At 32.3% G+C, this 72,089-nt stretch overlaps 2 protein-coding genes and 1 non-coding gene across 3 annotated transcripts; all 3 read right to left on the reverse strand.

Annotated features, from left to right (window-relative positions):
* Positions 1–11,494: 11,494 nt before the first annotated feature.
* On the reverse strand, positions 11,495–14,029 carry LOC136973703 (uncharacterized). The gene is made up of 12 exons (XM_067268445.1): positions 14,016–14,029; positions 13,884–13,938; positions 13,575–13,742; positions 13,299–13,502; positions 12,981–13,075; positions 12,768–12,904; positions 12,610–12,695; positions 12,442–12,517; positions 12,229–12,366; positions 12,062–12,150; positions 11,585–11,659; positions 11,495–11,506 (listed from the first exon to the last, which is right to left on the reverse strand). Exons 1-12 carry the CDS (start codon positions 14,027–14,029, stop codon positions 11,495–11,497), a joined length of 1,149 nt encoding a protein of 382 aa, XP_067124546.1.
* Positions 14,030–28,456: 14,427 nt separating this feature from the next.
* LOC136973705 (uncharacterized) lies at positions 28,457–29,119 on the reverse strand. The gene has a single exon (XM_067268446.1). The coding sequence runs from the start codon at positions 29,117–29,119 to the stop codon at positions 28,457–28,459; it is 663 nt and encodes a 220-aa protein (XP_067124547.1).
* Positions 29,120–47,425: 18,306 nt separating this feature from the next.
* TRNAL-UAA (transfer RNA leucine (anticodon UAA)) lies at positions 47,426–47,509 on the reverse strand. The gene has a single exon. It is a non-coding gene; the product is annotated as a tRNA-Leu (tRNA).
* Between the last annotated feature and the right edge of the window lie 24,580 nt (positions 47,510–72,089).

The following is a 72,089-nucleotide window of genomic DNA, read 5'->3' on the forward strand; positions in this document are numbered from 1 at the left end:
AAAGAGAAAAGTAATGTTTAGAGAAGAGGCAAAGGTGAAGTATGAAGAAAAATAGGAAAGGGGATGAAGGACGAAGGCTCGTGGGCGTCTGTATCGTTATATTTACAAAACCAACAAAATGTAACAGAAGATACAGTACATAGTGGTAACAGGAATACAAAATATATGTACAAAGCCCACCGCCACTTGTGGGTACGGATAAATAGGATATAGACTTCGATGGACTTTGATAAAAACTTTGCCATTTTACGTGATATAAGACGAGAAAATTAAAAACGTAATAAAAACTCGGGTTCGTGATTTCGTGTTTAATATGCAAGAAAGCGTAAGAAAGCGCAATTTTCTTTTAAAATTCTTTTAATGCTAACCACAAGTAATTCTAGTTGATCGTCCCCCAAACAATATTAACGACTTCGTAGAGCTTCTATTGTATTCTAGTTTTACGTAAACACACCTATCTTATGCTATCGAAAGCAATATTATTCCACATTTCACACAATTTCGAAAATAAAGTCATTGAGATCTGATAAATTTACGATTATAACAATATCGCGAGCAAACTGCAGTGATTGGATTTTCGAGTAAACATGTCATATTCTAATTATAATATATACTAATTAAAGCCCACTGTTCATTCGAAATAAATAGTGGCATATCATACGAGATTCTCTCGCTGTTTATTTTGTCAGATTCGGTTTCGCACGCTGTTCAGGGAAACCAATTAAAAACCAGGAAGAAAAATTTTTAAGTAATAGTTTTGTTAAAAGAATTATTTCTTAGCAGTGAATTTATTTTAGTATTCCCGACCGTGCGTGAAGGACTGGCTCCCAAATTGCTGCGTTTATCGTTTATGTTGAATGAAAATTTACTTTTTCTTTATTCGAGAAATTGCCAAGTTAGTTTGAGTGCTTTTCTTGTTTCATGTTTTATCTGTTTACTATTCGATAATATCCCGCAGTGCTTGAGTTTTGCTGCTCGTTTAATTTGCCTATTTTTTTGCCTTTCACTAATAAAAAGCACATTACGATAGTATAATTTTAAAGAATCAGTTCCTCTTTCAATGATTATTACCTTTTATGTACATTTACATCCAACAGACAAACGACTTTCAGCGATCGTTACTTTTTACACATGTACTTTAAAAGCGCATTACGTCAAAAAATCAAACGCTGTGTTTAATGTGTTCGGTAATTTCTCATAATACTACGTCGTACACATTTTTCCACTTAACATTCAACATTACGCGAGCTGACTTGCATAAGTACTACATTATTTCATTCAGTGACGTTACGTTATTACTTCGAATTAAGGCCGCAGTTTTTATTTTAATTTTTTAGACGTAAAATAAAGGCCAGGCTTAAATTCGAAGCGAAAATTAGAGAACATAGAAAATTTTTTTAATTTTAAAATCCTATTGCGGCTTATATTCCAAATAATTCAGTATTTGTTTATATACATATATATATATAAACAGAGATAAAATTCCTACGTAATTTCTACTATTCTAATAAAATAAACCCTACTAACATGATCACCGATTAATTACTATTATTATTATTTACTTATAGAAATATTCGACATTTGCTGCCAGAAGGTGAAGGACAAATACGTGACTTGTTTTTCCTACATGAGATCTTTCTTATGAGAAGGTAAAAGGAACGACTATCCACTAAAAGATTACTTTGCAGAATTGACAGTACAGAAGGCAGATTTATTTGGAAAAAAAAGAGGACAGAGAATACGTCTGAATGATATATTTGCCATACAACAGGATGGACATCAAACTATTTTATTTACAGGAGATCCCGGTTATGGCAAATCTACTCTGTGCAAGAAAATCGCGTACGATTGGGCATCCACGGATTATCTACAACATTTTCAGCTAACTTTTATTGTAATTCTACGAGAATTAGGCGATAAAAGTGTGAAAGATGCATTACTCGATGACATGCGTGAATACTCGCCAACAAATAAAGATTGGAAACTACAAGACAGGCGGCGGAATATTTTGGTGATTTTGGATGGTTTCGATGAGATTGTAGACAAATCTAAAATTATAAAATTTATAAGACAAGAATCTTTCGATATTTCTCGTCAAATGACGATTGTTGTTACGAGTCGACCTCAAGCAGCGGAAGAAATTAGAGAAGAAGTAAAAGTGAGGTTTTCGATAGAAGGGTTTTCTCCTCAAAATCAAAAAAAATACATTCGAATAATGTTTAAAGAACACAGAAGTAAAGCCAACGAACTCTGTTCTGCACTGACAGAAAACGACTTTTACAGAGAAATATCGGAATGTCCTCTGATGCTGCACATGTTGTGTTGCCTACACGAGAATGGAAAAATGGTAAAACTTGAAACTATGGCCGATTTATACACGAAAATATTTATTCTTATAACTGAACGTTACGTGAGAAAAACAAATCAGGAAGGCAAGTTTAAAAGAGGAAAATATTTCGTGGGAGAGAATTTGCTACTCGCCTTGGTAAACGAATCATCAATTTCTATCACGTCAGAAGATTTAAAGGGTTTATTTCCGAATGAAGATGAACGCAATTTCATCATTGGACTGGACATTCTCACTCTCGATTGCTTTTCTAAATGCGATAATATCATTACATACAGTTACGTACATCGCACATTTGGCGAATTTCTGTTAGCTTTGTCGGTATATATCGGTTATTCAACTGGATATCGTGTTAATCTCACGGAATTATTATTTTTACTCGGATTATATAAGGATGATTTCTTACCCGAACCGATGCTGAGAGCTGTGGAGAATGATACGCACACGCCCGAATTTATGCTTCGCGCTCACAAAGAAATCAAACTGAAAAGAAATCTGGGAACAATTTTGTTCTCATGCAAAGGTTATATTTTCCTCATGCACAGATATTCCTTTATATCAAGGGCTATCGAAGTTGTACGAATTCAAAGAATTATATGTATATTTTTATCAGATTCGTTATTGTTACGAAAATCGGGTAAGTTACGCGAATGCGTTTTTCAATGACTGGAGTGTAACGAAAAATTGTAAGATTTATCTTATTCTCTCACTTTACGAAAACCTTTTCGAATAATTTATACGATATAAGAGAACCTGTTTCAAACATTATCGAGTTCGTTCGAGCGTTGAACGGAATTAATGAAAACGTTTATTTTATTGGCGTAAGTGATTATCATACCGATTTTATCGATAGATTCACTAATGTAAATTACTATTTAAATGTCTGTAAAATTGGGGAATCGTTAAATATAAGTAAAGACGAGCAATTGATTGGATTGCAATGTTTAAAAAGCCAAAGAAAATCAATTATTTGTATTTTATCATTCTGGCAATACGAAACTTTACGTCATCGCATCAAATTTCAGCCAATCAGTAAACCGAATTTAAAATGTGTTATGATGTAGACGAATTTAAAATTAAATATTTAGTGTTAAGCGAAAAAATCGTCGAAATTCTACTTATAAAATTAAATCAAAGTAGCAATGACTAAACTTCAACTAATGAAATATATAAACTACATTTTATTTATTACGCATACTGGATACATTCTTTCGTGCCAGCAGCGATACCGTCTCCAAAAAACAAATCACTTAAATACTTTAAACATAAAATTACAGAAAAAAAACATACAATAATAAATTATATAAGTATTAAGTTAAACTTTAGGTTAAGGTTAAAACTGAAATTTTATATTTAAAATTTGGGAGCATCTGTCATTAAAATAAATAAATAGATATAATAATCTGTAAATATGTTACTGTGAATGACCGAAATCTGACCAATGTCGGCATTCACACAGTCGTTTCGTCTGTGTACGAAATATTTGCTAAATATCATTATTTCTCACTTACACTGACATTCACCATGCACTGATGTGAATGCTGAATAAACGTATTGTTTTTAGAATTTAGTCGTGGATCACTTTTTTTACATTTGTGTATTGGAAAATGATTCAAGATTATTTTAAGTTGTATGAATTGAAAGTAATACATTTATATTTGTACGACATCACGTCTAAAGATCGGAAAAGTTACCTAAGAAATTCCTGGAACCATTGGATTTTACCGAATAAATTTACGATTAATCTTATTCTTCTTGTTTATGATGATTTAAACGATGTCAGAGAACCTGTTAAATGCATGATCAATTTCCTTCATGTAATAAATGCAATTACTGAAGACATTTATTTCATTGGCCTAAATGATTTACCGGGTGATACATTGTATCGGTTCACCGATGTAAATGACAATTTGAATTGGCCAAACATTCGGAAATCATTAAATATAAGTGAAGACAACAAATTGGTTGCATTGCAATATTTAAATAGATTAGGACAATGTAAACTTTGTATTTTATTATTGTTTCAATACGAAACTTTAGGTGATCGCATCAAATTCAGTGAATCAGTAAACTGAATTCAGAAATACTATTAAGTTTGGCTAAAAACTTCTCACCTACGAGGCGTGTCCGGAAAGTAAGTACCGTTTTGGAAAAACTCGCATAAAAAATCTTTTTTCAAAACAAAATTCATTTTTACATGAAAGAGCATATCAGAAACTATTTTTCTACATATTTATCACCATTGTTCAGACGTTTCTCATATCGGGAAACCAACTTGTCATACCCTCTTCAAAGAAAGATGGCGCCAGCAAGAGAAAGCCACTGCTATTTTAATTATGGAGTGACATGAAAAACCCAAGTTTCATCACCGGTAACAATTTTGTTGAGGAAATCATTACTTTCTTCACTGCATCGGGTAAGAAATGTCAAAGCACTTCCATGTCACTTCGTTTTGTGGACATCCGTAAGCATTTTGGAGACCAAACGGGAATACAATTTGCGGTAATTTCAGCGATTTGTTACAATCTCATGCAAAATAGTTTTTGAAATTTGTGGAAACTCATCACAAAGCAATCTTATTGTGAACCGTCTGTTTTCACGAATTTTCTCATTCACTTTTGCAACCAAATCATCATTGACAACAGAAGGCCGCCCACTCCGTGCTTCGTCTTGAACACTGATGCGTCCATCATTAAATTGTCGAACCCGCTTTCTCACCATTCTATCACTCATTACATTTACACCATAAATCTCTACAAGTTGACAATGAATTTTAACCGGCTTAACATTCTTTGCGTTCAAAAACCGTATTACAGAACGCACTTCACAGTCGGCGGGATCGGCAATCGTCTTAAACATTTTGAACGCTTACTAACACGTGGAAAAACAACACAATCCGGCTGTAATGGAGTCACTGGACTGACAATCAACCAGAAACACATAGGCGCAGGGGCTGAACCGCGACACTACCGCTGCGGTGGCGGTAGAACAAAACGGTACTTTCTTTCCGGACACGCCTCGTATTTTTGCTTTTTTACATATTAATTTTTAAATATCAGTTTTCATTTATATAAAGAACATACGTTAAGATTCTTTTATTCAGATTGTAAAGTTGATCGAGTTATTGAAAACATTCCCATTGTGAGTGATTTCCATTTAAACAACCTGTATATATTCTGACCAAATTTACTTCGATATCGTTTCCGTTTATCATTTTTAATTTAAAAATATTCATAATTAGCAGATGACTTCGATCTTGCTGGGGCAAAGAGTAACGATAGCGAGGATTTAGATTATTAGAGTATAGCCGATCTTACCCGTTTTCACCGGGTGCAAGAATTTCGTTCTCTCTTTTCCGAAGCTAATTAAAGAATGTATAGATGAGTCTAAATGTATGTTCGATTTCCTGCAAAATCTCAAAAAACCGCATTTAAAATAGTACAGTAGAAGCCAAGTTCTTCAGAGCAATACTTAACTATTTCTTTTTCCCCTGCTGAAGGGAATTTCCAAAAATCCCCTCTTATAGTACATTTCCACGACCTACCCTAACTGTGTACCAAATTTCAACTTTCAACTTTTAACCGTTCGGGCTCTGCGCTTAATATTCTAACACAACACAAAATTGAATTTTTAACGCAATGTAACGGGGTTGCTTCGAGTTGATAACACCAAATGCATAACAATGTAAAATATCCTAAATCAATATAAGTTATCTCATATTTATATGTATAGTACATTAATAAGCTTATTCTATAAATACTACATTAGAAAATATGTGAAGATGTTATATATATATAATTTAGATTTACATTAGAATCACAGATACTTTTAAAACTCTATACATATACATCGCAGATTACTTTAAGAATAACAAGATGTTTTACCATAAAAGAAGTTAAAATGCAAATTTTAACTTGTTTTACTGTAAACAAAGTCAAATAAGTTTTATAATTCTAAATAAAAAATCAAACAAAATCGATTAAGATGATTTTTAAATAAATTTCTTTTTTTTTTTACGTATAGAAATGTTCAACAATTGCTGTCAGAAGTTCAAGAACAAATACATAACTTATTTTTCCTACATGAGGTCATTCTTGTGGGAAGGAAAGAGGAACGATTTTTCGTTAAAGGGTTACTTCGTAGAATTAACTGTAGAGAAAGCAGGTTTGTTTGGAAAGGAAAGCGGAGAGAAAATACTTCCAAATGGGATATTTGCCGCAGAAGAAGGTCATCAAACCATTCTAGTGACAGGAGATCCCGGTTATGGTAAAACCACTCTATGCAAGAAAATTGTTTACGATTGGGCATCCACGAATTACCTCCCCACTTTTATTTGGCATTTATTGTCGTTTTAAGACAATTAAATGATAGAAGTGTGAAAGATGCCTTACTCGATGAAACTCATGGACACTCCTCAATGGAAAACGATTTCGAGATAAAGAAACGAACATTTTAGTTATTTTGGACGGGTTCGATGAGATACCAAATAAAAGTAAAATTCTAAAATTTATAAAGCAGGAATCTTTCGATATTTTTAGTAGAATGACGATCGTAGTTACAAGTCGACCTTAAGCAGCGGAAGACATCAGAGAAGACACCAAGATGAGGTTTTCAATAAAGGGTTCTCTCCGGAATACCAAGACAAGTATGTCCAGTTAATGTTTAGTGAAGACGAGAGTTAAGCGAACGAACTGTTAACTGTACTAAAAAAAAAACGACTTTCATAGAAAAATAGCAGAATGTCCTCTGATGCTGCACATGTTGTGTTTCTTCATAAAAATGGAGAAATGGAAAAACTTGAAACGATGGCTGATTTATACATCCGAATATTCTCTCTGACAACTGAACGTTATGTTAGAAAAACAAATCAGCAGAACAAGTTTAAAAGAGGAAAATATTTTGTGGGAAAAAATTTGTTACTGAAATTAGAAATAGAGAAGTACTTTATCACCTCAGAAGGCTTGAGGAATTATTTTTCAAATGAAGATGAATATAATTTTATTATGGGACTGGACATTCTTACTCTCGATTTTATCTGTGATTTCTTACAATATAATTGCATATAGTTTTGTACATCGAACACTTGGTGAATTTCTCTCAGTGTTTTCAGCATATGCCGGTTATCTCTCATTTTCGTATATAACTTACACTGCAGTTTCTATTCTTATTGGAATTTTATAAATATGATTTCTTTCCTAAAAGATTCATACGAGCTCTAGAGAAAAAAATATTTACTCCCGAACTCATGCTCCAAGTTCACAAACAAATGAAACTGGAAACGAACTGGGAAGAGTTTTGTTCTCATTCAGATGTGTATTGTTTTTCGTCGAATTTCGGTCATTTCCGAGAGATATTGACGTTGTATCAATTCAGAAAGTTATATTTATATTTTAATGATACCGCGGTTGAATATGACGAACTGGATAAAATAACGCATCGCTTGAGCATTTGCCGGTGTCCAAATAATTTTACCATTTATCTTATTTTATGTGTTGTCTACGAATCTTATAGATATCGATGGGACATCTGAGAATCAGTTTCACGAATTGTCTATTTCTGTCAAACAAGCAACGCAATGAACTTTAACATCTTATTTATTAACGTAAAATTTCATCTTTATGGTTCGTACGAAATGTTCAACAACTAAATTGCAACTTGGATTTATCTGACGACGTGCAGAAATTATTAAAAGTAAGTAAAGACGAAAAATTAGTTGCATTGGAAACTGGAGACCGTTCAGAAGTAACTGGTAATTGCATTCTTTCATTAGAGCAGAACGAAGATATACGTGATCGTATCAAATTTAAGTCAAGCAGTAAACAATATTCAAAATGTGTGATGATGTAGACCAGCATAAAATATTGTATATATTTGATTTTTACAATGAGAGGATAGTTTAAACTGTAGTTATAAAATTATATATATATATTTTAGTGGAAAGTATTGTACAATGTAATAAACGTAAAGGCTGAAATACTAGAACGACGTGAGTGGTGTGATAAAACATTGTTGTGAAATTATAGATAATAGTAATGAGAAAATTAATGCTACAAAGTACGATGTGTTTGGGTTTAAGCTGTTTTTGTTGAAACCATTTATGTCCGCTATGTTTGCAATGTTACAGTGCTGTTCGTAGTTGTTTTCTGTCCAAATAATGCGTTAATTTTTCCCAATTTTCTGAAACCGTGTTTTCTAATTTACTATGATTTTCGAACACATATCGTGCTACTATTTAAGCACTTGGCGTTTTTCCATCTTTATTCAGTTGATACGAATATTAATACACGTTTCGGGCGATGCCCCTCCTCAGTCAACTAAATGTTAAAAAAGGTTATACATAAAATTCTTTCTACAAGGCAATATTACGCAGAAAAGCTATTTTACAAATATATACTTAAATGTATAAATTGTTTCGCGAGACGTACCATTAGACTCTTTTTCAACTTTAAAGGTATAAACATGTATAAGGATGATAAGTTTTTTACATCTGTCTAAAAAAATTTTACATACTTGGTTACAAATTTTAAATACTGATTTTTAATTTTATCAAAATCTTTTTAAAAACTTTTCTAAATATTACATTCCTTAATTATATTTATATTTTATTTGCAAAGTTATATCTACCTCTAAGTGGTCAAGACGACCCCGTGGAAAACTCTGAATTAGTGCGACAGGTATATTATTTTTTCAAGCGATGTCAAGTGTTAAGTGTATTGTCCATTATTGTCAACGTAGGAAGGAAAAAGATGTGCTGACTTGGAAACATTTTCAGCACGTTATCTAGTAAAGCAGTTTTAATACAGATGCAAATGCACGATATTACTTAAGCTATTATGAGCTCGTTTCTTGGTTGCCACGTAGAAGTGCTGAATATTTTGTCCACAATTCTTGCCCGAATATCTTTTTTATCTCACTGTTAAAAACATTATCTTCATTAAAATTTAATTAGCTTTCGTGGAACCTTACACAAATGAAATGAAAGTGATATTTATTCATTTTTCTTTTAAATCTATAAATTTGTCTCTGAAACTATGTTCAAGTAATTTACAATTTCACAAATGTTTAAAGTAGAATTTATTTCTAATTTCTGTAAATTTAATAATAGACAAGTGTAAGTAAAATACGTATTTATTGTTCGTTTATAGGCAACTGATAAGATGCTGCAGCGTGTAGATAATTGTCCGCAAGTTCTAAGTGGTAAATACATTTATCAGTTAGATATTTTACTATAAAATATCTTACATTTGATTATTTTGGTGAAAAATTGCTTTTATATTGCCATTATTTTAATTATTTTTAAGTTATTTTTCATTGTCCTAGATGGGTCGCGACAGAAACAATAAGGTCTATTATATAAGACTCGAAAAAATTAATTTAGATAATGATGATAAAATTTAAATTATAATTATCTAAATTCGTCAAATGTAAAGTGTCATCGTGTTTAAAGTCGTAAAATTAAAGCCCGGTTTATGTTCTCGTGTGAATACCCAATGCAGTTAAACATTAGATATTTTATCTGTTTTTCTTTTATGTCCTCGCTCTGTGGGCCTTTTTAATCATATAAATCGTGTGTTCGTCCAGGCCCACGATGAGGGTGACCGAGTGGTCAAAAACCGGGATCGACATATCCGGATAGAGCACCTCAAAATTTTTTTCGGTGGTAGTCTGTCGGAGGAGTTTTGTCAACATCCCAGATACGATATCGGGTTTTTTGGTACAAATAGCACTTGTAGCAGGCTTAAAAACGGTTTTTCTTATATGTTTAAGAGTTATATACACTAATGGTCTTAATCTGTTCTGATGACCGGAACCCGAACACTTTTTAAAGCATTACTCGATAACTGAAAAAAGCATTACTCGATAATTTACACGAGAACTCGTTAGTTGATCAACATTCCAAATTACAAACTGGAACATTGAACATTTTTGACAGACCGTATTTATTTCAAAGAGTTATTGAAGCTGTATAAGTTTATAGAACTATACAGTATTTATATTTCTGAATAAAAGGATGAACTGACGATCTTTTTTTTTTTCATCGCAAGCATTTGTCAATAATCCTTTGCTCCATAGTGGCTAGGAAACACGGGAATATTACCAACCTCGTTGTTTATAGTTTCTTGTCGATTGCAGAATGTTTCATCAAAGACAAGAAACAAAGCTCACAAAATTATATCAAATAAAATTAGAATATAACGAAATGTCATGTTGTGTGACCAAGTGGATAAGTAACAGATGGAATTGTACTGTACAAGTAACGTCGATGGCGATTAAAATGTTTTACCTGCAAAAAAAAATTTTCGATTTTATATTCTATTCTGCAATTTCGTCTTTTATTTCTTTCTGCAATGGCTGAGTTTTTTCCATAAAATACTAATTACTATTAGGAGAAAATAGATCAAGATGGGGCCGTGGAATAAGACGGAGACGTCTGTTTATTCGTGGTTCACGTACTTTCCTTTAGCTGTTATTTGGAGAAGTAAATGTCAACTTGAATGGAGATCATGGCACGAGAGAACGTCCGAATCGCTCTCGTTGTTTGCAAGTAAAAACGTTTTCGATGTTTTATCAATACTTAGTCTAATTTCCCGCATGCTACTGTTTTTACAAAGTAAGTATCATCATGAACTTTCACATTACCTTTTACATCAAGATATTATGGTATTTAAAGTAACCGTTAAGACTGTTACCGTTATTGTTTAGTTTTGAAATAAAGTTGACCTGTGATAATATCGCAATCATACCACGTGGGTGGGGCATTTACATTTAATTTTAAAATATTAATTTTCTCGTTTTTAAACGTTTTCCATAAGTTAAATTTAGTATTATATATTAACAAATGTAGTTGCTGACAATAAAACATTTCGTTCTCGTCAAAGTGGTTTCATCTTCTAACTTTTCAAACCACCTTTCCATATATATAAACCATTAAGAACACTGCAATATTTAATACACTAATGAAATAATTAATTTAGTTTTTAAATCATTTATAATTGAAACAATTAATTTAAAGCAATTAATTTTAATTTACAATAATTCGTTTAAAATTAAAATTAAAAACATAAAATAAAACTTTGGCCAAATGAAAGCCAAATGAAATCGAAGAAATTCATTCTTCGAAAGTTCTTTATTTCGAATTTCTTCGGTTCAAAACCCAGTCTGAAATACAAATAAATCAATTATGTTATGCCGTAAAATAGTAACATTTTAATCGAGAAGTTGAAAAATAAAACTTACAATTACGGGACAAAGCACTTCATTAAAATACTTGTGTTTCAGAATATCAGTTTCGATTGGACGTTTGTACGGGTCCTAAAATGATCAAAAACACAAAATGATTAATTCAAATTTACTATTGAAATGAATATAATTTCGTCTATGTGTTATTTCGGTTAAGAAAAATTTCATTAAAATAATCATCGATAAATTCTGTTTCTAATCGTCATTAATAATTTACTTAATAATATGAAACAAGATATCAACATTTGACAGAATATAATATAATATAAGTAATGTTATCAATTAAACAAATGGTTTTGTTCGAACACATAAAGTTATACTAGTGACTTAAATATATAAGATTAATTCGTTGCATATAGCAGCAAAAGAATTCAGTGTGTCTATTTAATGCTTCGGTATGTAAATAAATGCCATTTCGTGCATACAACAGGGAGACAAATCAGAACTTTTAACCACAGTTAATGATAAACTTACCTTTTGCAATAAGTCGTTAATAAAATGTCTGGCGTCATCCGATAATGTAACAGGATACGACACCGGCATATTTACAGCATCTACGGCAACTACAAACGCATTTTTATATTAATTATCTTATATTGCTATTATTATTATTATTAAATTTAACAAGTTTGATACTTTACCTCTTATCCAGTAGTAACGAGGCAATAAATACACATTATCAATATTAAATGTTTCTTTCACATAATTCTGCAGAGGAGTTGTTCCAACCAACGCTTGGAATAACACGATGGCGAAAGCCCACCAGTCACAGTAGGAATCTACAAACAATACATTGGTTAACACATCGAACAATAGGAGAGAAGCAATTGTGAAAATACAAGTCCTGTTCTTACCGTAAGGCTTTCTCTGCAGAATTTCCGGACAAAGAAATGATAAAGTTCCACAAAACTCTGTTGGGTTTCGTTCGTACTGCAAAAAAGTAATAATAAAATAGTTAATAGATGGTTAAAGAGTCTACTGTTCGACAATATTTCAGTGTATATTTTATATATAATACTCACTGTGGACAGACCGAAATCAATTACTTGTGCACCTTTGTACACATCCAACATGATGTTGTTGGCACTGATGTCTCTGTGTATAATTCCTATTTAAAATGAAAACATTACTTCGTAACTCATAGAATAAATTAGCAAATAAATGTACTGCAAATAATTACCATGCTTATGAATATACATAATAGCAGAGGTCACTTGAGCGGCAAACATTTTTGCTTTACTCTCCGCTATAGGACCATACTTTTTTAAAAAATTTCTCAAAGATTCTCCCTCGACAAAATCGGATACAAAGCAAAAGCTGAAAAATAAAATTTATTACGTCACACAACGGAAATTATTATAAATAACTCGAGTGAAAAGAGAAAAAAACTTACCTTGTGTCAGTTTGGAAGAATCCAATCAATCTGACAATATTTCGGTGGGCGGACACAGAATTCCAAACGTTTATTTCTCTCTGGATTTCCTGAAACTATAAATGAACAAATGATTAATACACACGAAGTATGAATTTGAAATATTGTATAAGTACAAATAATGTAAACTAATAGAACACCGATTATTTTTATTCACAAAATACTGTTAAGAAAATGATTATTCTTTTAATATGTATATTGTATTAGTGATTAGATTGTATATTTCGGAAATTAAAACACATAAAACACAGAATATTGAAAACTGTTGCTGTAGAATACCTGATCAGAACGAGAAAATTGCTTCTTCACGATTTTCACAGCCTTTTTCTTTTTGGAATGTTTGGTCCTAGCCAAATAAACAGTCCCAAATCTTCCTCGTGCAATTTCTTTAGTAATTTTGTATTTGTCAATAATCTTTTTGCGTTTATCAACACAGTCGTGTCCGAGGTTTAAATTTTCGACATTCTTTTTTGGTTCGTAAGTCTACAAAATCACGGAAATTATTATTCACACAACTTTACCAATGAAAGGATGACAAAAGGAACGAAAACTTACATCCGAGTCAGAAATTTCGCCTGAAATGCAACAACATTGCAATAATTTATGGAACATATTTGTTAAATATCCCATAAATCTTCCATCCTTCTTCTGGTTATTTGCTTGCAAGGGCGACTCACCTATGTTCGACGAGTCACATTTCCTTGCAGGCAAATCTATCTCATTCTAGAAAAAATCGAGATAAAAATTATCGGTGTTTGCAACGTTATCGGAAAGAATGTTTTAAAACTAATCAAGAAAATCTTCGTTAGCTTAATTCAAACAACGAATAATTTCCATTTCCTTATACAGAAATAAATGATTTACCTGAAATGAGTGATCTTTATTTTCCTGAACATTCGGTTCAGCGTCTTCTCTCCTACTGCAATGAAAATCAATTAATATTGTCTAAATATTAAAGAATTCGTATAAATAAACACAATCACTAATTAAATTTACCTCTCCTTCGTCATTTTATCTCTCGAAATTCGCAGAACAATCTTTTCGGCGCAGCGAAACATTTCTCTCAACAATAGCAACTCGACAATTTAATTCGAAAGTATTGTTGAAAAATTAATTGTGATGACTCCATAGAGTGTCATGTTAATAACTTTTTAAAAATTCTCTCCTGTTTATACACTCTGGGAAGACTTTTTAAAAAGCTCGTCATGGATGGGATAGACCTGCAATGAAGTGGCATGTAATGGGAGACGAAACACTTGACAGGCAGGACAGACCATTTTGCAGAAATTTTGGAGTTTTCAGTCCAATTTGGAATCGTGTTAATCCCGAGTTTAACTGAGCTTCTGTTACTTTAACCTCTCGATCAATCTGTCCGTCACATTTTGCTCTTATATTCTGCCAATTTGAAGTGTTAATAACTTCTAGTGACTTTTCGTTTACTAAAATCTGCTCGTGATGTTATTAATACTTTTCGCTCGGTCGAATTTTATACTTGTAAACATTATGCATAATAGAATATAATTTTCGTATATTTATGTAATCATTAAAAACTGTACACGAACAAAACTCCACTTCGATATACTAAGCGTTATTGGTTACAATATTAAAATTACAGACTGTCTTCAATCCGGAGAACGGAGTAAGATGACCGAAAAACTCGGTTGTTATCAAGAGAAGTATAATATCAAAATATATATAAATGGTTTGCTGTATATTAGTCTTTATGATGTAGTCTTTACAATATAAATCTTAATTTGCCAATAAGATTGCTGTGAGATTTGTCTACCAAGAATAATTTTGGATTACAGAGACTAAAATCGTCATATTAGAAGTATAATATATATAAGCTGTAATTAAAATTATTCACTCACAAACTTATGAATTGTGCAGTAAATTAACAAATTTACATTACTGAGTTATTTGTAATATAAAACACATATTTTCATTTAAAGAAGTAAAACAGATAGAGATGAGTGTAAATATTTTTATTTTTTAATTTATCTACTTTTCTCCTTTATCTTCTAGAACATATTCTTTTAGATTGTGCTGAAAATAATAATAAGTAATAAATGATAACGCGTAACTCGAATTCAATTTGTTTTTTATAGGGCCTTCTAGTTTCAATGCAATTTTAAAGCCTACCAATAGATATAACCAAATGAATGGATTATACTATTATAAACCAATAATAGATTATTAATATTTTTTTCCATAAAGTAAATCGATTTCATTGCAATTTTAAGTAGAATGCGAGCAATTTATTAGTTATTGTGACATCTCCACAATGCTGTCGATTTTAGTTGTGTCTTGCCCCTGTGTACTATTGTTTTTCTGTTAGAGTCATGCCATTCATCTAACTCCTTTCGGGAGAAAATTATCGAACTGAATTCACCTGTGTACTGGAGTAAACTCGATGTCCCCGTACACTTAATCTCTGTCGAATACCATAACATTCCAATATCTAATGTCGGCTTTCATCTATTTTTCTCTGTTTTCGAGATTAAGGAAAAACAGGCAGCCAGACAGTCGACAGTGAAAATTTATAGGTCTACAATTGTTTCATACTGCAGCTTAATGACGTTCATTTTGCGCAGTCAAACACAAATTTGTGTGTATATCCGATTAACACGTATACCTCTCGTTGTTTGAGGTCTTCCAATTTAGCACCAGTTTCTGTAAAGAACAATTTAAGAAGTTAAATTGAGGTTTAATCGTACTGTATTAGAAAACTGAGTTTGACATTATTAAAAACGAAAAAATTCAACCTTTAGATAAAATTAGATAGAGCAGGGATGAGCAACCCACGTCCCTGAGGCCGCATGCGGCCCGCAGTAATATTTTTTGCGGCCCGCGTGGCATAAAGTATGAATAAATATATCAATTTCCCAGCTTAATGAGATATTCGACAAAAATTCAAACGTTATTTTCTACAACTTATATTTGTGAAAAGTTTTTTTCGCAATGAATTTAGTAAAAATTAAAACAAGAAACCGGCTAACAGACACATCGAAACTAATTTAAAACTAGCAGTGACTGATATTTAACCAAATATTTCCGATATATTACGTTTAGATCGGTGCCAGAAGCTATATAAAGTATACCTATGCTAATTTATAATTATATATGAATAAAGAATTGTGATTTACCGACAGTTCTCCCCTCTTTTCTCTTGTGTGCGGCCCACATCAGTTCAAAAGTTTTGAAATGCAGCCCTTACGTAGAAAAAGGTTGCCCATTCCTGAGATAGAGTATATTTTATTAAATTTGTAAACATTTATAAAACTTATATGTGACTATCCGAAACATGATAATGTTATACATTTATCGAAAATTTCTGAAATTTTGCAGAAACAATTGTTTATAAATGAATTGTTGCTACTCAATGTTTGTTATTAAAAGTCGACGGGTGGAATGAGAAAGACAGTCGTGTTTTATATATCGAGTAGGGTAAGAATTTACAGGTGTGTTGACTTTACTCTCGTGTACAAGTGAATCAAATAAACAACATTATTTCTGATTTGTAAGACTTAATTTCTGCATCCATAAATCCAGTATAATAAGTTTAGTTAATTGATAAAGTACCAGTAGACGACATTAAGGTTAAGACTTTATTCTAGGACCTTATAGCTCGTTGTTCTTTTTTTCAAAGAAAGAGTACTTATATAACGATGAAAACATTCCTTTACTAAAATTTATGTTTTACGTTGATAAACTTTGGTTTTTTCACAGCAATTTTTACTCTAACAGATTTATTGCACCAACGCAATGAGTTAAGTTGTATCTTTTATCAAATTTCATATCAAGATTCACAAATTCTTCTCTGCTTAGAATCGTACGTAACCATTAGCCAACACATGTCAAATAGCTTGACAAGTTTTATTAAGGATGATGCAGTCGATGTACCCATTCGAAATGCAAAATCTTTTGTGGGCTGGCCACGTAGAGTTTTCTGTATTTTCTCGACGTTTGCAACGCCTAAATAAAAGCCAGTTTTCCTATAAAAGACCTTCCGGAAGGCACTCCCTAAGAAAATGGCCCAAGAGTTGTGTTGCCATAACTAAACAAACAAAATGAAACGTAAACAAAAATTAATTGAATTATAAAAATGCAATAGATATATCGACGTTAAATGTACCACGCGATGTACGTTACAAGCATTTGAAAGTAAGTAAAGAGTTTCTTAGCAATTGGTAGAACGGCCTAGAAGTGTATAGCGAACAAAGAAACAAACATCCTCATTTATATTCGCACACGTCTTTCTTTATAGTTACCCACCAAAAAAAAAAAAAAAAAACACAAAAATAAAATTGATTGACATGTGTAATGCTCGGCACGCGATGCGATTCCGTAAGCGCTTTTTTATTGTTGCATAAACAATAAATTTCAAGAATAGTTTTTTGGCGATTGTTGCAGACAATTATTCGATTGAAGCGGTTTATCGAATGCGAAGTTAGTTTTGAAAAATGGAGTTTATGAGTAAGTTAAATTCTTCTTATTGTATAATTAATTATATTATCTGTTTGACAACGTGTTGGCAATGAATATAAAGACATGCAATTCATAGTAATTTTCTATAGGATGTTTAAAAACCCGATAAAAATGTTATACGGTGAAACAATATTTAACGTTGCATTTATTTTCTGCTGGAGACAATTAAAGCAGTAAACGTATTTACTGCGAATAAATAACAATTTATTATTATATTTCTGCTCTTTTCTAATATACTAATATTCGATTTCATTAAGATAAATAAAAAGAAACATACAGAAATTACAACAATAAGATAACATATTCAAAAATAAGATTGAAACCTCTTGTTAATTTAAAATAATCTTATAAAAAGTTGTGCAACTGTAATCTAAAGGCTAGTGTATTAGTGTCAGATGTATACTTACGACTTGATTTTGAGTACATTTCAGGTTTTGGTCATTAAACAATGCTATATTTTAGTATTTACAAAATGTTTTGATATATTACATTATTTATCGATATTGCCGAATACAGATACAGCAAATAAATCGATCCTCGCCGCTAGATAAATGTAAACGATGCTCATTTATAAAGAAAAATCTTGTAATGAAAGAGTAACAAATGTAATAATTTTTAATTGGTTAAAATTATTTATTGATTACCCTGTATTTTTTATCGTTGATAAGCTTAGGAGCATTGGCCTTTCTGTGTTTTTTGTCAACTTACTTAAGAGTCTGTTTTCTAATAGTAGATATCTTATAGAAAGTTTTTCATTTTATACTGACAATGTCGAGTCCAATAGAAGGTTACCTCAAGAGAACCACTGAGTGTTGTTCGTTTCATTTTGTTTTTGAATGATATTTCTAACCTTTTGAGAAGTCAAAGTTTTCTGATAGCATTGTCTTCTCATGTCGAAATTAACTGTCTTTTTAATGCTGATGATAGCCTTCTTTTAGCTAATTCAGCTTCTTCGCTTAGGAAAAGGCTTAATCTTACTTGCAGATATTGTGAAAATAATCGATTGACAATTAATTTGGAAAAGATAAAGCTTATGATTTTTCGTACAGGTGGAAACTTAAAAAAAGAAAAACAGATCATTTCGGTTTAGAAAATGATAAACTAGAAATTGTGTCAAATTTTAAATATTTAGGTATTTATTTTTCTTTACATGGCACATTCTCCTATCATTTAAATAAAGATTTTACTTGCTGCAAGATCTAAAATCTTTAATCCCATCAAGTTACTTATTAATATTAAAGAGTTTTCATTAAATAATAGCTTTAGATTATTTGATTTTATGATTGAACCAAAATATGTTTTATGCTTATCCGGTTTGGGGCGTTCTTTTAGCAGACAAATTTGAATCAATACAGTTATTCTATTTAAAGCAAGTGTTCCATATTAATAGATTTGGAAGAATAGGAAAATGGAAGATTACCTCTCGCTATTGAATTGTCAATAAAATTGTTTAGAGTTTGGAGTTAGTTAATCAACTAATAGAAATAAAAACTGCCAAGGGTTTAGTAAATAACACGGTCTTGTGTTTGTTGCTCAACATTATGTATTTTATTAACTAAACATTATCACATAACTGACAAAAAATGCTAGACGTATACTACGTAAGTCAATTGTTAATTTAAAATAATCTTATAAAAAGTTGTCACAACTATAACCTAGATATATTAGTGTTTAATGTACATTTACGACTTAATTTTGAGTACAGTTCAGGTTTTGGTTACCGAACAATATTATATTTTATATTTACAAGATGTTTTGTTCCATCAAATTATTAAATCGTTGTTACTGAATACAGTCACAGCAAATAAATCTATATTTACTTTTTTACTCAATTTTTCATTAGATGGTATCTTTTTTTTTTTTTTTTTTTAACTCTTTCCGCCCTGTGGGCACTAAGAGGGCCTTTTTTAGTAGGCCCATTATAAGTTCGGCCAGGCCCACAATGGGGCGACCGGGTGGTGAGGGACGGGGCCCGACATATCCGAACGGACCACCCCCCGAAAAATTCCTGGGGATTATTCGACCCGTTCGGATTCGATCCCGGTCCCCCAGAGCGGTAGGCTGCCACCTTTACCGCTCGGCCATCTGGCCGTCCATTAGATGGTATCAGTAGAGATTAAGTAAGCTTTTTCATATACGTTTATTTCGACCGAGAACAACAATTCAGTAATATTACATTTTCAGTTGATTTTATAATGAAAAGAAATTACACTTTCCACGAAATTAATAATGTCAAATTACAATTCGATATTCTTGCTTAGCGACAAAAATAGACTTTTACTAAATTTTTAGTTCTATTTTTGTGGATTTGTATTAGAATAAAGTTCCAAAATATATTCAGACAACAAGGATTTCATCTGTTTATTTGCTGTGAACTATTTATTATTTCCTTTCTTTTTCTCTTTCAAATTGTTACATAATTATCGAATTCGCACGAAGAATATTTTACGAGTTGCTGTGTCTATTGTGTTTACTTTTATTCTCTAGTTTCTAATAGTCAAATGGTGGTCGATAATACAAATGAACATTTTTCGTCAGATGTAAAAGATGTTGGCGGAAAAGATTTCGTTAGAGGCCTAAATGTTATTTCTTCTGACGAATATAAATTAAGAAAGAGAAGGATCACAGAAATGACGTGTGATAAAACTGCCGACCCAGAAGAATCGGAATCGTCTTCTTCTGTAAGTTACTTTTCAATCGAAATAATTGAAAATAATCTAATAATTCTTATCATTTAACAATTTACTACTAAAAAGCACAACACAGCAATGCACAAACATATAAAATGTGTCAATTAAAATGGCTGCAAGTTGATTATTTATTATAAACACAAGTTTTCTCAATAAATAAATAAAAATTCGAGTACTGTAAAATAATTCTATTAGAAATGTAAATTTTTCACTTTTTACAGGATTCGGATGACGAAGAAGGATTTTATTTCTGTGTATCGTCGGCAGAAAAGACTTGTTTTAAAAATTATTCCATAAGACCATTGAAGTACGCGTTTCTATACCTTGAAGCACGTTCTTTAATTAAAGAAACCATCGACGAAGTCGACGAATCATCCGAAGATGACGTCGGTTTCATAAACAACGCTATTGACGTCATGTCCTCCTCATCTTTGGCAGTAAATGATGAAATGAACGAATTGAATCGAGGTGAGTTCAAAAACAGGTTACAAAGAATCATCCGATTCATTAGAATAATTTGTTTAGAAAATTTCAAAGAATGATTTGAAGTTAAACTTGTGCTGTTTAAATCTACTTAAATTACGAGACTTAATATTAGTTATCCATTTCCAGTGTTTTACGTGTGTTGGATGTCGTAGTTTATTACATTCGAAACAGTTCAAAAATAGATAATTAATTTCAAAATGTTTATTTATGCAAAAATTTTGTTTATTTCGTCAAAAACACTTTTGATAATAATTTTCGTAACTTTTAAAGTAACAATTTCAACGGACATTATATAAATATTCACCAATAAACATGATTAATCTGGAGTAAATTAACAAATGAAAGAAATGCATCAGACACAATCTTTACCTTTACGAAGTAATTCGTTCTTTTGGCCTTTTTTAACTTTTTATATCAAATTTAATTAAGAAATAATTTATCATCCGTCAAAGCATATGTCGAAATATTTCCAATAATTTTAATACATAAACAATACAATCGAATGAATTTTCCTTTTTCAACTTATAATATTTGAGTCCTGTCAGATTTGACCTTCGAGATTTTTGGAATCGTCGTGTTATGACACCTCCACACACGAAAAAAAGAAAAAACGAATCATTGAAATGTCTGTGTGTGTGTGTGTATTCACGTCTACTTCGTTTAATATCTTACGATAGGTAAACATTAAAAAATGTGCGCGGTAACTTGTATGATAAGGCACGTCGAGAATGTTTAAGTTTAGTGCTTGAATGTCAAAGATGTAATAAATATAAGTGAATCATTCATGACTTCTGGTAGACAGTCGGTCTTTATAAATATTTTACACAGCACTTACAATTTTGTATGCAACTCATTTGTATCTTCAAAACTAAGCTTTCTCCGCATTCTTTGAATGTGTGAAGTATGCAGGTCACAGGCAGTGTATAAATGTAAAGAAACGCTTGTAGAACTGAAACATCGAAACCTAAATTCGAATTCTCGTGATATGTAAGACGAAATATAAATATCATTTCTTGTATACAATGTCGTTGCGATTTAATTCACCACACTACACATTTACTTGTTGCTGAGATAGTTTTATTGAAAGAACGAACGTTTTTGGCCTACTCAATAAGCCATCATCAGGCTTAACTTTCGAAAACGGAACGTTGGCGTTCTATTAAAAGAATACATTTGTTAAAAATTCAAAGCATCAATAACGGAAAAAAGGGAAGAACAAGGTAATATATACAAATAAAAATATACAATAAAATCAAAACAGTGAAAATAACAAGTAAAAAATAAAAAATAAAAATAAATCTACTGGTGATACTTTATATAAACAAAGTAGCATATTGTTAAGGAATAATTGAAGAAAAATGTAAATATAAACCAAGGCAAGCGTACGAGGTCGTGCTAAATTTCTTGACTACAAATTTCCAAGCTGTCGGTAGGCTGTTGGTGTCCCTCGCATTTATGCATGTATTCTTTCAGCTTGCTTTTATAAATTTCAATTTTTTCTACGGTATTTTCTTACGTTGGGAAGCTCAAGAGTTTCACAATAACTGCTTCTTCCCATTTAATTATTGAGCCTTGGGTCTGCGCGAACTGCGAAAGTACCGTTGCGTTGGACCCCGTTGCGTTGAATTAACAATTTGCTACTATGTTTATGTAAAGTATCCCCAGTAGATTTGTTTTATTTTTTATCTTTTACTTCTTATTTTCACTGTTTTGATTTCATTGTATATTTATATTTGTATATATTATCTTGTACTTTTATTTTTTCCGTATTAATGCTTCGAATTTTTAAACAAATGTATTCTTTTAATGAAACGACAACGTTTTCTTTTCGAAAGTTAAGTATGATGATGGCCTATTGAGTCGGCCGAAAACGTTAGTTCTTTCATTCAAATTATCTCAGCAACAAGTAATAGTGTAGTGTGGTGAATTAAACTCATTATTGGCTGAGCACGTGTCTGCTTTATATCGTTGCGATTATTACTATCAACATCCGGCGTATTTAATCGAAATCGAAGTCTGCACTTGAATTCAAATTTACATAAAAAACAGACAATTCGTGTAACGTACGCAGATGATTTTATTAATATTTACTGTATTATATTTTCGAACTTTCGATTATTACACAATAGGAGAGATTTGAGTACAAATTTATTTTCATAGTAATTATATCATATTACCTCACTGTTTACACAATAATACTACTTTCTGACTTAATGTACGGATTATGACTTATACATATGTATTTCTATATAAACTTATTAGCAAAATTTATTATAACGAATGTGTTTGAATACGTTTACGCGTTATGATATAAAATTACGAAAAAATTAATTGTTGAATGATTATTTTGTAGAAACTGATGAGAAGAAAAACGCAATAAAAGAAAATAAAGAGTGGATAGAGTTGATTCAAATAGAAAGCGAAAAAAATTCATATGGTGAATCTTCAAGCGAATGTCAATCTGTTGTAGAAAATGACGATTATAATGATGATGGCGTAAGAAAATATTTTTCAATATTCTTTGTTTACACTTATAAATTTATTTTTGTTGTTTACTAAATTTTCACTTTCTATAAGTAATTTGATATAATTAAGATTTTCGTTATTTCTCCTGTATCTACACTGATTCTATACATTTTAAACGATAGCACGAAACCATTCGAATTGTATGGTAAAATAATGCGTATAATCAAATAATAAATATTTAAATATTACTTTGAAAATAAGAAAAGTTAGTAAAAGATAAATTAAATTATTTAATTGTTCGAGAATTTGGCGTTATAAGCGAACATTCGATCATTTGTTTTCGTCGTTATTTTGTAAATGTTTGGCATTTAAATTTAATTTTTATATTTATTTATTTTTGATAACATTTACAGAAGACAACTCGTGTCTTTTAAATAAAAAATTTTCAAGTTTTTCAAAGGATTAAAATACACTATTTTTCATTATTTCCGATTATTTATTTCAATTATACTTGCATTACTTTAGAAGTATTATTTTCGAACCAACATGTTTTATATTATACGAATTTTCATAAGAGACTTACGAAACATTTCTTTTATTTGCAGGAACCAACCAGATGTTGGGACGCTTTCGTAAAATTTTTTCAAAGATTTGTAATTTGTTTCAAGAGAAAAAAGTAAAAAGAAGGAAAAGTATTTTTCCTTTATAAAATTATAAAACGAAGGCACAATTACAAGATTTAATTATTCAAAATTCCAAAATTAAATGGTAAAAATTTTTAATTTAAAGCTTTGGTTAACACGTCCATCGAATTATCTGCTCTGCACTTCAAATCAGATCATTAAACCAACGAATTTTAAATGAAATTTTGAACAAGAAAATTTTCCTTAATTTTTCTGAAATATATTTATAAAAACGCATAATATTACTTCCAAAGAAAGGCCATCAGCATGCATTGTAAAGGGTTTCTTCCGTCGGCGCATCGTTAAAACGTTTGTTCTTGCGAAGAATGATAGAACATGGCCATCAGCATGCATTGTAAAGGGTTTCTTTCGTCGGCGCATCGTTAAAACGTTTGTTCTTGCGAAGAATGATAGAACATGGCCATCAGCATGCATTGTAAAGGGTTTCTTTCGTCGGCGCATCGTTAAAACGTTTGTTCTTGCGAAGAATGATAGAACATGGCCATCAGCATGCATTGTAAAGGGTTTCTTTCGTCGGCGCATCGTTAAAACGTTTGTTCTTGCGAAGAATGATAGAACATGGCCATCAGCATGCATTGTAAAGGGTTTCTTTCGTCGGCGCATCGTTAAAACGTTTGTTCTTGCGAAGAATGATAGAACATGGCCATCAGCATGCATTGTAAAGGGTTTCTTTCGTCGGCGCATCGTTAAAACGTTTGTTCTTGCGAAGAATGATAGAACATGGCCATCAGCATGCATTGTAAAGGGTTTCTTTCGTCGGCGCATCGTTAAAACGTTTGTTCTTGCGAAGAATGATAGAACATGGCCATCAGCATGCATTGTAAAGGGTTTCTTTCGTCGGCGCATCGTTAAAACGTTTGTTCTTGCGAAGAATGATAGAACATGGCCATCAGCATGCATTGTAAAGGGTTTCTTTCGTCGGCGCATCGTTAAAACGTTTGTTCTTGCGAAGAATGATAGAACATGGCCATCAGCATGCATTGTAAAGGGTTTCTTTCGTCGGCGCATCGTTAAAACGTTTGTTCTTGCGAAGAATGATAGAACATGGCCATCAGCATGCATTGTAAAGGGTTTCTTTCGTCGGCGCATCGTTAAAACGTTTGTTCTTGCGAAGAATGATAGAACATGGCCATCAGCATGCATTGTAAAGGGTTTCTTTCGTCGGCGCATCGTTAAAACGTTTGTTCTTGCGAAGAATGATAGAACATGGCCATCAGCATGCATTGTAAAGGGTTTCTTTCGTCGGCGCATCGTTAAAACGTTTGTTCTTGCGAAGAATGATAGAACATGGCCATCAGCATGCATTGTAAAGGGTTTCTTTCGTCGGCGCATCGTTAAAACGTTTGTTCTTGCGAAGAATGATAGAACATGGCCATCAGCATGCATTGTAAAGGGTTTCTTTCGTCGGCGCATCGTTAAAACGTTTGTTCTTGCGAAGAATGATAGAACATGGCCATCAGCATGCATTGTAAAGGGTTTCTTTCGTCGGCGCATCGTTAAAACGTTTGTTCTTGCGAAGAATGATAGAACATGGCCATCAGCATGCATTGTAAAGGGTTTCTTTCGTCGGCGCATCGTTAAAACGTTTGTTCTTGCGAAGAATGATAGAACATGGCCATCAGCATGCATTGTAAAGGGTTTCTTTCGTCGGCGCATCGTTAAAACGTTTGTTCTTGCGAAGAATGATAGAACATGGCCATCAGCATGCATTGTAAAGGGTTTCTTTCGTCGGCGCATCGTTAAAACGTTTGTTCTTGCGAAGAATGATAGAACATGGCCATCAGCATGCATTGTAAAGGGTTTCTTTCGTCGGCGCATCGTTAAAACGTTTGTTCTTGCGAAGAATGATAGAACATGGCCATCAGCATGCATTGTAAAGGGTTTCTTTCGTCGGCGCATCGTTAAAACGTTTGTTCTTGCGAAGAATGATAGAACATGGCCATCAGCATGCATTGTAAAGGGTTTCTTTCGTCGGCGCATCGTTAAAACGTTTGTTCTTGCGAAGAATGATAGAACATGGCCATCAGCATGCATTGTAAAGGGTTTCTTTCGTCGGCGCATCGTTAAAACGTTTGTTCTTGCGAAGAATGATAGAACATGGCCATCAGCATGCATTGTAAAGGGTTTCTTTCGTCGGCGCATCGTTAAAACGTTTGTTCTTGCGAAGAATGATAGAACATGGCCATCAGCATGCATTGTAAAGGGTTTCTTTCGTCGGCGCATCGTTAAAACGTTTGTTCTTGCGAAGAATGATAGAACATGGCCATCAGCATGCATTGTAAAGGGTTTCTTTCGTCGGCGCATCGTTAAAACGTTTGTTCTTGCGAAGAATGATAGAACATGGCCATCAGCATGCATTGTAAAGGGTTTCTTTCGTCGGCGCATCGTTAAAACGTTTGTTCTTGCGAAGAATGATAGAACATGGCCATCAGCATGCATTGTAAAGGGTTTCTTTCGTCGGCGCATCGTTAAAACGTTTGTTCTTGCGAAGAATGATAGAACATGGCCATCAGCATGCATTGTAAAGGGTTTCTTTCGTCGGCGCATCGTTAAAACGTTTGTTCTTGCGAAGAATGATAGAACATGGCCATCAGCATGCATTGTAAAGGGTTTCTTTCGTCGGCGCATCGTTAAAACGTTTGTTCTTGCGAAGAATGATAGAACATGGCCATCAGCATGCATTGTAAAGGGTTTCTTTCGTCGGCGCATCGTTAAAACGTTTGTTCTTGCGAAGAATGATAGAACATGGCCATCAGCATGCATTGTAAAGGGTTTCTTTCGTCGGCGCATCGTTAAAACGTTTGTTCTTGCGAAGAATGATAGAACATGGCCATCAGCATGCATTGTAAAGGGTTTCTTTCGTCGGCGCATCGTTAAAACGTTTGTTCTTGCGAAGAATGATAGAACATGGCCATCAGCATGCATTGTAAAGGGTTTCTTTCGTCGGCGCATCGTTAAAACGTTTGTTCTTGCGAAGAATGATAGAACATGGCCATCAGCATGCATTGTAAAGGGTTTCTTTCGTCGGCGCATCGTTAAAACGTTTGTTCTTGCGAAGAATGATAGAACATGGCCATCAGCATGCATTGTAAAGGGTTTCTTTCGTCGGCGCATCGTTAAAACGTTTGTTCTTGCGAAGAATGATAGAACATGGCCATCAGCATGCATTGTAAAGGGTTTCTTTCGTCGGCGCATCGTTAAAACGTTTGTTCTTGCGAAGAATGATAGAACATGGCCATCAGCATGCATTGTAAAGGGTTTCTTCCGTCGGCGCATCGTTAAAACGTTTGTTCTTGCGAAGAATGATAGAACATGGCCATCAGCATGCATTGTAAAGGGTTTCTTTCGTCGGCGCATCGTTAAAACGTTTGTTCTTGCGAAGAATGATAGAACATGGCCATCAGCATGCATTGTAAATGGTTTCTTCCGTCGGCGCATCGTTAAAACGTTTGTTCTTGCGGAGAATGATAGAACATGGCCATTAGCATGCATTGTAAAGGGTTTGTTTCACCGTTGAAATGAAGAGAAAAATTTTTATTTCAATGAAATCTCCAAAGCGTTACAAAAGTTAATTTCTTTTAAATGCAAGGAAAACTATTTTTATTTGTTTTTAAACAATTGAATTCGAATGTTCAAATATTGAGAAAGCCGAATCGGTACCAATATCATAAAAAATCAGTTTACGTTTTTTTTCATAAACAAGTATTTTTGTTTCATACTTATTATAATTATTTTTTAAATTTATTAAATAAATTACAAGTAGGAGTGTTAACCGTTGTGTTACGTTTTGAAACAATAAAGTTAATGTGCCTTTGAAGTGTTTATTGTCTAATTTTTAATGACTTATATTCGAAATGTTGTTTATTTTATGCCACGAAATTTAAAACAAAGGAATAACGGACAGACTCTCGCACGTATTGTAATGTAGTGTTAAAAAAAAGTTTTTACACAAGGGTAGTTTTGGTAATGTTGGCGTGTAGAACACAAAAAATAAACTATGATATAATTATGGAAACATATTTAATATTATTCGAATATATTTTTTGTGTAATATTTTACACACGCATTAAACATATACAATAACTAGTAAACAGGTTATTTTATATGCTCTTTTTACGTGTATACTTGTATACACGGAAAAAGAAGAAATATTCTTATAAATAACTAGCAGATAAGCCGGGCGTTTCTCGGGCAAAAAAATGTCATATTAGTTTTCAAATGAAGTATTTTAATTTTATTTGCACAGTACTTCTTTATATACGATGTTAGTTGTTTTGTTTTTGTTTTTGCTAAGAATGGCCAAGTCTTTAGCATAACTAACTCTGAAGCATGCAACATAAAACTGACCATGCGAGAAACAATTCTCTCTCAGATCTATTCCAGCTGTTTTCAAAGTTTGCCCTTGTGCTTTATTAATCGTCATAGCAAAACATAATTTTACGGGAAATTGAAGCCTCTTGAATTGGAATGGATAATCAGTTGGAATTAAAGGAATGCGAGGAATAAATACTGATTCACCAACGCTACAACCACTAATAATAGTTGCTTCAACCTTATTTTTATGTAGTGTTTTAAGTTGTAGCCTCGTACCGTTACATAGTTTTTAAGGATACAAATTTCTTAGCAACATGATAGGAGCTCCAATTTTCAAAGTTAATTTATGGAACGGAATACCAGAAGGCTTCAGAGTATTTAGAAATTCAACAGGATAATTTACAGTCTCTTCTTTTTCTACAACTGAATCTATAGAACTATACGTCATTTCATCTGCGTGAAATTTTTGTAATAAAACTTGATTGATTTCTTTAGTTCTATCGTTCTTTGGTGATAAAATTCCTCGCTCCTTCAGCCATGAAATCGGTTTCTTTCGCAGATTTACTAAGTCTGGAGAGATGTGTTCAGTTAACGCTTCCAAATCGCCAGCTAACTTGCACAACTCCTTAGGAATGGTAATATAATTTTCCTTTTCTTTTAGTTTTCTATCTCCAATTTGAATTAGTAAATCTGCAAACTCTTTCGCCTTAGCATCTCTATTTAAATTAACTCTCATATTAGTTTTCAAATGAAGTATTTTAATTTTCAGCCATAAAGAGGACGACTTTAAACAGTCATTTACCTCATCAGCCCGTGTACCCCTTGGTACAACAGGTAGCGTTTTCCTAAAATCTCCACATAACAAAACCGTTGCACCGCCCATCACATCATTATTATGTTGTAAATCCTGGAGCATTCTATTAAAAGCTTCAACTGCTCCTTTATGAACCATGGTGACTTCATCCCAGACAATGATCTTACATTCCCGCAATATTTGAGGTATGGCACTTTGTGTTGATATGTTCCATACCGGGGTCTCCGAAAAATTTAAATTAAATGGTAATTTAAAAGCGGAATGGGCCGTTTTTCCACCTTTAATTAAAGTAGCTGCAATTCCAGAGGACGCAACGCCAATGGCGATTTGTTTATTTGCTCTTATTTTGGCAAGTATCAGATTTATTAAGAAAAATTCAATAATGAATTGCCAAGGTTATACAAACAAAAGTCCGAGTCCTTTTTTCTTAATTTACTTGCTTTATTCCGGTCAGGAACCACTGTACAGCTGGCGACTTGAAGTAAAAAAAACTTCTAAAATAACGAACAAAATACCATTAGACGATTCACAACACAATTAAAAATGATCTTCGACGCCGACCTGTTTCTGTAGGCTAAGGCTTGTATAAAACATTAAAAACTGTTAAAAATCCTCCACAATAGGATCCGTGTTATACCTTGGCAATTCATTATTGAATTTAACTTTAATTCCTGAGTTATGTACAAAAATTTATTAAGAAAGTTTTTCCAGTTCCGCCTGGAGCGTCTAAAAATATTATATTTCGTTTACTGGAATTAATTCTATCCATGACTTCGTCAAATATCTTTCTTTGATCATCATTGAGCAGTGGTTTATTTTTGGACACCTTTTCTGATTGCTCAACTACATCAAACGCCAATTCCTTTAAATAGTCGTGATTTTGAATTTTATTATTCGATCGCTGAGGCTCTGGTCGTCCATATTCATTTATTTGCAATTCTCCCATTTCAAACAAAGTTTCTTGTAGCAGCAAAAGGCACTTGTTGTAAACATCATTCATATCAATTTTAATGTTCAACGCTTAAAACTCATGATTCAATTGATGCTTAACATCTTCACCTAAATAATCCTTATATTTATCCCATAATTTTAGGGGATCAAACAATTGGCAAAACATTAGCATTGTAGCAAATAGCTCTTGAATTTTCTTTGGAGAATCGCAAAGACTTGCCTGTTCTAGTGTGTGTTCCCAGTGCTTGTCATCTTCTAGTAATCCTAATGTTCTACATGCGTTTTAAAATGTAAGATGAACTGTGCCGTTAACAGTTTTTAGATCTAAAAATGATGTAGGTCCTTTTACTTTATGCAGCAACATGCGAAGATAATAGCATTCTGCATTGTTCGGGTGTACTGTATAAACTCTACCTATGACATGATCTTTCTTAATGTCAGTGTTATTAGATACATTCATTCCCTTTTTTCTTCTTACAAATTTACCATTTTTCAATACGTAGTATGCTGGAATTTCGTTATATAAAAGCGTTTTGACAAAATCATCAACCTTACACAACTCAAAAAATGCCAAAAGCGTTGTTTTTGGAGGGCTACTAATTTTGTTTTGAAGAGTATTTTCAGTAAAATAGACCCTTTGACCATTTTCTAGATGTACAGCAAGGTGCATGACAGGGGGAAAATGTTCGTGAATAGGAAATCCTAAGATTCTCCAAGCAGCATGAGAGCTACTGATATAGCACCCAACTTCATATTTAGTAATCTCGTCATACTTATTTTCAACTGCAAAGGCAGCCTGATCTGAACCCTTGTTAATGTACTTAGTAATGTACTTGATCGATTTCACCGAATTACATATTTCCATATTAATATGTGCGTGTAAAGTGCGACTTAACACTGGACTTTATGGAACGACTCATCTGTTATCAAGTACATTATTTTTTAAAGTTACTGTAAATCCACCATCTTCTGCTGATCGTCTTCTATATTTCGGGAAACCTTCTTCTTCTTCTTCTTTAGAAAATGGTTTGGGAAAGACTTTACTGCAAAATCATCCTTCATACATGGAGAATTTCTGTTGAATGAGCCACATGGGCCATGAATCATATGTGCTTTCACAATTTCGTATAATTCGGGATCTTTTTCAGGATCTGGAATTTCGGCATTCACAGTCATGTCAATATCATTAGGATTAACAGATTCCTCTAAGAAAAATAAATTATGACTATGAGGCAAATCTCTTTTTTGCTGTTCAATAGTTGACATATAGCTGTTACATTTTCCAAAAATAGCACATTTAGTCATTAGTTGCAATAAATTTCTTTTGCTTCAAATGGAAGACTCGCGCAATTAAGTCGTTACGATCTTGAGCTTCTTGGCCAAAGAGCAAATTACCTTTAATTTCGCTCCACTTTGGATTACATGTAAATGTAATAAAAAGATCTGGTTTTCCATAATGGCGTACATATGCTAAACCATCCTGAGTTCGCTCATGCATATACCTATCACCTGCATGAAATGTTGCTGGTAAAATAGTCATTTTACCCAACTCAGAAACCTTAGCATCAGCTTTACTAATAGCATCTTTGAGATGCGCGTAAGTTTCTACTCGCAACCTGGTTTGGTTTCTTCTTATATAGCCAAGACGCTTCAGTTTCAATTTTTGCATACATGTCAACCAAAAACTGATTGAACAATTTTTTATCATATAGTATGCGATTCTGTGAATTTTCTCTAACCATACGCATTCGGTACGCATAAAAATCGGAAGCTGATACTGTCTTTGTAACAGGAAGTTTACTGACAGGATCAACTTGAGAAATGTTAACACAATACCTATCTTCTCCATAGCAAAAAAGGAATGGGTACTGTCAGAGCCTATGGGTATGGTCAATGTGGCCCCCGCCATAGGCACCGATTTAATAAAGGCGCAAACGAGAAGGTTTCGGAATAATATGTATTCGAAATTAATAACACAGAAAAATTTTTATATTTATATTTATATAGTATTTTGAATGTCATTAGATAATTTTTTTACAATAGCTTTTTTTAGAATAAAATAATTATATTTTTAATAATAAAAATTAAAAAGGAACCATTTTTGTTTTTGGCCATAGGCGTCCAAAACCCTAGTTACGGCTCTGGGTACTGTAATGCTTCATAAGAGCGATGCGTTTCAGGAACGCGCACCAACTTATTATCCCTGCTTTGAATAATAATGTCACGCATTTCAAAAGATTGTCCAACAATCACTAAGGCAACTTCATCTGCAGTTGGTGCATTGAATCGTCCTTTATGTTTACCAGCAGGTCGTTTATCAAGATTAATTACAATTTGAAAATTTTCTCTGGTTGAATATCGTTCAACAGCTGCTTTAAACTGTTTGACATATGAATTATGCTCATGAAGAGCCTTTTGTATTTGAGAAACTAATCTTTTATCCACTCCTGTGGAATTATTGCACCTAATATTCACCTCTTCTTCATCGTTGCCTACAAAATATATTTGAAGAAATACAGGTTGTTGTTCTTCTGATGGCAAAAGACTGCCAATCCTATGATATATTTGTCCTTGGATCTTAAAAGTTGGCATATAATTCCCTTCTCTCACTTTCTTACTGCCGAACGAAGTCATTTGGAAACATCCATTATACTTTCTTGCATTTTTTAGAAAATTCCTTGATTCCGTTTGCAGTTCTTTGCTACTTGATTCATTTATTTTGAAAGAAAGATTGCTTAAAGGCTCAGGTGCTTCTTTAAATCAGGGCAACATAACCTTTCCATTAGCGCCACACATTCCAGGGGTCTCATCGTTAAATTTTTTGGCACTGCAAAATTTGCATATTTTATTCATCTCTCCTATAAACACATTCTCATCACCAGCATAATCAATATCAGCTCGGTATTGAAAAGCAGAACGTTTCTTGTTTTCACACTGTAAGATCTTTACTGTTCCTTTATTGCTTGCATGTTTTTTTGCAGCTTCTTTATGAGCATGAAGATTTCTATCAAAATGCCTCTTTACAGCTTCCTTATTAGCATTAGGATTTCTATCAAAATACTTCTTTACAGCTTTTTTGTTTGCCTCAGGATTCTTTTCTTTAAATTTTTGCGATGCTTCTCTTATTTTCTTTCTTTTTCCAGCGCCCGTGAATCTTGCACGTCGGTTTCTCTTGTTGCTACATTCCATTCGTAATTTTTTAGTAAAAATTCCAACTTTCAACTAATACAGTTTAACCCGTTTTTAACGTCATCCATGGGACCGGCAATTTTTTGACGTTATAACCGAGTGTCGTTATCTGCGGAATCATAATTTCAGTCAAATAAAAATTACCAAGTGTGTTTAAGAATCTATTATAAACTCCATTCTAATTTTACATCGTATGTATTACCGTAAAATTATTTCTCAATGGGAATACAGTATACTGTATCTATTATGATAGTAATAATTTATTATCGTATGTATAAAGATGCGAACTACATGTTTTAAATAAACTTTATTTACGTTATTATGTCTAAGTTTACATCGAGGTAATTAAAAATTTCAACTTTCAACTCCTAACCGTTTAGACACGTCTCGATAATGTATATACAAGCTTTAATCCTGTCCCGCTACCCCGTGAAAAGAAATTTCGAAAAATCCCTTCTTAGTGTGCCTTCTCGTGACGTACCCTAACTGTGTACCAAATTTCAACTTTCAACTCCTAACCGTTTGCGCTCTGCACTGATTATTATTATAGACTTGTCTCGATTATATTATAGATACAAACGATGTATTTATTGTAGAAAGGTTCACTTTGCTACTTACTAGAGATTAAGTTGGCGTTGACAAGTAGGTATACCCTTAGAATAGAAAAACGAAAATTTGTGGCAAAAGTGGGAAGGTCGAAAAAAAGTTAAGAATTGTCGAAAAATGTGAAAACATGAGATCGCACAGCGACCTGTATTAATCAAATTTCCTGTATTAATCAAAAGAACATTACAATAAAATAACCGAATGTTGCAAAAAATTTACAGAATAACAGCCTTTATGTTACAGGCGGTAAACGCCCTTTTGCATGATTAATTAACCCTGGGCTTGGAAATAACGTCCGCGTGTGTACAAATACTTCTAGGTAGAAAGCTGAAAATACAAAGCAAATACAATTTCATTTCTTTAGAGGGTACAATAAATAAAATAACCTAAAATGAAACTAGCGCGTATGTACAAGTACAGGTATTAAAAATAAATAAATATTTGGTTATGTAAATGTTCAAAACAAACTACGAGTTTTTTGGACAATATTAAACATAGTCTTTCACTTATTATAAAGTAATAGTTACCTCCCAAAACAATTCTCTATAGAGTAAAATTAAATGCATGTTACCGACTTACATTTGCAGGTTGTTTGTAATTATCTGGACAAACGACGATGCTCTTCTCTTTGTTTGAAACTTTTGCTTCTGCAATTCATACAATTCAAATTTAATAACTTACTTTTAAGATTTTAAACATTTCACGGGTTTTTTCGATTTACTCCAATTTTTATTAACAATAATGATTTTAAATTAAACATATAAATACTTACCTTATATATAAAACTTGATTACAATGCTACGCATTCAAGTCTTATTATGCAAGATCTTGTTGTAGCCGAATTCTTCTGCACTAATAAGCATAAATACATTTCAATGGCTACAGTAATATTTTAATCTGTATATATGTATTGTGTAGATATAAAAGCTGATTATATCTTCTATAATATAAATATTGTATTTTTCATTCTTAAAAATTTATGTAATAGTTCTTGGTAACTGACTCTTCACAGGAAATCTGTGTAATTACTGCTTATTTATTTATGCAAAATATTTGAATATTTACAATTGGAAGATCGTGTTCTGTAGATATATCTTATAAAAATAATATTGTATTTTGAATTTCGAATTTGCAGCCGAGTCGAGTTTTCAGTCTTTACCGGACGATATTGTCTTAACATACCAAAACACAGTAACCGCCAAAAATAAAAATTTTTAGGAGAACATAAGGCAATTAACACTGTATAAGATACTGTAAGATTTTTCCGTGTGAAGACCGTCTGTTGTACGAGGAATGTAAGCTGTATGCTAATTATAATTTAACATATTTAAGAATAACGATAAAATTGCATATACTAATATGTAATCAGAATACCTTTTTATTGTTTGAGCTTATATACCTCAAGAAATCATTAGAAAACTCAAGAAACATAACGTAAGTAGCCTGTTGTCCTATTTTGTCAACTTGGCCACTAGTCGAAATAAAGAAATTAACAGGTATAATAAAATTTACGTACAGTACGTTTTATTTTATTTATATAGTGTTCAATTCTTAAAAATTCTTATATAGTGTTTAAGTTTTCTTAAAAGAAAAATCATTATATAGTGTTTAAGTTAATATTAGTAAGACGAGTTGTCCCCTCAAAAGAAGTTAAACTCATCTTTAGTTAAAAAATTAAGTTGCTCTGATAATTATTCACTTTAAAATACTAACAATTATACGTGGAATTCGTTCCAACAGCACGGTTTGTAGTTTCATCTGCAAGTCATGCAAAAAGTTTTGGTGCTTGATGTTTAAAGTTTACACCTATTTTATCTTGATTTTCTTTTGCAACAAATTTCTAGAACTTTCAGTTTACAGGTATTTTGTTTTATATATCATTGAGTGTAACTTTGTTATTGTTATTAATTTTGAAAAGTATTGAGTTTATTTCAAAATTCAAATTATATATATTTAAATTGATTTGTTTTTATAGAAAAAAATATATTAAAGAAATTACTTCTGTTTATTTTCTTAGCTTTAGTGTCAGTAACAGCGTGATTAGTTTTTAACTTTCTTTCCTCAATAATATGATTAGAGGTTAACGTTGTTTCTAATTATTAGAATTACTTTCTGTAATTTCATAATAAGTTATACCACTGTTTTCCAATCTGTTGTGTGAGACACTATTGCAAGGAGACTTGCAGCTTATACCATATTATCATTTTTTATTAAAAACAAAAAAAAATCTTGTCGAGTAGTAAAAAATTAGTCATGAAATTAGTGTTAGAAGTCGTTCAGTGTCCATAAGTGGCATTCATTTACTTCAGTGGTGATAAGTTCCATTTATTTCGTTTAGCGACATTTAGTAACATTTACGTTGTTTAGTAATCATAAGTGGAATTTATATCATTTAATAGTTATAAGTTGCATTTATGTCGTAAAGTAACCATAAATGGCACTAATGTGGCATTTATGTCTTATCGTGACCATTAGTGGCACCAATGAAACCTCTATTTTTTTTAGTTGCCATAAGTAACATATAAGTCGTTTGCTAACATTTAGTGGCATCTACGTCAATTAGTAACCATAAGTGGCATTTATGTCGTTTAGTGTCCATAAATCGCATTTATGTAGTTCACTGGTTATAAGTTGCATTTATGTCGTTTAGTTGCAATAACTGGCACTAATGTGGCATTTATGTGGTATAGTGGCGATAAGTAATATTTATTTTGTGTAGTAGCCATAAGTGGCATTGATGTTGTTTAGTGCCCATAAGTGGAATTTATGTTGTTAAGTGGATATAAATTGCATTTATGTCGTTTAGCGACATTTAGTAACATTTATGTCATTTAGTAACCATAAGTGGCATTTACGTCATTTAGAAGATATAAATTGCATTTATGTCGTTTAGTTGCAAAAAGTGCCATTTATGTAGTTTAGTTGCATTTAGTAACATGTATGTCGTTTTGTGGCCATAAGTTGCACTCATGTAGCATTAATGTCGTTTAGATGAAATAAATGGCATTTATGTGGTATAGTGGCGATGAGTGACATTTATGTTGTTTAGTGGCCATAAGTGTCACTAATGTAACAGTTATGTCATTTACTAGCCATAAGTGAAACTAATGTGACATTTATGTCGTTTACTGGCATTTAGTAACATTTGTGTTGTTATGTTGCATTATATTGCATTTATGCTGTTTTGTGGTGATAAATGGCACTAATGTTGCATTTATGTCGTTTAGTGGCCATAAGTTGCACTAATGTAACATTTATATCATTTAGTGGCCATTAGTGGCATTTATGTTGTCTAGTGGCAATAAGTAGCATTTATGCCATTCAGTGATTATAAGTTGCACTTATGTTGATATATGTCGTTTAGTTGCCATAAGTAGCACTAATGTAGCATTTATGTCATTTACTGGCCATAAGTAGAATTTATGTCGTTTACTGGCATTTAGTAACATTTATGTCGTGTAGTTGCATTTAATTGCATTTATGTTGTTTACTGGCATTTAGTAAAATTTATGCCGTTTAGTTGCGTTTTATTGCATTTATGTCGTTTAGTTGTGTTTTATTGCATTTATGTTGTTAAGTTGTCATGAGTGGCATTTATGTTGTTTAAAGGTCATAAGTGACACTAATGTGGCATTTATGTTGTTTAAAGGCCATAAGTTACACTAATTTGGCATTTATGTCATTTAATGGCCATAAGTGGCACTAATGTAGCATTTATGTTGTTTAGTGGCAATGAATGGCATTTATTTTGTATAGTAGCCATAAGTGGCATTAATGTTGCATTTATGTCGTTCAGTTGCCATAAGTGGCAGAAATGTAGAATTTGTCGGATAGTGGCCATAAGTAGCGTTTATTTTGTTCAGTTTCCATTAGTAGCATATATGTCATTTAGAAACATTAAGTAGCATTTACGTCGTTTATTAACCATTAGTGGCATTTATGTCGTTTAGTGTCTATAAGTGGCATTTATGTCGTTTAGTAACCATAAGTGGCATTTATGTTGTTCATTAATTATAAGTTTTATTTATGTCGTTTAGTGGCATTTAGTAACATTTACATCGTTTAGAAACCATATTTGGTGTTTATGTCAGTTAGTAGTTATAAGTTGCATTTATGTTGTTTAGTCGAAATAACTGCCATTTTTGTAGTTTAGTGGCATTTAGTAACATTTACGTTGTTTAGTAATTAAAAGTGGCATTTTTGTTGTTCAGTGGCCATACATGGCACTAATGTGTCATTTATGTTGTTTATTGGCCATAAGTGCAGTAATGTGGAATTTATGTAGTTTAGTTGCCATAAGTGGCACTAAGGTAGCATTTATGTCGTTTACTGGCCATAAGTGGCATTTACGTCATTTAGTAACTATTAGTGGCATTTATGCTGTTTAGTGTTGATACATTGCATTTATGTTGTTCAGTGGATATAAGTTGCATTCATGTCGTTTAGCAACATTTTGTAACATTTACGTTATTTAGTAAGCATAAGTGGCATTTATGTCATTTAGTAGTAATGAGTTGCATTTATGTTGTTTAGTTGCAATAAGTGCCATTTATGTAGTTTAGTGGCATTTAGTGGCATTTATGTTGTTTAGTAATTAAAAGTGGCAGTTATGTCGTTTAGTGGCAATAAGATGCACTAATGTGGCATTTATATTGTTTACTGTCAATAATTGGCATTTATGTTGTTTACTGGCATTTAGTAACATTAATGTTGTTTAGTTGCATTTCATTGCATGCATGTTGTTTACTGGCATTTAATGGCATTTATGTCGTTTACTGGCATTTAGTAAAATTTATGTTGTTTAGTTTCATTTTATTGTATTTATGTTGTTTCGTGGCCATGACTGGCACTGATGTGGCATTCATGTCGTTTTAATGGCCATAACTGGCACTAATGTGGCATGTATGTAGTTTAGTGGCGATGAGTAGCATTTATTTCGTATAGTCGCCATAAGTGGCATTTATGTTGTTTAGTAGCCATAAGTGGCACTAATGTGGCATTTATTTATATTTTAGTGACCATGAGTTGCACTAACATGGCATTTATGTTGTTTAGTTTCATTAGGTGGCATTTATGTGGTTTAGTAACAATGAGTTGCACTTATCTTGTTTAGTAGCCATAAGTGGTACAAATGTGGCATATATGTCATTTAGTAACCATAGGTGGCACTAATGTGGCATTTATGTCAGTTACTTGCCATAAGTAGCATGTATTTTGTTCAGTTGCCATTAGTAGCATATATGTCATTTAGAATCATTAAGTGGCATTTACGTCGTTTAATAACCATTAGTGGCATTTATATCGTTTAGTGTCCATAAGTGGCATTCACGTTGTTTAGTAACCATGAGTGGCATCTATGTCGCTTAGTGTTTATAAGTGGCATTTATGTTGTTTATTAATTATAAGTTGCATTTATGTCGTTTACTAACATTTAGTAACATTTATGTCGTGTAGTTGCATTTAATTGCATTTATGTTGTTTACTGGCATTTAGTAAACATTATGTCGTTTACTAACATTGAGCAACATTTATGTCGTATAGTTTTATTTTATTGCATTTATGTTTTTAATCGGTTATGAGTGGCATTTATGTTGTTTAAAGGCAGTAAGTGACACTAATGCAACGTTTATGTTCTTTAAAAGCCATAAGTGACACTAATGTAGCATTTATGTCGTTTAATGGCCATAAGTTGCACTAATGTAGAATTTATGTGGTTTAGTGGCGATGAGTGGCATTTATTTCATATAGTAGCCATAAGTGGCATTTATCTTGTTTAGTAGCCATAAGTAGCACTAATGTGACATATATGTTATTTAGTAACCATAAGTGAAACTAATGTTGCATTTATGTCGTTCAGTTGCCATAAGTAACATGAATGTGGCACAAATGTGGCATTTATGTCGGTTAGTGGCCAAAAGTAAAATTTATTTCGTTCAGTTGCCATCAGGTGCATATATGTCGTTTAGCAACATTTAGTGGCATTTAGGTTGTTTAGTAACCATGAGTGGCATTTATGCTGTTTAGTGTCCATAAGTTGCATTTATGTTGTTTAGTGGATATAAGTTGCATTAATGTCGTTTAGCAACATTTAGTAACATTTACGTTGTTTAGTAAGCATAAGTGGCATTTATGACATTTAGTAGTTATAAGTTTCATTTATGTCGTTTAGTATCAATAAGTGGCATTTATGTAGTTTAGTGGCATTTAGTGGCATTTACGTTGTATAGTATGTATAAGTAACAGTTATGTCGTTAAGTGGCAATAAAATTCATTAATGTAGCATTTATATCCTTCAGTTGCCATAAGTAACACAAATGTCGCATTTATGTCGATTAGTGGCCATAAGTAGCATTTATTTTGTTAAGTTTCCATTAGTAGCATATATGTCATTTAGAAACATTAAGTGGCATTTACATCGTTTAGTAACCATTAGTGGCATTTATGTAATTAAGAAACATTAGTAGCATTTATGTAATTTAGTGACAAAAAGTGGCATTTATATCATTTAGTGACCAAAAGTGAAATTTATGTAATTGAAAAACATTAGTAGCATTTATGTAATTTAGCGGCCAAAAATGGCATTTATATCATTTTGTAACCAAAAGTGGCATTTTTGTCATTCAGTAATTAAAAGTAACTTTTATGTTATTTAGTGACCAAAAGTGGCATTTATGTTATTTAGTAACTAAGAGTGGCATTCATGTCATTTAGTGACTAAAATTGGCATGTATGTAATTTAGTGACCAAAAGTAACATTTATGTCATTTAGTGACCAAAAGTGGCATTTTTGTCATTCAGTAATTAAAAGTAACTTTTATGTTGTTTAGTGACCAAAAGTGGCATTTATGTTATTTAGTAACTAAGAGTGGCATTCATGTCATTTAGTGACTAAAATTGGCATGTATGTAATTTAGTGACCAAAAGTAACATTTATGTCATTTAGTGACCAAAAGTGGCATTTATGTCATTTAGTGACCGAAAGTAGCATTTATGTCATTTAGTGATTGAAAGTGACATGTATGTGATTATGTTATTAAAAGTGGCATCTATGTTATTTAGTGACCAAAACTGGCATTTATATCATTTAGTGACCAAAAGTGGAATTTATGTAATTAAGGGACATTTGTAGCATTTATGTCATTTAGTGACCAAAAATGGCATTTATGTCATTTAGTGACCAAAAGTGGCATTTATATCATTTAAAAACAAAAAGTGGCATTTACGTAATTTAAACACATTAGAAGCATTTATATAATTTAGTGGCTAAAAATGGCATTTATGTCATTTAGTTACCAAAAGTGGCATTAATGTGATTTAGTGACCGAAAGTAGCATTTATGTAATTTAGTGATCAAAATTAACATTTATGTCATTTAGTGACCAAAAGTGGGCATTTATGTAATTAAGAAACATTAGTAGCATTTATGTAATTTTGTGACTAGAAGTGGCATATATATCATTTAAAAACAAAAAGTGGCATTTACGTAATTTAGGAACATTAGTAGCATTTATGTCATTTAGTTACCAAAAGTGGCATTTATGTGATTCAGTGATTGAAAGTAGCATTTATATCATTTAGTGAGCAAAAGTGGCATTTATGTTATTTAGTGACTGAAAGTGGCATTAATGTCATTAATTAAGTGACCAAAAGTGGCATTTATGTTATTTAGTAACTGAAAGTAGTATTAATGTCATTTAGTGTTAAAAATTTGCATTTATGTCATTTAGTGACCAATAGTGGCATTTGTGTCATTTAGTGACCAAAAGTGGCATTCATGTTATTTGATGACTAAAAGTGGCATTTATGTTATTAAGTGACCAAAAGTGGCATTTATGTTATTTAGTAACTAAAAGTAGTATTAATGTCATTTAGTGTTAAAAATTTGCATTTATGTCATTTAGTGACAAAAAGTAACATTCATGTCATTTAGTGACCAATAGTGGCATTTGTGTCATTTAGTGACCAAAAGTGGCATTCATGTTATTTGATGACTAAAAGTGGCATTTATGTTATTTAGTGACAAAAATTGACATTGATGTCATTTAGTGACATAAAGTGGTATTTATGTAATTAAGGGACATTAGTAGCATTTATGTAATTTATTGACCAAAAGTGACATTTATGTCATTTAGTGACCATAATAAGCATTTATGTCATTTAGTGACCAAAAGTGGCATTTATGTCATTTAGTGACCAAAAGTGACATTTTTGTTATTTAGTAAGCAAAAGTGGCATTTATGTCATTTAGTGACCAAAAATGACAATATTGTCATTTAGTTACCAAAATTGGCATTTATGTCATTTAGTGACCAAAAGTTGCATTTATGTAATTTAAAGACATTAGTAGCATATATGTAATTATTGACCAAATGTGGCATTTATGTAATTAAAGGACATTAAAAGCATTCATGTAATTTAGTGGCCGAAAATGGCATTTATGTCATTTAGTGACTTAAAGTGGCATTTATGTCATTTAGTGACCAAAAGTGGCATTTATGTCATTTAGTTACCAAAAGTGGCATTTATGTGATTTAGTGACCGAAAGTAGCATTTATGTCATTTAGTGACCAAAAGTGGCATTTATGTCATTATGTGACCAAAAGTGGGCATTTATGTAATTAAGAAACATTAGTAGCATTTATGTAATTTTGTGACCAGATGTGGCATATATATCATTTAAAAACAAAAAGTGGCATTTACGTAATTTAGGAACATTCGTAGCATTTATGTCATTTAGTAACCAAAAGTGGCATTTATGTCATTTAGTTACCAAAAGTGGCATTTATGTGATTCAGTGATTGAAAGTGGCATTCATGTTATTTGATGACTAAAAGTGGCATTTATGTTATTTAGTGACAAAAATTGGCATTCATGTAATTTAGTGACAAAAAGTGGCATTTATATCATTTAGTGATTATAATTGGCATTTATGTCATTTAGTGACCAAAAGTGGTATTTATGTCATTTGTTTATTAAAAGTGGCATATATGTTATTTAGTGACTTATAGTGGCATTTATGTTATTCAATGAAAAAAGTAGCATTTATGTTATTTAGGGATTGAAAGTGGCATTTATGTCATTTAGTGACTAAAATTGGCATTTATATCATTTAGTTACCAAAAGTAACATTTATGTAATTAAGAGACATTAGTAACATATGTAATTTAGTGACCAAAAGTAGCATTCATGTCATTTAGTGACTATAAGTAGCATTTATATCATTTAGTGACCAAAAGCGGCATTTATGTAATCAAAAAACATTAGTAGCATTTATGTAATTTAGTTGCTAAAAATGGCATTTATTTTATTTAGTGACCAAAAGTGACATTTTTGTCATTTAGTATCCAAAAGTGGCATTTATGTCATTTAGTGACTGAAAGTGGTATTTATGTTATTTAGTGACCAAAAGTGGCCTTAATGTCATTTAGTTACCAAAATTGACATTTATGTCATTTAGTGACCAAAAATGACAATAATGTCATTTAGTTACCAACATTGGCATTTATGTCATTTAGTGACCAAAAGTTGCATTTATGTAATTTAAAGACATTAGTAGCATATATGTAATTATTGACCAAATGTGGCATTTATGTAATTAAAGGACATTAAAAGCATTCATGTAATTTAGTGGCCGAAAATGGCATTTATGTCATTTAGTGACTTAAAGTGGAATTTATGTCATTTAGTTACCAAAAGTGGCATTTATGTCATTTAGAGACCAAAAGTGGCATTTATGTCATTTAGAGATCGAAAGTGGCATGTATGTCATTTAATGATTAAAAGTGGCATTTATGTTATTTAGTGACTAAAAGTGGCATTTATATCATTTAGTGACCAAAAGTGGCATTTATATAATTAAAGGACATTTGTAGCATTTATGTCATTTAGAGACCAAAAGTGGCATTTATGTCATTTAGAGACCGAAAGTGAAATGTATGTCATTTAATGATTAAAAGTGGCATCTATGTTATTTAGTGACCAAAAGTGGCATTTATATCATTTAGTGACCAAAAGTGGCATTTATGTAATTAAAGAACATTTGTAGCATTTATGTCATTTAGTGACCAAAAATGGCATTTATGTCATTTAGTGACTAAAAGTGACATTTATGTCATTTAGTGACCAAAAATGGCATTAATGTCATTTAGTCACCAATATTGGCATTTATGTGTTTTAGTGACCAAAAGTTGCATTTCTGTAATTAAAAGACATTAGTAGCATATATGTAATTTAGTGACCAAAAGTGGCATTTATGTAATTAAAGGACATTAGAAGCGTTAATGTAATTTAGTGGCCAAAAATGGAATTTATGTCATTTAGTGACCAAAAGTGGCATTTATGTTATTCAGTGACCAAAAGTGGCATAAAGGTTATTTAGTTACAAAAAGTGGCATTTATGTCATTTAGTGATTAAAATTGGCATTTATGTTATTTGATGACTAAAAGTAGCATTTATGTAATTTAGTGGCTAAAAATCGCATTTATGTCATTTAGTTACCAAAAGTGGATTTATGTCATTTAGTGACCAAAAGTGGCATTTATGTAATTAAGAAACGAGTAGCATTTATGTAATTTTGTAACCAAAAGTCGCATTTATATCATTTAAAAACAAAAAGTGGCATTTACGTAATTTAAGGACATTAGTAGCATTTATGTAATTTAGTGGCTAAAAATGGCATTTATGTGATTTAGTTACTAAAAGTGGCATTTATGTCATTTAGTCACTGAAAGTGGCATTAATGTCATTAAGTGACCAAAAGTGACATGTATGTTATTTGGTAACTGAAAGTGGTATTAATGTCATTTAGTGACCAAAAGTGTCATTTATGTCATTTAGTGATCAACAGTGGCATTTATGTGATTTAGTGACCAAAAGTGACATTTATGTTATTTGATTACTAAAAGTGACATTTATGTCATTTAGTGACAAAAATTGGCATTCATGTAATTTAGTGACAAAAAGTGGCATTTATATCATTTAGTGATTATAATTGGCATTTATGTCATTTAGTGACCAAAAGTGGTATTTATGTCATTTGTTTATTAAAAGTGGCATATATGTTATTTAGTGACTTATAGTGGCATTTATGTTATTCAATGAAAAAAGTAGCATTTATGTTATTTAGGGATTGAAAGTGGCATTTATGTCATTTAGTGACTAAAATTGGCATTTATATCATTTAGTTACCAAAAGTAACATTTATGTAATTAAGAGACATTAGTAACATATGTAATTTAGTGACCAAAAGTAGCATTCATGTCATTTAGTGACTATAAGTAGCATTTATATCATTTAGTGACCAAAAGCGGCATTTATGTAATCAAAAAACATTAGTAGCATTTATGTAATTTAGTTGCTAAAAATGGCATTTATTTTATTTAGTGACCAAAAGTGACATTTTTGTCATTTAGTATCCAAAAGTGGCATTTATGTCATTTAGTGACTGAAAGTGGTATTTATGTTATTTAGTGACCAAAAATGGCCTTAATGTCATTTAGTTACCAAAATTGACATTTATGTTATTTAGTGACCAAAAGTGGCATTTATGTAATTAAGAGACTTTAGTAGCATTTATGTAATTAAGAGACTTTAGTAGCATTTATGTAATTTAGTGATTAAAAGTGGCATTTATGTTATTGGCAAAAAGCACAGGAGTTGTTAAGCTTCATACAGGGGATCCCACACACACAAACAATAACATCCATATATACATAAAACCATTGATTATTTTCTCCCAGTCATGCTTTTCTGCTCATTCTGTAATTAAGTGATATATACATAACTTGTATTTTATGCCTTATCAGTAAGTACAGTACTGTATATTTTTACTGGCAACTTTACGCGTTACAATATGAGAAACAGCAATTTTGAATAATCACCCACAGTAGAAAGATTTTTAATTGTATTGTTTCACAAGTATACGATATTTCATACCAATACGCAGTAAATTTTTTATCTGCGGAAAATTTAACTGATATGCTTATTAGTCATTTATCCCTGAATATATTTGATATATTAATATAAATATTATTATAAAAATAATACGCAAAATAGTAGATTTACTATAACTGTACAGTAATATATAACTAATAAATAATTTACTAATTATTAAATATTTATGCATTATAAGTTAATTTCAAAAATGTTGTAATTTAATGAATTCATTTTAATTTTAAAGAATACAAAAAAATATCTTACTTTTTCCGAAGTGAAGATACGCGCTAGGTTCGAATTTTATATTAACATTTCGTACAATTCGTTATTATGGCGTATTAGAAGGTATCTCAATTAGCGCGAAACTGCATATACTTTATCAGTAAATTTAGTGATAACCGTTTATGATATTGAAAGTACTGTACCTTCGACAAGAGAATGAATAATAGCAGTTACTCGATAACCGGTTTTATCTGTCAGATATACCTGTATTAAACACTGTGTTTCTGTAAAACAATCAGTTAAACATCTTGTCCTAACAGTAGTAAGAGCAGGCAAACACTACACCCAGACATTAAAGGGGGTAATTTTATGCAATTCCAAAAGGTATTTAAATTTTAACTTTGAGATGTTTCACTCTTAATTGCTGTTATCTCTTTTCAAAGTTCTCTAAGAATATAATCTGATAATAGTGAATAAGCTTATAATAGCAAAGCAAAAATAATAGAAAAGCTTATTTAAATTCTAAACACATAGACTGACGTATTGAAAAGTTTTTCTGTTGTTCTGTTCAATATGCTTAGTGTTACTTTTTCCGAAATTAAATTTGTTTCAGTTAAAAGACAAGTTTACGACAAAGTTTGAGTGGATGCTTCATTAAATATCGTCATAGTTATCTTCCACGTCCATCTATTGCGGCTGGATTTATGTGGATAAAACGTATTACACGATTTACAATCCAGATTATCGGTTGAATGAACGCAGTATTTAACAAACATTTTTGTCAGTAGAACATGTTGCTCATTAGGCAATTCTAGACTTGAAATTCACAGCATTGCCAATATAATTCTCTTTTAATCCACTGAAAGTATTAGTTCATTATACTCGCGGGAATTTCGGTGTCTTTGCAGATGTTTTTAATATCGAAGTTTGTCGAGATAATAAGCATCATCAAATTGCCATCGAGTTTAAATATTCGTTTATTCGCTTCGACTCTATGCTCAATTACTGGTCACCTACCTAGCATTAATCTGCAGATGTAATCTAAAATGAAAAGATGTCCGAATATGAGTTGTCTATATACAATTGTCTTATGGTAGCCAAAAGATAAGGTGTTTTCATTTTCGATATCAAATAGGGTACTACGATAATTAAGTTTTCTATGTAAAGTAAATTATAATCAAAGAAATCATTATGATTTTGTTTTCACGTTAATTCAAAACATTAAAAAGTTTTTAATGTAAAGATATGTTCTTAGGTTTTAGAACTCCACCGAACAATGGTAGTTGAAATAACGTTATCCTGAATTATTTTATTAGAAACAAAAGCATTTTCTCTTTTGTGCTTTGTATGCATGACAAAGCATACAACGATCATGCATACAAAGCAGAAAACAGAAAGTTTTGTGCCAAACACAACAAACTTTGACATTAAAAACATCTGTAATAACATAAGGACACCGAAATAACAGAGAGCATAACACGTTTTTGATGTAAAACGAAAAAACTTGAACACCCAGATGTGTTCACTCGAGCAAAACAATCTGTCAGAAGTGGGGTTCGAACCCACGCCCTCACACGAGGACCAGAGCTTAAGTCTGGCGCCTTAGACCACTCGGCCATTCTGACACGACGGAATGACTTTTGAAACGCTTCTTTATAAAGTCGAAAAGACATCGTTATCGATCCTGTCATTTTCCTTTCAATCGAATTATTTTAAAACCCTCCAGAAATGCGATATCGTTAGAGTAGAAGAACTACACCTAGCGAACCAGCGTGCACGCGTGATAAGTGTTAAGCAACCTGGAGTGTGTTTGTACGTGCAATCTCAGGACGTCACCAGTATGATCTTATCGTAAATACTACCACGAGTAATTTTGTATCGGTACAAGAAATTAGAAGTTTTTTCGTATATATTCATTCACGTATTAATAGTACACGGAATGTAAAACTAAGTTAAACGAGTGAGAAATGCAAAGGCCCAAAATTTCTGATATATTCGATCGTTTTATCACATCTCCTGCGCATCCAATTTTTACAAGATTGATATAAATGATGTCTCAAAGATTAAGAAAGGCATTTATGCAGTGGCTTAAGCTAATGATACGTGTGAGCTGTTACAGAGAGCATAATAATACCACATTCTCGTGCAAGTCTAATTGCGTCTATATTTTTGACGGGCGTGGTAAGGTCTTCTAGGATAAGAAGCACTTACTTTTACTCGCATTTTTCCAGTGTATTGCATTTTATAAAATGTTCTAACTATTACACGAACAATGTGGCCACTATCGTGAACTACTACTCATTAATTTTATTGTACATTTAAAACAAGGGTTAATGTTACTTTAAGTTCCGAGATGGCGGCGGTGGGAATTTTTCCCTATCTCGGCGACTGCGGTGGGGAAAATTTTTTTTCTTAGAGTCGTGACGTCGACGCCGTTGAGAATTTTTCCCCGTTCGGTTTCAACCCTGAGTTCGACGTTGCCGAGTATCCTGTAACCTCGAAACGGCGACGGTCGTGTGTAAATTTGCGACGGTAGAGGAAGCCTTTTCGTGACGTCGTGCGAGAGTAATATCGGCGGGAAATTCGTAGTTGTGTTACGAACGAATATGCAAATGCTCGATCTGTGACGTGATTTCTGTTCATTTCAATGCAATTTTATGCAAATCGACTAGTTTCCAGTTGGAATCGTTTACTGCAGTGTTGCGACGAATTGCGTATTTGAATAATTGCTGTGTTTTCTTTCCTGGTTACGATGTTTCATTTTTTTTCCTCACCACCTCCCCGCGTTTTGTTTATTGCCAATTATTCGATAATGAGTAGTTTTGCCGATTTGAATTTCAACGACGAATTTCGGTCGAGTTGCGCCACCCGTGATTTCGACAAGTTAATGGAAGACGACATTTTGGAGCTAGGTTTGCCTCCCCGTATCGATAACGCATTGAAATTTCCGAAATTTGTTGTAAAATTAGGCATACAGCCGACCGAGTCCGTTTGCATTCCGTGCGATTCTAAATGCAAATTATATCATCGGAGTAATAGAGAAAGCTGTTTCTTGCGATGTAGTACATGCGGAACGAAGACTTCTGCCTTTGAAGGAACATTTAAAAGTAAATTTGGCCACATTTCTTGGGGTTGCATTCTGTCGTTTATATGGCCAAGTAGTAATAAATCGAACACAGGGAAACGCCAATCGAGCAATAAAAAAGCAGCCGAATCGAAAAGAACAGGGAAGAAAAGAGCCGCACCAGGAGAAAAGGAAAGTATCCAAGCTGGCAAAACCGAAAAAAGAATGGATCAGAAAGGAAAAAAAAGTAAGAAGAAGTAGGCAACCACCATCGAAAAGTAAGTAAAAAAATTTTTTTTTTTTTTGGTTATTTCGGTTAACGTCCGCAGAGTCGGCAGAGAAATTCAAGATGGCGGCCGGAAACGCGGCCATCTTGAATCGAAGGAAAAATTTTTTCTCTGTCGCAGTCTCCAACGTAAGGAAAAATTTCCCCTGTCGCCATCTCAGAACCTAGGGTAACATTAACCAAAACAAGGTACAAGTCCTGCCCCGCAGCGAGCACTACAACAGCATATCCGTTACATAGTTCCACCGAGTCACAGTACGCACTAATGAACAAAGCAAAGGGGAAAGAGAAAAAAAATTTAAAATAAAAATTTAAAAAAGTAATAAATAAATAAAATAAAATAAAACACAATGACAATAGAAGACCCGAACAAAATGTGCAGCAGCATGCTGCAGCATGTAATATATACTTATCAGCAGGAATATTTTCGCAAAAGAAGGTCACAGTAAATACAATAATTCCGACAATTAGTGTTTAACAGCATTTATCCTGTGCAGAAAATTTGTAAGACAAAGATTGAGAATCCCATGAGTCCATATATAATATGCGTACAAGTCAAAAACAAAGTCCACACAGCTAGTAATTATAAATATCAATTCCAACACTTTAAACCCAAAAGCAGAGGACGATGATTAAGCTTACATATTTGTTACATTCAGCAAACACAAATGTATATAGAGAAGCGATTATCTGCTTGTATCAGTTGGTGTGCTAAAAAGCAAAGGTAGCATTATGAATTAAACAATTTGTACTCTGTAAAAAATTCCATAAGATATTAAGGTAAATAGTCAGCTGTCTTAATATATAAGGCTTTTGCTTTAATGTAGAGTGGACACTACTTATCCAGTGTGTTATATTCATGGTTATCTAGGCCGCTCCTCGAACAATTCGCACTTTTAGGCTTTTCGTTTTTCTTTGTACATGTCTTAAACAAATGATCATCACCACAATTGCTACAAACTTTCTTCGGTAATGGGTAACATGCCGCCAAGTGTCCGAAAGCAAGACATTTGTAGCACTGTCGTACAGGAAAAAAAATCATAAACATTGCACGTTTTCCACTGAACATAAAGATATCCTTGTTTTTCAACCATCGCTTTAATCTCCAGTGACATCTCTAACACCCATGACAAAAACTCGTCATTTCTCTGTTTGATTGAAAATCGAATGTTTAAAACCTTTTTAAACTCTTCCATCGTGTACTTTAGTGAAAAATTGTTCTGTTCAAACAAGTGTTCTGACAGGTCCTTTTTGGTGATTGAGTTGGGGACTGAAATCACTTTCATAAGAGGAAGACGCCGTCTTGTGTTTCGTGCCTTTAATCCCTCTATTCTGTCTAATTGTTTCTGAAAATATTCAGCCTTCTCTCTGATAGGAATATCTCTATCGTATATTGTCGGAACCGGTATATTTAGTGTTAGGTGGGCCTCCTCTTTTGAGATCATCTGTCGTATTTTTTCTGTTGAAAATAAACATTTGCGATTTGTATTCTCCCGCAGCATTCATATAACAAATACAAGTTGTATTTGTACCGCGCTATCCACTTGTTACAGCGCCAACTTCGTGTTTACCTTTTCGTTCTAACACTAGACAGCTTATGGATTGTACTAAGGGATGTCTAGTCTACGTTGTATATTTGACTTGCTGTGAATTCGTCTTCGTTGAATATATGTCGTTGACAAAGGAATCCATAATAATTTTTTCTTCGTGAAATCCTGTACGGGCCATAGATGTAGACTCGCGAGCTTTTAACGAAATCTCGGGATAATTTTTTATAAATTCCATCCTGCTCGCTGTTTTTCTTTATTGAAACGGTGTGAAAGACAAAATCTTTCAGCTTAATGAACCGCAAGATGACGTAAATTTAGGATTGCCTAACAAGTAAAGCAAGCCTCTAATTCCAGAACATATCGAAATGATTCCGCTTTCATCTCCAAACTTAGATTTTTAGGTCTTCCTATTCTTTTGTGTTTATTTAAATCTTTTAGATTACTTTGTGGCCTCCAGCGCCAAAGATCCCGAACACTGTCTGGCAACACTTGCCAACGAGAGTTGGCTGCCAACACGGAAAAAAAGAAAAGGTGAAAAAGTTCGTTTGTCAGGCTGTTATCCGAGGATGTCGGTTACCGCTCTGATCTTTTTAATAAAGTATTTTGTTACTGTTCGTGTTTGACTGCTTAGTGTTAGTTCTAAAACTTAATAAAGTAGGTTATGCTATTTGATAAGATTAAAAGGTTTCAATCCTTATATCTTTTGAAGCCGTTTCCGTGTCCTTCTTGAACCAAGCGTTATACAGTCGTTTCACCATTTCGATCTAACATCAGAGAAAAACAAGTAAACACGCTCATATTCTTAATTTGTTCTGCTACAATTAAATTCTAGCAATGTGGTACGAGTTGAGTGCGTATATACATTCAAATTCAAATTTACCGCGTTACAATATCATATACTTACAGACATGGCAATAGTAAAAAAATATTAAAAAATAAAGATAGTTTTAATAAAAAATACGTTTCGCCGTCACATGTCAACAGTAATCGCACAAAACTCTTATGAAACAAGTAAAAATTTTATTAAAATTTGGTAAGTTTCGTATTACACACACATACAGGAGACCCATTGATTTTCATTAACGCTGGTAATGATTTGATACTAAAATTTTGTTTACTGTTCAAAATTTCGACTCTTTCTGTTGTTCTGCGCCAAATGAAATTTTCGTTTTGTTCTTGTTATTCGAAAATATGAGATGTTAGGTAAATGTTTTAACGTTTTCACAATGAAATGACGTTGAATACAATGTATTTGTTGTTATGTAGCGCTAGCGAGACAATACGATTATTATTCAGATTATTCCAACAGAATGCTTATTTGCAAAACGTTCAAATTTCATAAGTAATAAATTTCAAAAACTTGCCAAATTTTTTCTTGCGATTCTCGTCTGTAACAGTACTTCATCGACAGCTGTTCTCAAGCGTATATCAGGTAAGCTTTCAGTGCGTTTTTAATTACTTTAATAAACATTTCTTGATCGAGTAAATACGGACTGGCAATATCTAAACACGCGCAATTCGTTTTCATTTATAAATCTTAAATTAACTATTGTATTAATTTTAGATAATCCTTTTAGATATTATGTGAATCAGAAAATTATTTTTACTCTTAAGGACCCTCGATTGTGATTTCTAATCACAATATATTCGTCTCAAAATGTGTAATTTTCGACCACTTGCAGCAATATCCCTGATCACAATAGATTATGTAAATATATGTAATTATATAAATGACTGGTTTACAAACTTTTTGTATCTCCGCCCCCACTTTTTCAGAAAGAAAATTGTTCTCTCCCAATTTTCGTAACAATCTAATTACATAAATGCTCTATAATTTATTTAATAACCTACAAAACTTTTACTTTATTAAATAAAGCGTTTTATTCTCCGAGACATGAATTTTGTCGAGACGTTTCGGCAAGTGAGTGGATGGAATTTTTGAATTCGCATCCGAGTCGTTCGGACGAGGGTCATGCCTAACTGATACTAGGCATAACCAATTTAATGATTAATTTTTTACTACTCGACAAAACTTTTTTTTGTTTTTAATCAAAAATAATAATTTGGTATAAGCTGCACGTCTCCTTGCAATAGTGTCTCACACCACAGATTGGAAAACACTGGTATAACTTATTATGAAATTACAGAAAGTAATTCTAATAATTAGAAACGATGAACGTCTAATCATATTATTAAGGAAAGAAAGTCGGAAACTAATCACGCTGTTACTGACACTAAAGCTAAGAAAATAAACAAAAGTAATATTTTTAATATATTTTTTTCTATAAAATAAAACAAATCAATTTAAATATAAATAATTTGAATTTTGAAATAAACTCAATACTATTCATAGTTAATAATAATAACAAAGTTACACTCAATAATATATGAAACTAAATACCTGTAAACTGAAGGCTCTAGAAATTTGCTGCAAAAGGAAATCAAGACAAAATAGGTGTAAACTTTAGACATCGAGCACCAAAACTTTGTGCATGACGTGCAGATGAAACTACAAAGCGTGCTGCTGGAACGAATTTCACGTATAATTATTAGTATTTTAAAGTGAATAATTATCAGAGCAACTTAATTTCTGAACTAAGGACGAGTTTAACTTTTTTTGACGGGACAACTCGTCTCACTAATATTAACTTTTCACTTAACTAACGGAAGTGTAGTTGTATGAAGTGTTGCCTCAAAACTTAATCGCTCACTCAAATTAAATGGTTAAATTAAATAATAAAAATTAATTTTCATTCATTATAATCTCAAGAATGCAACCAATTTTAGATATATTTTGTATTCACGTGTAATTTAGATAGACTTTTTACATTTGAAACATGTAAAATATTAATTTATTTGTATTTTACTTTGATATTTTAATATTTCTATTAATTTATTGCTTAAAGTGGAAATAAGTTAACTATCTTTTATCAAAGCAGCCTTAAAATGGCTTTACTGTGAGATGCGCCTTAAATATATTTTTAGAGTTCATGAGTGTATATTAATGGCATTTTTTATTAATCTTTTTAATTTGATAGCTTTTTTTAAATAACAGACATAATATTTTTTTAAATTAGAATTATAACGCCACGCAATTTTTTTTTAAAAAAGGAAATTCAGCCAACTGGTTGTTTAATTTCTCTAACAAAATTAAAATTCGGTTGCGCCATCTGTTGCTCTATTTTATTTTAAAAATTTCTTACCTATTTAACTATTATAAAATGACAAAATGCTTAATTTTGAGAATAAATATAAGTTTTATATAAAAAATAATAATAATTTAAATACTAATAACGAATAAAATTGTCATTAAGTCTGATCCTATTGAAGATACTCGCGACTCCCTTTATCTCGCCATCCACTCGACCTCTATTCACCAAAATTTAACAGCATCAATCCTCCTAATACAGACATCTCGTAGCAAACTTTCAGAAATTTCTGACGTAAATCACAGGCGTTATTAGATAGCTTGAAGTACAAACGTTAAACTTGTACGACAAGCAAAAGTACACGGTTTACGTTTCAATTCGACGTAAAAGATATTACGGCGCTGGTTCGTAACATCACGTGACTGAGTGAAGGTCACGCATTGACTCACGGGAAATTTGTTGAAAAAATGGCAAATACATTTAACATCGAGGGTTACAGCAAAGGTGAAAAAACAAATTAAACTGTTTAAAATTATTTCTTGGATGTTTAATAACACTAAATAATTATTTTAAATTAGCTTTGTGTTTCCTACCGTACGATCATCAGACAATAGGACTACCTCATACTGTTGTCGAGGGAAGTAGTGGCTTAAGTAAATTCGAAAGCAGCTCGGGTATTAATTTTTAGAAAATTTGCAAACGTAATGGTATAAGATGCCATGGAAGAACAAACCTACCTTAAGATAAGCTATTACGAAGACAAATATGTATAAATTCTATAGGCACTTCACATCACTCGCTATAAAGTTGAATAATTAAATAATCTCTAAATTAAAATCGTCTGTTTCTTTACATTATTACTTCATAAATGCTTAAATAATCATTATTTTAATAGAATATAATAATAATTTTAGCCAAAAACACACACCACACACACACACACACACACACACACACACACAAAAAAAGTAATAATCAGAAATGTAAGCCGACGCGAACGTCTGACGTACACGTTTTCGCGTTTAAAACTTTGGCCTCAACTTCGCTAATAATGAACTCGCTGTTTTATTATTTAAATGTCTACCAACCATTCTAGTCGAAGCGAATGCCATTATCGATCGTATAAAACTGACAGATGGCGACGCTCGTCCGTCCGCCGTGCACTTTTTAAGATGAATACGTGTTTTTAAACCTTTCTATTAAGCTTTAAACAGGGTGAACAAATCGTGTCGCACATTCAGAAAAACCTACGAATTTTTTCGAAGTCTAAAAGTTTGTTCATAAAAAACTTCGGGGGGGGTATAACCGAACGCCATACTTTTCGTCTATTATGTATAACAGCCGGAAAAATTAGTAGCAAGGTTGAGGCCGAAGTTTTAAACGCGTAAACGTGTATGTCGGACGTTCGGCGCCGCTTTCCTGTAAGCCTAGAAGTTTGACAATAGCGTTTGTAGAGTCAGTGGAATCATGCTAGACATTCCAAACGCCATTGTCAAATTTCTAGGCTTACAAGAAAGCAGGCTGAACGTCTGACGTACACGTTTTCGCGTTTAAAACTTCGGTCTCAACCTCGCTAATAATGAACTTGCTGTTTTATTATTTAAATGTCTAGCAACATTTCCTGTTTCTGTTTTGAAAATTATATGTAATTTCAGTGATTAAAACTTTTTGACTATCTCAATCATTTAAAAAACATCTGAACGAAAGAAAGTTAAACTTTTTTATGTCACGACATTTTTGCTTGTTTTTTATAATGGATATTATACTGTACGTTGTTTACTAACTTTTTTGTTTTACATCTATCATTACAATTTTTTGTATCTTCCTGAGACAACTTTTTCTTCAAATGTGGTCCAAAAGATGCTAAAAGCCTTCCGTGCTTTAAAAGTTTTAAGAGGATAACTTTTTGTATATTTTTTTCAGTATTACAGCCTGGGTACAGAAAAAAACAACCATTTAAAATAAAGTAAAAAAACAAAAAATCATATTGTAAGTGATGCTAAATTATATTAAATTTAATTCATTAATTTTATATAACGCACAATTGTAGATTGTACTGTTTTATACGATGCAGTAAACGTAAATTGACAGAAAATAGATTTTTTGTGGTGTTTTAGTGTTGTTTGTGGAAATTGTTTGGAGTTATTCGGATGGGAACAATAAACACTTTATTAGAGTTTTTCTTCTAAGAAATAGTGGAAAGTTTCGCCCCATATTCGAATTGCTTTTACATTTGAATATTCAAAAATGCCTGTATTGAATAAATCTATTTTTTTAAATAGTGTGTAATTTAGTTTGTATAGCTATTTATATTACATATTGTTGATATACAATGGAAATTAATCGTACGTAAATTTCATTATACCTGTTAATTTCTTTATTTCGACTAGTGGCCAAGTTGACAAAATAGGACAACAGGCAACTTACGTAATGCTTCTTGAGTTTTCTAATGTTTTCTTGAGTTACATAAGCTCAAACAATAAAAAGGTATTCCGATTACAAATTAATATATGCAATTTTATCGTTATTCTTAAATATGTTAAATTATAATTAGCATATAGCTTACATTTCTCGTACAACAGATGGTCTTCACACGGAAAAATCTTACAGAATCTTATACATTGCTAATTGGCTTATATTCTCCTAAAAAAATTTGATTTTTGGCAGTTACTGTGTTTTGGTATGTTAAGACAATATCGCCCGGTAAAGACTGAAAACTCGACTCGGCTGCAAATTCGAAATTCAAAATACAATATTATTTTTATAAGATATATCTACAGAACACGATCTTTCAATTGTAAATTTTCAAATATTTTGCATAAATAAATACGCAGTAATTACACAGACTTCCTGTTAAAAGTCAGTTACCAAGAATTATTACATAAATTTTTTAGGAATATTTATGTAATTTTTGTAAATAGCTTTTCTCATTTACATTTTACCAGCGCCTATTTCGTTGTAGATAAAAGCCGAAACGATCCCAAGAAGGTATGATCGAAGAATAGACGACGTCCGTATATCACGAGTAACTGCTTTTTAAAAATGTCTATATTTTTAATTACTTCATATTTGTGTTTTTTAAAAAAATGTTTGACGGCCAGTAGCCGCAAAAAAAAGGTCAGTCGCCAAATACGTAATGTCCTAAACACAATAAATGGTGCTTCATTATTTTGAAAAGAACTTTGTCTTCAAATAATTAATTAATCATACTATATTTATATTATATAAAAAATAATTAGCTTTTAAATCTACACTATCCATATATACAGATTAAAATATTACTATAGCCATTGAAATTTACTTCTGCTTATTAGTGCAGAAGAATTCAACTACAACAAGATCTTGCATAGGAAGACCTGCATGCGTAGCTTTGTAATCAAGTTTTAGATATAAGGTAAGTATTTATATGTTTAATTTAAAATCATTATTGTTAATAAAAATTGGAGTAAATCGAAAAAACCCGTGAAATGTTTAAAATCTTAAAAGTAAGTTATTAAATTTGAATTTTATGAATTGCAGAAGCAAAAGTTTCAAACGAGGAAAGAGTCTCGTCGTTTGTCCAGATAATTACAAACAACCTGCAAATGTAAGTCGATAACATGCATTTAATTTTACTCTATAGAGAATTGTTTTGGGAGGTAACTATTACTTCATAATAAGTAAAAGACTATGTTTAATATCGTCCAAAAAACTCATACTTTGTTTTAAACATTTACATAACCAATTGCTTATTTATTTTTAATACCTGTACGTGTACATACGCGCTATTTTCATTTTTGGTTATTTTATTTATTGTACCCTCTAAAGAAATAAGGTTGTATTTGCTTTCACCTAAAAATATTTGTAAACACGCAAACGTTATTTCCAAGCCCAGGGTTAAATAATCATGCAAAAAAGCGTTTACCGCCTGTAACATAAAGGCTGTTATTCTGTAAATTTTCTGCAACATTCGGTTATTTTATTGTAATTCTCTTATGATTAATACAGGATACTCGATCGCTGTGCGATCTCATGTTCTCACATTTTTCGACAATTCTTAACTTTTCTTCGATCTTCTCACTTCTGCCACAAATCTTCGTTTTTCTCTTCTAAGGGTATGTTGTCAACGCCTACTTAATCTGTAGTAAGTAGAAAAGTAAACCTTTCTACAATAAATACATCGATTGTATTATTTATAAAAATTTCCTTTCTTTTTACGTGTATACAAGTATACACGTAAAAAAAAACATATACAGTAACCCGTAAACAGGTTATTGTATATGTTTAATGTGTGGGTAAAATATTACATAAAAAATATATTCGGATAGTATTGAATACATTTTCACGGTTATATCATAGTTTATTTTTAGTGATATACACGCCAATATACCGAAACTATTCTTGTGTAAAAACTTTTTTCTTTAACTTTACATTTCTATACGTGCGAGGGTCTGTCCGTTTTTTCCTTTGTTTTAAATTTCGTGGCATAAATTAAACAACATTTAAAATATAGATTATTACAAATTAGACAATAAACACTTCGAAAACACTTTAACTTTATTGTTTTAAAAACGTAACACAAAGGTTAACACTTCTGCTTGTAATTGATTGAATAATTTTTAAAGATAATTATGGTAAGTATAAAACAAAAATACTTCTTTACGAAAAAAAAGATAAATTGAATTTTAAGAATATTCGTTCCGATTGGGCTTTATCAATATTTGATCATTCGAATTCAATTGTTTGAAAAGAAATATAAATATGCCTTTTTTACGCGTTTTTTGCATTTAAAAAAAATAAGTTCTGTAACGCCTTAAAGATTTCACTGTAATGCTGACTTTTTTTTCTTCATTTCATTACTGAAAGCGTTTTAGCGATGCGCCGACGAAAGAAACCCTTTACAATGCATGCTGATGGCCATGTTCTATCATTCTTCGCAAGAACAAACGTTTTAACGATGCGCCGACGAAAAGAAACCCTTTACAATGCATGCTGATGGCCATGTTCTATCATTCTTCGCAAGAACAAACGTTTTAACGATGCGCCGACGAAAGAAACCCTTTACAATGCATGCTGATGGCCATGTTCTATCATTCTTCGCAAGAACAAACGTTTTAACGATGCGCCGACGAAAGAAACCCTTTACAATGCATGCTGATGGCCATGTTCTATCATTCTTCGCAAGAACAAACGTTTTAACGATGCGCCGACGAAAGAAACCCTTTACAATGCATGCTGATGGCCATGTTCTATCATTCTTCGCAAGAACAAACGTTTTAACGATGCGCCGACGAAAGAAACCCTTTACAATGCATGCTGATGGCCATGTTCTATCATTCTTCGCAAGAACAAACGTTTTAACGATGCGCCGACGAAAGAAACCCTTTACAATGCATGCTGATGGCCATGTTCTATCATTCTTCGCAAGAACAAACGTTTTAACGATGCGCCGACGAAAGAAACCCTTTACAATGCATGCTGATGGCCATGTTCTATCATTCTTCGCAAGAACAAACGTTTTAACGATGCGCCGACGAAAGAAACCCTTTACAATGCATGCTGATGGCCATGTTCTATCATTCTTCGCAAGAACAAACGTTTTAACGATGCGCCGACGAAAGAAACCCTTTACAATGCATGCTGATGGCCATGTTCTATCATTCTTCGCAAGAACAAACGTTTTAACGATGCGCCGACGAAAGAAACCCTTTACAATGCATGCTGATGGCCATGTTCTATCATTCTTCGCAAGAACAAACGTTTTAACGATGCGCCGACGAAAGAAACCCTTTACAATGCATGCTGATGGCCATGTTCTATCATTCTTCGCAAGAACAAACGTTTTAACGATGCGCCGACGAAAGAAACCCTTTACAATGCATGCTGATGGCCATGTTCTATCATTCTTCGCAAGAACAAACGTTTTAACGATGCGCCGACGAAAGAAACCCTTTACAATGCATGCTGATGGCCATGTTCTATCATTCTTCGCAAGAACAAACGTTTTAACGATGCGCCGACGAAAGAAACCCTTTACAATGCATGCTGATGGCCATGTTCTATCATTCTTCGCAAGAACAAACGTTTTAACGATGCGCCGACGAAAGAAACCCTTTACAATGCATGCTGATGGCCATGTTCTATCATTCTTCGCAAGAACAAACGTTTTAACGATGCGCCGACGAAAGAAACCCTTTACAATGCATGCTGATGGCCATGTTCTATCATTCTTCGCAAGAACAAACGTTTTAACGATGCGCCGACGAAAGAAACCCTTTACAATGCATGCTGATGGCCATGTTCTATCATTCTTCGCAAGAACAAACGTTTTAACGATGCGCCGACGAAAGAAACCCTTTACAATGCATGCTGATGGCCATGTTCTATCATTCTTCGCAAGAACAAACGTTTTAACGATGCGCCGACGAAAGAAACCCTTTACAATGCATGCTGATGGCCATGTTCTATCATTCTTCGCAAGAACAAACGTTTTAACGATGCGCCGACGAAAGAAACCCTTTACAATGCATGCTGATGGCCATGTTCTATCATTCTTCGCAAGAACAAACGTTTTAACGATGCGCCGACGAAAGAAACCCTTTACAATGCATGCTGATGGCCATGTTCTATCATTCTTCGCAAGAACAAACGTTTTAACGATGCGCCGACGAAAGAAACCCTTTACAATGCATGCTGATGGCCATGTTCTATCATTCTTCGCAAGAACAAACGTTTTAACGATGCGCCGACGAAAGAAACCCTTTACAATGCATGCTGATGGCCATGTTCTATCATTCTTCGCAAGAACAAACGTTTTAACGATGCGCCGACGAAAGAAACCCTTTACAATGCATGCTGATGGCCATGTTCTATCATTCTTCGCAAGAACAAACGTTTTAACGATGCGCCGACGAAAGAAACCCTTTACAATGCATGCTGATGGCCATGTTCTATCATTCTTCGCAAGAACAAACGTTTTAACGATGCGCCGACGAAAGAAACCCTTTACAATGCATGCTGATGGCCATGTTCTATCATTCTTCGCAAGAACAAACGTTTTAACGATGCGCCGACGAAAGAAACCCTTTACAATGCATGCTGATGGCCATGTTCTATCATTCTTCGCAAGAACAAACGTTTTAACGATGCGCCGACGAAAGAAACCCTTTACAATGCATGCTGATGGCCATGTTCTATCATTCTTCGCAAGAACAAACGTTTTAACGATGCGCCGACGAAAGAAACCCTTTACAATGCATGCTGATGGCCATGTTCTATCATTCTTCGCAAGAACAAACGTTTTAACGATGCGCCGACGAAAGAAACCCTTTACAATGCATGCTGATGGCCATGTTCTATCATTCTTCGCAAGAACAAACGTTTTAACGATGCGCCGACGAAAGAAACCCTTTACAATGCATGCTGATGGCCATGTTCTATCATTCTTCGCAAGAACAAACGTTTTAACGATGCGCCGACGAAAGAAACCCTTTACAATGCATGCTGATGGCCATGTTCTATCATTCTTCGCAAGAACAAACGTTTTAACGATGCGCCGACGAAAGAAACCCTTTACAATGCATGCTGATGGCCATGTTCTATCATTCTTCGCAAGAACAAACGTTTTAACGATGCGCCGACGAAAGAAACCCTTTACAATGCATGCTGATGGCCATGTTCTATCATTCTTCGCAAGAACAAACGTTTTAACGATGCGCCGACGAAAGAAACCCTTTACAATGCATGCTGATGGCCATGTTCTATCATTCTTCGCAAGAACAAACGTTTTAACGATGCGCCGACGAAAGAAACCCTTTACAATGCATGCTGATGGCCATGTTCTATCATTCTTCGCAAGAACAAACGTTTTAACGATGCGCCGACGAAAGAAACCCTTTACAATGCATGCTGATGGCCATGTTCTATCATTCTTCGCAAGAACAAACGTTTTAACGATGCGCCGACGAAAGAAACCCTTTACAATGCATGCTGATGGCCATGTTCTATCATTCTTCGCAAGAACAAACGTTTTAACGATGCGCCGACGAAAGAAACCCTTTACAATGCATGCTGATGGCCATGTTCTATCATTCTTCGCAAGAACAAACGTTTTAACGATGCGCCGACGAAAGAAACCCTTTACAATGCATGCTGATGGCCATGTTCTATCATTCTTCGCAAGAACAAACGTTTTAACGATGCGCCGACGAAAGAAACCCTTTACAATGCATGCTGATGGCCATGTTCTATCATTCTTCGCAAGAACAAACGTTTTAACGATGCGCCGACGAAAGAAACCCTTTACAATGCATGCTGATGGCCATGTTCTATCATTCTTCGCAAGAACAAACGTTTTAACGATGCGCCGACGAAAGAAACCCTTTACAATGCATGCTGATGGCCATGTTCTATCATTCTTCGCAAGAACAAACGTTTTAACGATGCGCCGACGAAAGAAACCCTTTACAATGCATGCTGATGGCCATGTTCTATCATTCTTCGCAAGAACAAACGTTTTAACGATGCGCCGACGAAAGAAACCCTTTACAATGCATGCTGATGGCCATGTTCTATCATTCTTCGCAAGAACAAACGTTTTAACGATGCGCCGACGAAAGAAACCCTTTACAATGCATGCTGATGGCCATGTTCTATCATTCTTCGCAAGAACAAACGTTTTAACGATGCGCCGACGAAAGAAACCCTTTACAATGCATGCTGATGGCCATGTTCTATCATTCTTCGCAAGAACAAACGTTTTAACGATGCGCCGACGAAAGAAACCCTTTACAATGCATGCTGATGGCCATGTTCTATCATTCTTCGCAAGAACAAACGTTTTAACGATGCGCCGACGAAAGAAACCCTTTACAATGCATGCTGATGGCCATGTTCTATCATTCTTCGCAAGAACAAACGTTTTAACGATGCGCCGACGAAAGAAACCCTTTACAATGCATGCTGATGGCCATGTTCTATCATTCTTCGCAAGAACAAACGTTTTAACGATGCGCCGACGAAAGAAACCCTTTACAATGCATGCTGATGGCCATGTTCTATCATTCTTCGCAAGAACAAACGTTTTAACGATGCGCCGACGAAAGAAACCCTTTACAATGCATGCTGATGGCCATGTTCTATCATTCTTCGCAAGAACAAACGTTTTAACGATGCGCCGACGAAAGAAACCCTTTACAATGCATGCTGATGGCCATGTTCTATCATTCTTCGCAAGAACAAACGTTTTAACGATGCGCCGACGAAAGAAACCCTTTACAATGCATGCTGATGGCCATGTTCTATCATTCTTCGCAAGAACAAACGTTTTAACGATGCGCCGACGAAAGAAACCCTTTACAATGCATGCTGATGGCCATGTTCTATCATTCTTCGCAAGAACAAACGTTTTAACGATGCGCCGACGAAAGAAACCCTTTACAATGCATGCTGATGGCCATGTTCTATCATTCTTCGCAAGAACAAACGTTTTAACGATGCGCCGACGAAAGAAACCCTTTACAATGCATGCTGATGGCCATGTTCTATCATTCTTCGCAAGAACAAACGTTTTAACGATGCGCCGACGAAAGAAACCCTTTACAATGCATGCTGATGGCCATGTTCTATCATTCTTCGCAAGAACAAACGTTTTAACGATGCGCCGACGAAAGAAACCCTTTACAATGCATGCTGATGGCCATGTTCTATCATTCTTCGCAAGAACAAACGTTTTAACGATGCGCCGACGAAAGAAACCCTTTACAATGCATGCTGATGGCCATGTTCTATCATTCTTCGCAAGAACAAACGTTTTAACGATGCGCCGACGAAAGAAACCCTTTACAATGCATGCTGATGGCCATGTTCTATCATTCTTCGCAAGAACAAACGTTTTAACGATGCGCCGACGAAAGAAACCCTTTACAATGCATGCTGATGGCCATGTTCTATCATTCTTCGCAAGAACAAACGTTTTAACGATGCGCCGACGAAAGAAACCCTTTACAATGCATGCTGATGGCCATGTTCTATCATTCTTCGCAAGAACAAACGTTTTAACGATGCGCCGACGAAAGAAACCCTTTACAATGCATGCTGATGGCCATGTTCTATCATTCTTCGCAAGAACAAACGTTTTAACGATGCGCCGACGAAAGAAACCCTTTACAATGCATGCTGATGGCCATGTTCTATCATTCTTCGCAAGAACAAACGTTTTAACGATTAGCATTTTTTTTTATTTTCTTCCACAAAATTAGTATATTAACGCCTTTAATTAATACCAACCAAAATGCGTTTTCGGTCTTTTGTTTCTATACTTTTGTAGCAATTTCACTATACAACCCGTTTTTTTGTTTTTATTAAATGTTTCTATTTAACTCTTGAGCGTTTGTGCCCATTATCACTGGTGTGATAAGCCTTTACTATTATATGCCTCACGTTTTTAGATATTTTATATAAGATTAAGATATACACCGTTTAACCGTTATTCGAATTCTCGCACTCACGCACTTACACGTCAAACATCTCGTTCTGTGTGATTCGGCACAATGAAACAACCAGAACACTCGCTTTCCATAAATCCAATTCCTGGGTCTCCGTCCCGGGAAGTGGAATTTTAAAGATTATACAGTCAATTTTAAAGATTAACAGACTTTAAATTGGCGGCCGAAGGGGCTCTGGTAATTACAATTTGCACTCATTAGACAGAATTTCAGGTATTTAATGGATTTGTGAAGACTGCCAAATCCGGATTTACGACACTTTACTGTAATTAAAACAAATATGAAAACTGTCAAGAAACAGGGCCGGATTAACCCACTTTGGGGCCCTAGACATTTTCTTCTTACCGGGCCCCCTCCCTCTCTCACAAGGAATAGAGCGCACAAAAAATATAAAATAATAAATGAAACAAAACTAAATAACGTGAAAAACTAAAACAAATCTTAAATTTTTATTAATAAAAAATATTTAATATACAACAACAAATTTTAGTTTTTCTAGAAAAGTTTAAAACATTGAAATTTATTTTATTAAATGTCTAACAAAAGTTGTTATACAATAACAATATTACCTTAAAATATTAATTGTTTAATTTAATCTTTTTGCTTAATATTTAAATAATATAATATTTTACCCGTGAAAGGTGAATTGAATAATGAAAAAGTTCATTTAAATAAAAGCCAAGATAGTTTTAAAAAAGTAAGTATTTAAATATGAATACATTTTAGTTTACTTTTCTGAATTTTTAAATATCTTATTTAGAAATCTTTTCAAAATAGAAAGTTTGACGGGCCCTTCAAAAAACCGGGCCCTAGACATTTGTCTCATTTGTCTATGCGATGATCCGGCCCTGCCCATAAAAGTGGTGCACTTATTCTAATAAAAAAAAATGAGAGAAACCGCTACACGGCCTTTCTCATATTTATATTGTAAAAACTATTTTATTTAAAGAAAAAAAAATGGATAAAGTTACAGTAGTTTGTTCTTACACATTTTGGAGTAAAGATGTGTTTCTTTTCTGAATGTGTTATTTCATCATTTAAAACTTTCAGTCTATTATATTTAAGTACTATAATAATCAACTAAATGAAAATTATCATATTTGTATTTATATTGCATTATTGTATGATGTAAAAAATTTTATTAAATTACTTTTTAAGTTTAAAGTTTTTTATATATGCATAATAATTACATAAGTTCATAGTGATAAAGCATATCAAGATCAAAAGGATATGCAGATATATTATAAAAATTTATTAAATGAACAGTATATTTTTATTTGTATTTCATATTTTATTACATCAATAATAAAAGATAAGAAAGGTCAAAGGCTAACACCTGCCTCTTTAATTGCTAGATTTGAAATTTAAAACAAAACAATATACTGTATAAAAAAAGTACAATACAATTGGCAGACTCTTATGTTGAGTTTGCAGTGGCATTTGATGAACTGAAGTGTAGAGTGAAAGTGGAAAAGATACGGCTAATTTTGTAGCTTACTCGTGGATTTACTTGCATATAAATTTGTTAAATATTTTATTTTTCTTCTGCTTTTCATTTTTAACATGAAAGATATAAATTTTTGTCATGATTTTTTCTTTTAATTTATTGCAATTTTGAATATGGTCATTTGTAATATATTTGTTAAATTTTTTAAAATAAAATTTTTTTATATCAATGTTTTGATTTTTCACCACATTATAATATTAGTAGAAAATATCTTCCATGTCTAAAAACATATGAAAAGTTGTATTATTACAAAAAAAACATGGAATTTTTTTAAAACTTTTAATTTCAACTAATTTTGAATATTCTGATGGAGGACTTTCTTTGGATCCTACTGATGTAATACATTAGTTACAGGTTTTTCAGGTTTGTTTTATGTTTGTTATTAAATAACCAGATATATTATATAATGAATTCATTTCTGCAGTGTTTAGAGACATATTTTCAGCCTCAAAATTTTCTGGTATAATAATTTAATCATATTTTTTTGTGGGTTTTTTGATCACATCAAGAGATTCTGATAAAAGCTCTCTGTCATTATTTTTGACACATTTTTTTAAATTTTGAGATACCGAAATTAATTTTAAATTGTTCTTAAACGGAAGTGCAGTTTGAGTCACTTGTTTTGCACGCACTAAACTAAATAAATTTTCTAAGCAGTCTTGGGTGAATCTTGATGTTAGTAAAAAAAGATATTGTTTGTTAATTATAAGTACGTGTTGCAAATCTAAAATTGATTAAGTTGTAACCAGCGCTCCAGTTTTCCGAGGTTCCCAAATAGATTTATCTCCTACCTTGATAGTTTTAAACTTTTCAATAAAATTTTTAAAAAATGTTATTGACTCCTTATACTTCTGTACTCTATTCATACTTATAGCAAAAAATGGATGCCTTGATGTTGCTAATTTAAACCAGTTTTCAACAGCATCAATAAACCAAGTAGTTGTTAAATATTCTGGTTTATTTACTTCTTCTAAAAAAATCTTAATCCACTGCTTACATCATGACTGATGACATGTGTAGATATTGCCATCACATTTTCAAAAAATGAAAGTGAAAACAAGTCTTCTTCACTAAACTTAGGAGCTAGTTTGAAATTTAAGTTTTGTTGTTGATCTAGCAATTCATTTATATGCTGTGATGATATTATATCAGTTGGAAGATTGAATTTTTCTTTTGTTTCTTCTGATATTTTTATAATTTTATTTGTTATTAGCATACTTTTTACATTTTTAAATAACAGGATCTCTTGGAAAACAATTCATGGTATATCCTTTTGATGAAGAATTTGAGCAACCAAAGGCGTTTAACACCAGGCATTATTTAAGTGATATTTGCAGAATAAAATTAAAGGGTATATTCTAAAACTAGATTCAAAATGACTTTTAAGACACCTTTAATGCATTCAGCAGAATAACAATACAAAATACTAGTATGTAAAAATCATTTGTATAATGAATTTTTATATGCCTTCTAAATTGTATTTGTTTTACAAATGATATTTTAAATTATCACATACCTGTATTACCAAATAAATGCTGCAGTGTTTTATTTATATTTCTTTATTATGGTAGTTTGTTATTAATATTTTATTAAAAAAAATAACAATTCTATTTACTGTATCATAATTATAACTAAATATTGTATTGTATATACTATAATATTCTATGTTTGGTTACAAAGAAAAATCTGCCATAGTTCCCAGCAAAGTACCATACGATTAATTTATCCCAGAAACCAGAGAAAAATATATGCTGCAATTTATTTGATAATCATCACTGTTATTACCATTTTCACACTCATAATCCCATGCACGATGAGCAGTGGGCAACAGCAGAGACAAATTCTTACATTCATTCATTCATTAATCAACTTTCTCCTACTCTATCCGGACATATTTCTTTTGATTCAAATACATGCTAAATCTAAGTATATTTCTTCTTGATCCAAGCTTTCAATAAGGTCCAAAATACTAGTGTGTCTTTGTATTGTTATTGTACAAGATGTATTAAAGAAGTCTTACAAGTAGTAGAATTAAATTTGTTTTAAGCACGATAAGAAACTAATTTTTTAGATACTACAGTACATGTAAATGTTTAGTTTTATTATAAATAATACTTTTCTATAGCAATATTTTTATATGTTTAAGGTTTATGACCATTTCTCTTTCATGTATATAATTTATCATGTTACAACAAAACTACAGCATAATTATTACAGTACTCCAGACAGATAAAAATAAATGTTCTAGCGAATGAAGCTTAAGTTATTCTAGCAAAAGAAACATGCAAAATTTAACAATTTATGCTTAGTTAAACACAAAAAATTCTTTAACCATACACGTCCTTCGTGGATGGATGGTTTCCTAAGGAGCAATAATTTCGGAAAAATTAATTAATAGAAAATTAAATTTGGTTAATTTTGCTACCTTACACTAATTTTTCTACTTCTTTTTGTACAATAGAAACATTTTATATATTTTTTTTCGTTTTAATAACATCGTTTAAGCGGATATCGGATCTGATGTAAACAGCTACGCTAACTATCGATATTTTTCATTTGTTGCCTTATATTAAAGTTTAAATATGAACGTAAACATAAAAATCTAGCAAATCCAAATTTGTCAAATGTGTTCAAAATTGTCTAGATTTCTTTAAAAACGACTTTAAAAAACACTTCCTATTCAAAATATAGAGCCACGTGCACTTTTCGACTGAACATGGCGAATTTTAACCACGTGATACAACTAACCAATAGAAAATTTGACAACCCATTGTCGCTACTCTGATATCTAGGTACTGTAGTAGAGCCTATATATGAAAACTGGTAAGACTGATAGCCACTTAGTGTAAGGACGGATAATCAGTGGCTATTATAATATAACATATTAATATAAATTAATTAAATAATAGCAAAGATAATTCTACTAACTTACATTATAATTATAATCTAATTTTTAACAAAACATTTAAAGTTAGTTATCTCTATCTCAAGTGTTAAACCGAACCAAAGTTAAGTTTACTATGTAAATGTGTAAGAAGTTTTACTGATTCATAGTGACCAGTCTAAATAATAAAAGTTTCTTAAGTATTTTGAAAAAAAATGTTCTATTTTTTTAAAAAAGAACCATAAGTTGCTGGATAGATGGATAGACAGATAAAACTTTATTGCGCCAAAAATACATCCGCGCTGGATCCAGCTGGATTTATTTTGATCTAGCAAAAATCCAGCTGGATTGAAAACACCGCTAGATTGCAATCCCTACGCTGGACATTTATGGGAAAAAAGCCTAAAACGTTGACAATGTGAATTTAATACTGTGTTTCGATAGAATACAAGGTGAAGTATCAAAATTTTTAATTCATTTATTTACTAATATAAGATAATTAATATAAAAATATATTTGCTGCTGCTGTAAATTTGCAGGTGTCGTATCCTGCTACATTGTCCGATGATACCAGACATATTATTAACAACTTATTGCAAAAGATATGTTTATAACTAATTGCATTTAACACATTGAAATTTTTTGTGTCCTTAGTATGCAGTGCCGTGTCTTTTTTTTTATTTAACTACACCGAATATTTTGTTTGCTACATGCAACGAACTACTGTTATACATTTAAGTCTCCAGTATAACTCCGTGTTTTTGTTGGTAGGAAAAGCATTCATTCGTTTAGAGATAAAATCTTATATTTATTTCTTTATCCTCCTCTTTTCTTTCTTTGCTTTCTAAGTTATCCTGTTCTATCTTTACTATAGAAATCTGTTTCCCCCCTGAGTTATTTCTACTCTTTATAACGACTCTAGTGTGTGTGTTTTCTCACTGTCTTTTCATTTTTCTTTCTCTCACCTCACTTGTAGGTTTTTTTTCGGTTTTGTTTTTTTTGTTTACCCTGTTCTTTAACTGATCTATATTCTTCTTTCACTGTCAGTTATTTGTGTTTTTGACCGTTCTAAATTTCTTTTTCTCTTTCTTTCTGTACTCTTGCTTCTTGCTCCATTTTTTGAATTTTTGAAAAAGTTGGATTCGGACATTTATCGTTTTTATCATGACTTTGATTACAATTATAGCATAGGGGCAATCCGTAATTAAGTGATGGGGACTTTTACATCTGTGACAGTTTAATTTCGCATTCTCTGATCTCATGGTTCAAGCTTCCCCATCTCCTACATTGCTTTTTCATCCCCTTGTAATATAGCTCAATTTTACTTCCCAACCGCTCTATGTAATTGGGTAATAATTTTCTAGTTTTGAGGATAGCACGATATGTTCCTGTTCTAATTTTGATGTTCTCATGAGTTATGGTGTTATCTAATACTTTCACAACTTTCCCGTTTTTTAAATGGGAAATAGAATCTTTTCTATAAGACATTTGTCTGCCTCGTTAGTGACATACTTAATAGTAACAGTAATGAGAACTTCCTCAAGAGTTTTGCATAAGTATTTGTAATCTCCTACTTTTAGAGTGTGTCCCACCATTTTCTTATTGTCTTCAACAGATAAAAATCTTATCTTAACAAAGTTTCTGGGATTGAAACATTTTTTAATTAAAGTTTATTTAGATTTATTAATTATTACAAATCAGCAACATGCTGGACAATAAGTAACTTCTATGGATCAGCTTATACATTGGTATAAACATTTTGTACAACAGTTTAAATGCAATTACATTATAAATTCAGAAAGTCATGTGTACCCAAGGATATTTACAGTAACAAGCTATATACAATTACTTAAATTTATCTTTGTATACTAGTACATTTTTCAATTAACAGGACTTATACTGGAAAATTATAGATGCAGGTATTTACTCTTACAGATCAGAAATAATATTTAACACATACACTTTAAGCTAGTGTTTCGGACTTGTTTGTCCCTCCTCAGCAGGCATTCAAAAAGCACTTTCTATAATTAACAATTAAAATGTTTTTTTGTTACAATTATAATTAAAATAAACACATTAATTTTCAGACAATAAAATAATAAAATTCTTACAGTTTCTGTATTTTCAAACTTCTTTAAAAATTCAAATATACTTGTAATCCACATTAACCATGAATATACAACATCTTTTTCCTCTGTTATATCATAATTTTCTTCTTTTCTATAACACGACGAAAAAGGTGTTGTATATTCATTTAATTGCAATTGTAACCCAAAGAAAACATATATTGGAGAAACAAAAAGAAAATTAAAAATAAGATTAAGTGAGCATATTAGAGAAATAAAAGGAAAATATGCAAATTCATCAGTGGCTGAACATTGTAATATGGAAGGATGTGAAATCGATTTAGATACGGTTAAAATAAGGGAAAAAAAGAAAATAATTATAAACGTCAGTTATATGAACATATAAATATAATCAGACAAACAGAAAGAATAAATAACAATACCGGAAGAGAAATCCACCCATCCTGGAGAAGCATTATAGAAGAGGGAGGGATGGGAAAGTATAAAAGGAGAAATTTGGAATGAATTGTAAATATAGAATAAGTAAAAAAGAATAATCAAAAATGTAAGTAGTTAATGTAGAAACTTTAGATGAAATTACAATTATAAATTTAATAAGATTAATTATGATGTATAAAAAATAGGTATACGGTTCGAATTATATGGTTAATGTGGATTACAAGTATATTTGAATTTTTAAAGAAGTTCGGAAATACAGAAATTGTAAGAATTTTATTATTTTCTTGTCGGGAAATTAATGTGTTTATTTTAATTTTTAATTATAATTGTAACAAAAAAACATTTTAAATGTTAATTGTAGAAAGTGCTTTTTGAATGACTGCTGAGGAGAGACAAACAAGTCCGAAACACAAGCTTAAAGTGTATGTGTTAAATATTATTTCTGATCTGTAAGACTAAATATCTGCATCCATAATTTTCCAGTATAAGTCCTGTTAATTGATCAATGTACTAGTGTACAAAGATAATTTAAGTTATGATAAAGGACACAAATGCATAATAATTGAATATATACAATTACATACAAGGGTGGGTATCATGACATAAGGACATTGCATAGAGAATAACGAACCTACATTGTAAGAGGTTATACAAAAGTTGCATAATGAACAAAAATATTTTATATGGGTTACAGAGATAAAACTTATAACACTATTATACTTGTACAAGAATGTAGTATTTACATTTCACTGTAAT

The sequence above is a fragment of the Centruroides vittatus genome, unplaced genomic scaffold (assembly GCF_030686945.1).
Source record: "Centruroides vittatus isolate TY-2023 unplaced genomic scaffold, ASM3068694v2 contig_3279, whole genome shotgun sequence".
Lineage (NCBI taxonomy): Eukaryota > Metazoa > Arthropoda > Arachnida > Scorpiones > Buthidae > Centruroides > Centruroides vittatus.

Coding starts and splice junctions, on each gene's coding strand:
- LOC136973705 (XM_067268446.1), bottom strand. CDS start 29,119: ATGGTTCATAAAGGAGCAGTTGAAGCTTTTAATAGAATGCTCCAGGAT.
- LOC136973703 (XM_067268445.1), bottom strand. Junction 12,905..12,980: donor TTCTTCCAAACTGACACAAG/GTAAGTTTTTTT, acceptor TTTATTTTTCAG/CTTTTGCTTTGTATCCGATT. Junction 11,660..12,061: donor TTAACGACTTATTGCAAAAG/GTAAGTTTATCA, acceptor TGATCATTTTAG/GACCCGTACAAACGTCCAAT.